Source organism: Chlorocebus sabaeus, chromosome 17 (assembly GCF_047675955.1).
Source record: "Chlorocebus sabaeus isolate Y175 chromosome 17, mChlSab1.0.hap1, whole genome shotgun sequence".
Classification (NCBI taxonomy): Eukaryota; Metazoa; Chordata; class Mammalia; order Primates; family Cercopithecidae; genus Chlorocebus; species Chlorocebus sabaeus.
The window spans coordinates 53,371,561-53,443,649 of record NC_132920.1 but is presented as its reverse complement, the minus strand read 5'-3'; the positions used below and the strand labels follow the sequence as shown (position 1 = coordinate 53,443,649).

At 39.7% G+C, this 72,089-nt stretch overlaps 1 long non-coding RNA gene across 1 annotated transcript; it reads right to left on the bottom strand.

Moving 5' to 3' along the window:
• Window positions 1–14,237: 14,237 nt before the first annotated feature.
• LOC140708946 (uncharacterized) lies at window positions 14,238–39,896 on the bottom strand. Its single transcript, XR_012089258.1, has 3 exons — window positions 39,767–39,896; window positions 37,176–37,286; window positions 14,238–14,328 (listed from the first exon to the last, which is right to left on the bottom strand). It is a non-coding gene; the product is annotated as an uncharacterized lncRNA (long non-coding RNA).
• Window positions 39,897–72,089: the final 32,193 nt, after the last annotated feature.

Here is a 72,089-nt window from a genome sequence, read left to right as displayed (position 1 = left end):
GGAACCAACCCAAATGTCCATCAATGATAAGAAATTGACTGGATTAAGAAAATGTGGCACATATATACCATGGAATACTATGCAGCCATAAAAAAGGATGTCCTTTGCAGGGACATGGATGAAGCTGGAAACTATCATTCTCAGCAAACTAACACAAGAACAGAAAACCAAACACAGCATGTTCTCACTCATAAGTGGGAGTTGAACAATGAGAATACATGGACACAGGGAGGGGAACATCACCCACTGGGGCCTGTCAGGGGGTGGGAGGCTAGGGGAGGGAGAGCATTAGGAGAAATACCTAATGTAGATGATGGGTTGATGGGTGCAGCAAACTACCATGGCATGTGTATGCCTATGTAACAAAACAGCACGTTCTGCACATGTATCCCATAACTTAAAGTATAATAAATAAATAAATAAGGTTTCTCTTTGCATATTTTTAAATGATTATAATATTCATCTCTAACTTATTACAATTAAGCATAGATAACACTAAATCAGCTCATATAAAATGAAACACCATGAGGAGTACACGTTCACCCACCTCCCATTCTCTGTGCTATTGTTGTCATATATTATACTACCACATATGCTATGCTGCTCACAATCCAGTGTTGATGTTTTACTTTAAAAGTAAAGTATGTCAAGGCTTTATATCTAAAATATGTAAAGAATTATCAAAACTCCACAGAGAAAAACAAACAATCTAATCATAAAACAGGCAAACATCATGAAAGAACTATTTCACCAAAGAGGTGAGGCAGATGGCAAATAAGCATGTGAAAAGATGTTCAACATCATTAGCCACCAGGGAAATGCAAATTAAAACCACAATGAATCTTACTGCTTGCCTATTTAAAGAGTTAAAATTTAAAAATTGTGATAATATCAAATGCTGACAAGGACACAGGACACTCGATCACTCTTGTGTTGCTGGCGGGATATAAAATAGTACAGCCACTCTAGGAAACAGTTACGCAATTTCTTCTAAAACTAAATGTGTGATTACCATTCGACCCAGCAGTTGCACTCTTGGGCATTTATCCCAGAGAAATGAAAGCTTATATTTACGCAAAAACCTGTACACAAATGTTCACGGCAGCTTTACTCCTACTAGCAAAAGACAGGAAACAACCCAGATGTCCTTCAAGGAGTGAATGGCTGAGCAAACAGCGGTACATCTATCTCATCGAATACTACTCATCAACACAAAGGAATAAACTAGTGATACCAGCAACAATCTGGATGAGTCTCCAGTGAATTATAATCAAAAAAAAAAAAAAAAAAAAAAAAAGCCCAATACCAATCGGTTGCCAGAGATTCAGGACGGGGTGGGGGGATACAGGAGAGAGGTTGGTGTGGTTATAAAAGGCCAGTTCAAGGGATCCTCAGGAAAGATATAACTATTTGGTATCTTTACTGTGAACTGGAAACATGAACTTACAAAGGTGATAAAATTGTATAGAACTAAATACACACACACACAAGTAAAAGAGGAGAAATTGAATAAGATGGGTAGATCTTATTAATGTCAATATCTTGGTTGTGATACTGTACTATAGTTCTTCAGACTGTTTCCACTGGAAAAATATTGGGTAAAGAGTACATGGGATCATTCTGTATTATTTCTTATAACTGTATATAAACCTAGAATTACCTCAAAAATAAAAGTTTAATTTTAAAAAGGTAATTATACAGGCATGAGAAGGTATAAAGAGGTACAAATGTTCCCACCATTAAAGAGTTTATCATGGAGGCAGGGTTAGGAAGCCAGTACTTTTAGAGATGGCAAAGTTTCGTTGATCACTTTCAGGAGACACTGTAATTGTAACGAACGAAATCTGCAGTCATATAATCATACCAGTGGACATGTATTACACAAAGCTAAATGCTTTCCATGTGGCATCTCAGGCTTTGCTAGAACCCCCTGCAGTAGGAAATTATGATTGCCATTTTGCCAGTAAGGAAACTAAAGCATAATCAGGTTAAGCAACTTGCCTGTTTTTGTTTTTGTTTTTGTTTTTAATCTAAGACAGTCCTGATTTGGCCAATCTTGACTGATATTTTGGTGCTTACATATAAAGAGCTCTGGATTATTTGTCAAAAGTCTTGAGGGGGTGGGCATAGTGGCTCATGCCTGTAATCCCAGCACTTTGGGAGACCAAGTTGGGAGGATCACTTGAAGCCAGGAGTTTCAGACCAGCTTGGGCAATATAGTGAGATTCCTGTCTCTACCAAAATATTTTAAAATTAGCTGGTCATAGTGGTGTGTGTGTATAGTCCCAGCTACTCAGGAGGCTGAGGCAGAAGGATTGTTTGAACCCAGGGCCTCAAGGTTATAGTAAGCTACAAATGTGCCATTGCACTCCAGCCTAGGCAACAGAGTTAGATCCTGTCTGGGAAAAAAAAAAAAAGAGAAGAAAGAATGAAAGAACAAAAGAGAGAGAGAGAGAGAGACAGAGAGAGAGAGAGAAAGAAGAGAAGAGAAGAGAAGAAAAGGAAAGAAAATAAAAGAAAAAGAAAACAAAAGTCTTGGGTTCCAGTCCCACTCTACTACTGATTCACATTTTAACTTGAAGAGTGATTCAATTACTTGGTCGTCCTACTTTAAAAAAAAAAAAAAAAAAGCTGGAGTACATATCTAGAATCCTTACTACATGGACATTCTATATTTTTGGTTCTTTGACTCTAAAATGGTCAGTGTAAAAGAGTGTTTTCCATCCCAGTTTTGGCTGTTAGAGCCATCCCTGGTGATCTCACCCCTTTCCCCTGAACCCTTCGTATGTTCCACTGGCTGTTTGTTTTCACGGGGTTACTGGTGCCCTCCACCCTCACCCCTCTCTCTTTCCCTGCAGAAGGCTTTTCTAATACTTTTTCAGTCATGGTCAATTTCAGGTGACAGCAATGGTAGTCATTTATTGAGTGCTTACCAAATGCTAGAGATTGACACGGGCTATGTCATTTTTTCAACACAAAGTCCTGTGAAATGGGTACTATCAGACCGTTTTTACACCTGTGGCTTAGAAGACTTAAATGTCTAGTGTAAGGGCAGTTATAGTGGTAGGTAGGCAGAGGCAGGTCTCAAACCCTTGCCTACCTAACTCAGACACACTTGGCAATACTATATAGCTCTTTAAGCCTTCCAGAGGATATGTTTTAGGAGGTGGATTGTTCCATTTTATTATATATATGAACATAAGATAGATACACAGATAGACAAATAGATAGATAGATAGATAGATAGATAGATAGATAGATAGATAGATAGATATTTTAAACGTGCTCACTTTCATTTCTGAAAATTTACATTTGTTAACTAAAAGAGCCTTGCAATCCCAGCGTCTCCCTCATGGTGGCAGTATAAGACTAATCCATGTACACGCAGCCTCCAGCACCAGCAACCAACCCAGAAGAAACCTCCTTAATAAATCAGCTTTGGCTCAAGACTGGTGTTACGTAAAATGCAAAATTAGGACCCTCGGAAGGGGAAAAAAGAGACTCAGGTATCTAGGTTATTGATCCCAGACACAAAAGAAATTTGACAAACTTGCAAAACAGACAACAACTTCCTATGGTGAAAAAACAAACAAAACAAAGCAACTACTTGTTGCTGCCCACCCATTTAGTAACCGGCCTTGGTAGTCTTCCAGTGGCAAACACAACAGCCCTGTCCACAGATGCTTTTCCCATTTCCTCCGTCCCCTTGAAACCAAACATTTAAGAACAAATAATTCATTTCTCCTTTCTTAATTTGCTCTGAAGGTTTTAAACACAGGGATAACTGGCATATAGAAATTTCACATATTTTTCTTGATCACTATGGCCTATCAACCCCTGCCTGATGATTAAATGAAGGTCGATGTATCCAAGCTTCTTAAAGAGCTTGGTCGCAACTAATGAACACACAAAAAAACCACTAGACAATAAACAAGTATTAAATTATATCTGGGTACAGTAGAAACCATTGGGCAGACTTCAGAATTAGCCCTCAGAAGTTTTGTTTTTACTTGACTCTTGGTCATAACTGACTGGACTAGAAGTGAACACCTGACTCAGGAGAAGGCAGTCCATTGGCTGACCAGGAACCAATTAGGGTCTCTCTCTTGAGAACTCCAACTAAGAGACAGAAATGCAGGTTATTTAGTCCACTTACGGGTGTAGCATTAGACAGATATAAAACCTAAGAATTCTTGGTACTGAATCCTGGTTGTTCAACTTTCCTCAGATTTTAGGGGGTGACCAGGATCCCTCCCAGCAAAGTATCATTTTTGTTTAACCTTAATTTCAGTGGGTTATATTACATGCATTCTCCATCAAAGACTCCAAGGCCTGTGCAACGTGCAGTGAGGGCATACAAAGAACTTATGACAGTTCCCTGCTGTCCTGGGTATGGGTGATTTTCCTTGCTGTAGAAGAGAACAGGGTCTCTGGAATTCAACCCACCTTTGTGACCGTGTGAACATTCCTTTTTTTCTCTCTCAGAGATTCAACTTTGTTCTCAGTAATATGGAAATGATAGCATCTGCTTAACAGTCGTTTTGAACAGGAAGCGTCCATCTGGCTGGATGCCTGATTCATGGCAGATTCTTAGTAAATGTCAACCTCTGCACTGCTTTGCAAGTAGGTCCTTTGGCTGCTCTCAAATGCAAGTCACACAAAGATTGTGGGAGGTTTTTTTGTTTTGTTTTGTTTTTTATAGAAAATACATCATTCCTATAGAGAAAAAAATACAGTCACGTTTAATAATGGCTGTTTAGACAGAGATAGGTTCTCTCTGGAGCCTCTGGACCAGGTGGTGGAAAGTGGAGGTGGGTTACTGATCCCAATAAATAGGCTACAGGACTGAGGCCAGTTTCTGGAGAGAAGGGATGGTCACTCCTATATTTAAGCCAATGGTGAAGGTTAAGTAGGAAAGTCCAGAGGGACCCTTGACCCCACTTGCTTGACAATATTGGTGCAGGACAAGTCAAACCCTCCTAACTGGGCAACTGACCCCTCCCACTAGTGGTCTCTCTTGTGGAGAAAATTTTTACCTGATCAACTTATTCTCATGAAGCACAAGGGCCTGATATGGACACCCCTTCTGTAGGCATTTTCAAAGAAGTTAGTGAGGATAACAGACAGAAAAACCTCTATGCATCAAATTTCAGGCACCATCGGGGAAATGTTGTTTCTTAGGGTGGCTTTCAAAGTGTCTTTAAATCACCCTTTTACAAATGGGGTATTAAATAGCCTGCTCTGCCTAGAGAAAAGATTCCCAAGATTCCTTGTAGCTGCTGGGAAATTACTGAAGTCCTCAGTGCCCTGTTTTGAAAAAGTATTGACAATGCAGCAGAAGGTTGCATCTGGCAGCTAGCAAATATTTCTTGAGGGTCCACTCGATGCCAGGGATTGTTGCACTGAAAATGCAAGGCTACCAAAACAAGCAGTTCAAGCCCTCAAGAACCCTGCGTGCTCATGAGTATTCACCAAGTATCACATAGAGCTTGTGTCTCAGATGTTTTTCACAGTCCAGCCCCCCAGGATTCATTCCCAAATTCTGTGGAGAGCCTAGAACTCTTTTCTCAAAGCCCTTTTACACCAATTTCTCTCTTTATTACTCCTTTTTCTTTTCTTTCTTTCTTTCTTTTTTTTTTTTTTTTTTTTTTGTTTTGTTTTTTGCTTTTTGTTTTTCTACAGATGGAGTCTCCCTGTATTGCTTAGGCTAGTCTCAAACTCCTGGGCTCAAGTGATTCTCCAATCTCAGCTTCCTGAGCAACTGGGACTACAGGCAAGCACCACCACGCCCAACTTTATTACTTCTTTTTTAAAAATAAAACTTTTTTTAAAAAACAGCAGAGAACGCACTCATTCATTGTGCAGCTGGATCTTGAGTAACTTTGCCACTTGAGAGTTCCGACCCCAAAAACCCTGCTGTCACTTTCCAGGTATTCTATTCTTCCTTAGACCCCATAGCCTGGCTGCCCAAGTCAGACAAGTATGGAAGATTTGTTTGTGAGGACGCAGAGACAGCCACTGGCAACATACCAAGGTATTACAGAGACTTGCTGTGAAGCAAGGCCAACAAAACATCACTTACACAATCAAATAACAAAGAGGGGCGTCTTTTTCAAAATGAAAGGTCTATGTGTAAATAAATTCTTTCTGTAAAATAAACAAGATATGAGATAAGGATCCAGGTTTGCTTTGGTATCACTATGGTTACCAGAATGATATTCAGGACCTTTTCACCATGTTCTCCTCCTTTTGAATGCCTGCCACAAGTAAAGCATGCCTGAGTTTGGTCTAGAGAGCCTAGGGTGCGTTCTCCTTTATGGATGTAGAAGGGATGGGTTTAGCACATTGCTAAGCTTAAAAACAAACAAAAATCCTAGGGAAGATTCTCTTCTTTACTGGCTCAAAAAAAGCCCCTGGTAAGAAAAAGTTGTTAGTTATACTATTAGTGACATGACTGTTTGGTATTGTCAATATCACTCTCGATCAACCAGTATTAGTGAGCACTTCTGAGGACACTCACCGTAAGAGTCATTACTCAACAGTTATTGAAACAGTTCCACATGAAATTTTGAATTAGTTGCTTAATGTTCTCATTTGTGCCACAGTGTTTTTCTTGACCTAGAGACAGGTTCAGTTCAATTCGTCCTAAGAACAAACTCTTAACTTTGCTCCTCTAACCTAGACTGAGGACTCAGAACTGACCTCGTTTCACTGCTGCATAATAGCATATTTCTTGTTTGACAAAGATCCTACCTTGAGCTTGCAAAGACTCCCTGCTTCTTAAAACTGAAACTGTACCCCTTCCTTACACCTTACACAAAAATTAACTCAAGGTGGATTAAAGACTTAAACATGGCCGAGGTGGGTGGATCACGAGGTCAGGAGATCGAGACCATCCTGGCTAACACGGTGAAACACCGTCTCTACTAAAAAATACAAAAAATTAGCTGAGTGTGGGGGCGAGCGCCTGTAGTCCCTGCTACTCAGGAGGCTGAGGCAGGAGAATGGTGTGAACTCTGGAAGTGGAGCTTGCAGTAAGCCGAGATCGCACCACTGCACTCCAGTCTGGGAGACAGAGCAAGACTCTGTCTCAAAAAAAAAAAAAAAAAAAAAAAGAAAAGAAAAAAAAAAAAAGACTAAAACGTAAGACCTAAAACCCTAAAAACCCTAGAAGAAAACCTAGGCAATACCACTCAGGACATAGGCATGGGCAAAGACTTCATGACTAAAACACCAAAAGCAATGGCAACAAAAGCCAAAATAGACAAATGAGATCTAATTTAACTAAAGAGCTTCTGCACAGCAGAAGAAACTATCATCAGAGTGGACAGGCAACCCACAGAATGGGAGAAAATTTTTGCCATCCATCCATCTGACAAAGAGCTAACATCCAGAATCTGCAAAGAACTTAAACAAATTTACAAGAAAAAAACAACCCCATCAAAAAGTGGGCAAAGGATATGAACAGATACTTCTCAAAAGAAGACATTTATGGGGCCAAAAAACATATGAAAAAAAGCTTATCATCACTGGTCATTAGAGAAATGCAAATCAAAACCACAATAAGATACTATCTCATGCCAGTTAGAATGATGGTCATTAAAAAGTCAGGAAACAACACATGCTGGAGAGGATGTGGAGAAATAGGAATGCTTTTACACTATTGGTGAGAGTGTAAATTAGTTCAACCATTGTGGAAGACAGTGTGGTGATTCCTCAAGGATCTAGAACCAGAAATACTATTTGACCCAGTGATCCCATTACTGGGTATATACCTAAAGGATTATAAATCATTCTACTATAAAGACACATGCACACATGTGTTTATTTCAGCACTATTCACAATAGCAAAGACATGGAACCAACCCAAATGCCCATCAACGATAGACTGGATAAAGAAAATGTGGCACATATACACCATGGAATAGTATGCAGTCATAAAAAAGGATGAGTTCATGTCCTTTGCAGGGACATGGATGAAGCTGGAAACCATCATTCTCAGCAAACTAACACAAGAACAGAAAACCAAACACCGCATGTTCTCACTCATAAGTGGGAGTTGAACAATGAGAACACATGGACACAGGGGAACATCACACACTGGGGCCTGTCAGGCATTGAGGGGGCTAGGGGAGGGAAAGCATTAGGAGAAATACCTAATGTAGATGATGGGTTGATGGGTGCAGCAAACTACCATGGCACGTGTATACCTATGTAACAAAACAGCACATTCTGCACATGTATCCTAGAACTTAAAGTATAATAATAAAAGATAAAGACTCCCTGCTTCTTATTCATTTTCCCTGATAAACATATGTAATGATTGATCATGAATAGAGAGGAAAAAGGCACAAATAAGGACAGGAGGCAGTAGAACATAGAGCTCAAGGAACAAGGTCTCTGCCATCTGACTGCTTGACTTTAACTGTGTGACCTTGGGGAAGTTATCTAACCTGCTTGTGCCTTAGTTTCTTCATATGCAAAGTGGGGATGGTAATAATAGCAATTATAGAGTTGTGAGGATAAAAGAACTAGTACATGCCAAGCATTTAAGATAGTGCCTATGTAATAGTAAGCACTCAATAAATGTTAGCTATTCTTCTAACTGAGTGCAGTTTTACAAAATTATCCTAAAAAAAAATTCAAGAGACTACTGTAAACTTTAACTTGACATGAAACTCATAGCAAAATATCATCAAGAAAATGGAAAACTGAGCTTGGCACGGTGGCTCATGCCTGTAATCCCAGCACTTTGAGAGGCCAAGGCAGGCGGATCACTTGAGGTCCGGAGTTTGAGCCCAGCCTGGCCAACATGGTGAAATTCCATCTCTACTAAAAATACAAAAATTAACTGGGTATGGTGGCGGGTGACTGTAATCCCAGCTACTCGGGAGGCTGAGGCAGGAGAATCGCTTGAACCCAGGAGGTGGAGGTTGCAGTGAGCAGAGATTGTACCACTGCACTCCAGCCTGGGCAACAGAGTGAGATTCCAGCCCACCCCCAACCCCCTGCCCACACACATACACAAAAAATTAAAAATAAAAGAAAGAAAAAGAAAATGGAAAGCTGAATAGCTAGCTGGGGAAAATATATGGCACAATATAACAAAAGGTGAATGTCCTTAATATACAAAGAGTTGATAAACGTTGACAATTAAAGATATTAAGACTGCCTAGAAAAGGCAAAGGATACGAAAAAATTACACAAGAAAAGGGAAAGCTTGAAAAGCTGTCTTGTGTTAATGGATTGGAAAACAATACTGTGAGGATTCAGTACTACTGAAAGTGATCTACAGATTTAATGCAGACTTAAATGAAATGTGGCATATACATCTCACACCAGTCGGAATGGCTATCATTAAAAAGTCAAAAAACTACAGATGCTGCCAAGGTTGTGGAGAAAAGGGAATGCTTGCACACTGCTGATGGGAAAGTAAATTAGTTCAGCTATTGTGGAAGGCAGCTTGGTGATTCTCAAAGAACTTAGAACTGCCATTCAACCCAGCAATCCCATTATTGGGTATATACCCAAAGGAATAAAAATTGTTCTAGGATAAAGACACATGCGTGTGTATGTTTACTGCAGCACTATTTACAATAGCAAAGACATGGAACCAACCTAAATGCCCATCAATGGTAGATTGGATAAAGAAACTGGTACATATGCATTATGGAATCCCACACAGCCAAGGAAAAGAACGAGATCACGTCTTCTGCAGCAACAGGGATGGAGCTGGGGACCATTATCCTAAGCAAACTAATGCAGAAACAGAAAACCAAACACCACATGTTCTCACTTACAAGTGGGAGCTAAGCATTGAGTCTACAAGGACATAAAGAAGTAAACAACAGACACCAGGACCTACTTGATGGTGAAGGGTGGGAGGAGGGTGAGGATAGAAAACCTACCTACCTATCAGGTACTATGCTTATTACTTAGGTGGCAAAATATTCTATACACCAAACCCCTGTGATACACAATTTACCTAAATAACAAACCTACACGTGTACCCCTGGATCAAAAATAAAAGTTACCAAAATAAAAACAAATAAAGATTTAACAAAACCAAAGGGGGGAAAATGTGGTTGGTATATACATGCAATAAAATATTTAGCCTTTTAAAAGCGGAAATTCTGACACATGCAACAACATAAATAAACTTGAGGACATGCTAAGTTCAACAAACCAGTCACAAAAGGACAAGTATTGTATTTTTCTAATTATATGAGGTATTTAGAGTAGTCAAATTCAGAGACAGAAGGTAAATCAGGATTGCTGGGAACTATAAGGAGAGGGAATGGGATATTATTGTTTAACGAATGTACAGTTTCAGTTTGCAAGATGAAATGGGTTATTGAGATTGGTTGAACATGGATTTACTTAACTATAGAACTGTACACTTAAAAATGGTTAACTGGTAAATTTTATGCTATATGTATTTTAACCACAATTAAAATTTTAAAAATAAAAATTAAGAAAAAGGGAAGGTTAGGCTGGGCAGGGTGGTTCACACCTGTAATCCCAGCAATTTGGGAGGCCAAGGCAGGTGGATCACCTGAGGTGAGAAGTTTGAGACCAGCCTGTCCAATATGACAAAACCCCGTCTCTACTAAAAATACAAAAATCAGCCAGGTGTGGTGGCATGCACCTGTAATCCCAGCTACTTGGGAGGCTGAGGCAGGAGAATTGCTTGAACCCGGGAAGTGGAGGTTGCAGCGAGCCCAGATTGCGCCACTGCACTCCAGCCTGGGTGACAGAGCAAGACTTCATCTGAAAAAAAAAAAAAAAAGAAAAAGGGAAAGCTAATGAACAAATAGAAAAATATACAAACCTACTTGCAATCAAGGAAATGAAACTGAAAATGGGATTAATTTTTGCTAATAAAATTAGTAGAGTCGGTTTTTTTAGAGTATCATACACAATACTGGCAGAGATAAAGCAAAATGGGCACTTTCCCACACTTCGATAGCACTAACCCAAGAGCTTTAAAATATTCATATTTTTACTGAGATAGTCTATTTCTAGGAATCTATCATAAGATGATCACAAATGCAAAGTGCATATTATATATATATTCATATATATCAATATAACAATATCTCTTCATAGTGCTACTTATAATTTCAAAAAATTAGACAACCCGAAGTCTACTGATACAGAAACAGTTATAAATGTTATGTTATGGAATGAATGGTGTGTACCATTTGCAACTGCTAGAAATGGTACTTATGAATAATTTTTAATGACATGATAAAAAAATTATGATGTGGTTTTAGTACATGACACAGATCATGGAGCTTAATATGCAATAAAATAACAACTATGCAACAAATACAAGTAAGCGCAGTACAAGGAATGGAAGCAATTTGAAATATGCACAGTGATTTCCTTTAACTAGTCAGATTTTGGATGGTTTTAATTGTTTCTTTATACTTTTCTGTCATTTTCATTATTTTACAGTGGATCTAGGAACACTGCAAGGCCTCCATGGAAGATGCTGTCTTTACTTTCAGTCTCATGCCAGATCTGTTAGCCAATGGCTCTCAACTAATGAACATTAGGGTTAACGTCAATTAACTCTTCTTCAATTCTCAAGTTCATGTTTGTTTGTGTTCTAGACTCCAGTCGTAAAAGATAGTCTTAAAATATTACTATATGTCAATGATGTGAGGTAGAGAAAAAAACAAATATAAAAATAAATTAAAAATAAAAAATAATAACACAACAAGTTTTTAGTTACCATCTTTTTGTTGCTCTGTGGTAGTAAAATACATATGCAAGAGTATTATAATTTTTCAATGACTAATGACATTATTTTTGTTTGTCTTTTTAAGGGCAATTTTATATATTTATGTATTATATATATATATATTCCTAACAACACCACTACAATTTTTATAGTCTTAAAATTTGCCATAAACCAGCTTCTTTCAACTTTGTTTTAGAACACCTTTCTAAAAGGTGTTACCAGGTAAGCCAAGTTTGAGAAACCCCGCTCTTTTTGTTTGTTTTCCAAACTTGTTTGACCATGGACCACTTTTATCAAGTAGTGTCTTTTAACATCCATGAAACCGGGTTTCCTAGGAACCCGTTTGTGAAATGTTGCAGTCATATGTATGATAACAGAATGCTAGTAAATAGGAGAATATACTTTCTGGAAAATGTAGGATTTTTGTTTCTACTGTAATCGTACCTAAAATACTTTATAGATGGGTATAAGAATGTTATGGACTGAACTGTGTCCCCCCAAAACTCATTTTTGAACTCTCTTAACTCCCAGTATCTCAGAATGTGACTTTCTTTGGAGACAAGGAATTTAAAGTGGTGACTAAGTTAAAATGAGGCCATCAGGGTGGGCCCTAATACATGATTGGTGTCTTTATAAGAATAAGAAATTTGAACACAGACTCACAGAGAAGAAAGATCATGTGAAGCCACAGGGAGAAGATGGCCATCTACAAGCCAAGGAGAGAGGCCTTGGGAGAAGCCAATCCTGACGACACTTTGATCTAGGGTTCCTCGTCTCCAGAACTGTGAGCAAATAAATTTCTATTGTTTAAGCCACCCAATCTGTGGTGCTTTGTTATGGCAGCTCTAGAAAACTCATGTAAATGGTGTACAAACACAAACATTCCTGTCCAGGCAGGGCGGGAGGGCCCTGATAGGAGTATTTGACTGTTGATATTGTTTAGAATTCTGGGAGCAGGGTGATAATAGCAAAGACTGATTTTCAGTTGGCTTTCTTATTGCTTTTAAATTTTCTACAGTGTGTCCCTTTGCTGCCTGTACCTTCAGCAAACCTCTTGGCACACCATTAATGTCAATCTGTGTTGTTGGTTGAATTGTGTCCCCACAAAAGACATGTTGAAGCCCTAACCCCCAGTGCCTTTGAACTTGACCTTATTTGGAAAAAGGCTTTTGCAGATGTAATCAAGTCAAGATGAGGTCTTATGGGATCATGGTGGGTCCTAAATCCAGTGATTAATGTCCTTATAAACAGAGAGATTTGGAGACACACAGGGACAAAGGCTGTGTGAAGATGGAGGCGGAGTTGGAGTTACACTGCTGCAAATCCAGGAATGCCAAGGATTGCCAGTAACCACAAGAAACTAGAAGAAGCAAGAAATAATTTTTCCATAGAGCCTTCAGAGGGAGCATCGCCCTGCTGACACCTTGATTTTGGACTTCTAGCTGCTGGCACTGTGAGAGAATAAATTTCTGTTGTTTTAAATTGCCCAGCTTATTATATTGTACTTCATTACAGCCGATCCAGGAAACTAACACAATCAGGAAAAGCTGAAACTTATTGATTACTGGCTTAAACAGTCCTCTTCCTATTTCAAAGTCTATTCACTGTTTGAGATACTAATTACAGACGTACCTGTTTCTCCTATTCTGAGCCCCCAGTTGATTGGCCAGTCAGAAATGATTGAGGGGAGGTAGAGCAAGATGGTGGGATAGAAGCTGCCACCAATTGTCCTCTCCACAGGAACACCTTCCTGTGGAGGAAATTGAACACATATCCACATAAAAACACCTTCATAAGAACCAAAATTTAGGTGAGAGATTACAGTACCTGGTTTGAACTTTGTATCACTGAAAGAGGCACCCAGTGCTGCCCTGTCACAGCAGAAAGCAATACCAGGCAGAACTCAGCCAGTGCCCATGGAGGGAGCATATAGACCAGCCTTAGCCAGAGGAGAATCAGCCACCCTAGCAGTCGAAACCTGAGTTCCAGCAAGCCTTGACACTGTGAGTTAAAATGCTCTGGGCTTCTAAATAAACCTGAAAAACAGCCTAGGACACAAGAACTGCAATTCCTGGGCGAGTCAAGGTGCTACGCTATTCTCAGAGCCAGTGGACTTGTCGAGCATGTAACATAGTGAGACACCAGCCAGGGTAGCCAAGGGAGTGCTTGAGCTGCCCCTCTCTGAACCCCAGGCAGAGCAGCTCACAGCTTCAGAAGAGACTCCTTCCTTCTGCTTAAGAAGAGAAGGAAGACTAAACAAGACTTTGTCTTGCAACTTGGATACCAACTCAATCACAGTAGTATAGAGTACTAGACAGAGTTCTGAGGCTCCCATTCCAGGCCCTAGTACCCAGACATTTCTAGATACAGCTTGGGCAAGAAGGGATCCTGTTGCCTGGAAGCACACAGTCCTGGCAAGATTTATCACCTGCTGAACAAAGAGCCCTTGGGTGCTGAATAATCAGCAGCAGTACCCAGGCAGTACTCACCATGAGCCTTGGGTGAGACTCAGAGCTGCACTGACTTCAGATGAGACTTGGCACATTCCCAGGTGTGGTGATTGTGAGGGACTGCTTCCGCTTGAGAAAAGGAGAGATAAGAGCAAAGGGGATTTTGTCTTGCAGCTTAGGTACCACTTTAGCTACAGTGGGGTAGAGGATCAAGTGGACTTTTGGTGTCCCCGATGCCAGGCCTTGGCTCTTGGATGACATTTCTAGACCTGCGCTGGGGCAGAGGAAAGCCCACGTCCCTGAAGAGAGAGTCCCGGCCTGGGACTCTCTGGCAGCATTCATGACAAACTGACTGAGGGCTCCTTGGGCCTTGAGTGAACATCAGTGGTAGCCAGGCGGTACTTGCCACAAGCCTGGGGTGTTGATGGCCATGGAGAGAGACTGCTCTCATTGTGGAAAAGGGAGAGAAGAGCGAGAATAACTTTGTTTTCTTGCTTGGGTGCCAGCTCAGCTGCAGTGGAAGAGAGACCAGTTAGATCTCTATGGTTTCTAACTCCAGGTCCTGGCTCCCAAACAGCATCTCTGGACCCACCCAGGATTGGGGAACTCACAACCCTGAACAGAAAGACACAAGCCTGACTGGCTTAATCATCTGCTGGTTGTAGAGCCCTTGGGCCTTTGAGCAAACATAGGCAGTAGCTAGACAGTGGTTACTGCGGGCCTTCAGCAAGACCCATTGCTCTGCTGGTTCCAAGTCTAACACAGAGCAGTGCCAGTGTTGGTGGCCTCAGCGGTGCTCGTGTCAGGCCTCCCCCAGGAACAGGCAGCTTTGCAGAGAATGAAAGAGACAGAGAGATGGTGTTTGTTGGAGAGAAAGTAAAGGAAGAGAACAAAAATTTCTGTCTCATAATCCAGAGAATTCTTACGGATCTTATCTAAGACCACCTAGGTGGTACCTCTGTGAGTCTACAAGAGACACACCATTGCTGAGCTTGGGGTGCCCACAAATGCAGATACTGGTGCAATGATCAAAAACTTAGATAACAACACCAAGTCCCTTCAAATACCTGAAACTCTTTCCTAAAAAGAACAAGTAGAAACAAGCCTAGACTGTGAAGACTATGGTAAATACCTAACTCTTCAATGACCAGACACTGATGAATATCAACAAACATCAACACCATCCAGCAAAACATAATTTCACCAAACAAACAAAATAAGGCACCAGGGACCAATCATGGAGAGACAGGGATATGTGACCTTTCAGATAGAGAACTCAAAATAGCTGTTTTGAAGAAACTCACTGAAACTCAAGATAACACAGAAAAGGGATTCAGAATCCTATCAGATAAATGTAACAAAAGGAGTGAAATATTTGAAAAAGAAACAAGCAAAAATTCTAGAGTTGAAAAGTATGACTGACATACTGAAGAATGAATCAGAGTAACAACAGCAGAATTGATCAAGCAGAAGAACGAATTAGTGAGCTTGAAGATAGGCTATTTGAAAATACACAGTCAGAGGAGACAAAAGAAAAACAAATAAAAAAGCATGAAGCACACCTACATGATCTAGAAAATAACCTGAAAAGGGCAAATCTAATAGTGATTGGCCATAAAGAGGAGGTAGAGAGAGAGATAGGGGTAGAAAGTTTATTCAAAGGGATAATAGCAGAGAACTTCCCAAACCTAGAGAAAGATATCGCTATTCGGGTACAAGAATGTTATAGAATACCTAGCAGAATTAAAACAAATTAGACTGCCTCAAGATATTTAATAATCAATCTCCCAAAGGTTGAGGATAAAGGATCTGCAAACAACAAGAGAAAAGAAACAAATAACCTACAATAAAGCTCTAATACATCTGGCAGCAGACTTCTCAGCAGAAACCTTACAGACCAGGAGTGGCATGATGTATTTCAAGTGCTGAAGAAAAAATCTTTTATCCTAGAATAGTATATCCAGTGACAGTATCCATCAAACATGAAGGAGAAAGACTTTCCCAGACAAACAAAAGTTGAGGGATTTCATCAACACTAGACCTGACCTACAAAACAAGGTAAAGAGAGTTCTTCAATTTGAAAGAAAATAAAATTAATGAGCAACAAGAAATCATTTGAAGGTACAAAACTCACTGGTAATAGTAAGCACACAGAAAAACACAGAATATTGTAACACTGTACTTGTGATGTGTAAACTCCTCAGATCTTGAGTAGAAAGACTAAAAGATGAACCAATAAAAAATAGTGACTACCACAACTATTTGAGATACAGAGAGTATCATAAGACATAAATCAACAAAAAGTTAAAAAGCGGGGGGATGTAGTTAAAATGTAGTGCTTTCATTACTTTTCTCTTTGCTCGTTTGTTTCTCTGCTTGTTTCTCTTTGCTTGTGTATTAGTTTTCTTTCTTGGTTGTTATTTTGTTTACACAATCCGTGCTAAGTTCTTACAGGTTTAAAATAATGGATTGTAAGATATTATTTGCAAGTCTCATGGTAAACTCAAATCAAAAATCATACAACAGATACACAAAAAATAAAAACCAAGAAATTAAAACATACCAACAGAGAAGGTCACCTTGACTGAAAGGAAGACAGGAAGGAAAAAAGGAAGAGAAGACAAATAACAGAAAACAAATAACAAAATGGCAAGAGCAAGTCCTCACTGATCAATAATACCATTTAATGTAAATGGACTAAACTCTCCAATCATAGAGTGGCTGAATGGATTTAAAACAAACAAACAAACAAAAAGCCAATAATCTGTGGCCTACAAGAAAAACACTTTACCTACAAAGACACACATAGACTGAAAATCGAGGAATGGAAAAAGATATTTCATTCAGATGGAAACCAAAAAAAGAGCAGAAGTAGCTATACCTGTATCAGACAAAATAGAATTCAAGACAAAACTATAAAAAGAGACAAAGAATGTCATTATATAACGATAAAGGGTTCAAGTCAGCAAGAGGATATAAACATATAAATAAATAGGATATATTTATATGTAAATATAATATAAATATATAAGTATATTTATATTATAATATGAAGAATATGAATATACACTTATAAATATGAAGTGTCCTTTTATCATTGTATTGGGGTCTATGTTTATATCCTCTTGCTGACTTGAACCCTTTAACATTATACAATGAGCTGCAAATATATGTTGTAAATATGTGTGCACCCACACTGGAGCACCCAGATATATGAAGCAAATATTAAAGCTAAAGAGAGACACAGACCCCAATACAATGATACCAGAACATTTTGACACTCCCACTTTCAGGATTAGACACATCATCCAGACAGAAAATTGACAAAGAAACATTGGACTTAACCTGCACTACAGAGCAAATGAACCTAACAGATATTTACAGAACATTTTATGCAATGGCTGCAGAATATGCACTCTTCTCTTCAGCCCATGGACTATTCTCAAGAATAGACCTTATGATAGGCTACAAAATAAGTCTTTAAAGATTCAAAAAAATGAAATTATATCAAATATCATCTCTGACCACAGTGAAATAAAACCAGAAATCAATAACAAGAGGAATTTGAAAACTACAAAAAAAAAAAAAAAAAACCCATGAAAATTAAGCTATGTGCTCCTGAATGACCTGTGAGCCAATAAACAAATGAAGAAGGAAATTAAAAAATTTCTTGAAACACATGAACATGGAAGCACAACCTACCAAAACCTATGGGATACAGTGAAAGCAGTACTAAGAGGGAAGTGTACAGCTCTAAGTGTCTATATCAAAAAAAGTAGAAGAACTTCACATAAACAAACTAATAATGTATCTTAAAGAACTAGGAAAGCCAGAGTAAACTAAACCCAAAATCAGTAGAAGAAAAGAAATAATAAAGATCAGAGCAGAAATAAATGAAACTTAAACAAAGAAAACAATACAAAAACAAATGAAATGAAAAGTTGGGTTTTTGAAAAGATAAACAAAATAGACAAAGCTTTAGCCATACTAAGAAAGAAAGAGAGATACCCAAATAAATAATACTGAGGATGAGAAAGGATACATTATAACTGATACTGTAGAAATGCAAAAGATTATCAGAGGCTACTATGAACACCTATAAGCCAATACGTTGGAAAATCTAGAAGAAATGGATAAATTCCTAGACATATATAACCTACCAAGATTGAACAATGAAGAAATCCAAAAACCACACAGACCAATAAAATGTAACAAGATCAAAGCTGAAACGAGAAAAATCTCCAGTAAGTAAAAGCCCAGGACCTGATGACTTCACTGCTGAATTGTACCAAATATTTAAAGAACAACTAATACTAATCCTACTCAAACTACTCTGAAAAATAGAAGACGAGGGAATACTTCCTAACTCATTCTATGAGGCCAGTATTACCCTGATACTAAAACCAAAGACACACAAAAAATCAAACTAAAGGCCAATTTCCCTGATGAACATTAATGCAAAAATTCTCAACCAAATACTAGCAAATCAAATTCAACAACAGATTAAAAGCACCATTTATCATGACCAAGTGGGATTTATCCCAGGGATGCAAGGGTGGTTCAACATACACAAATCGATCAATGTGATACATTATATCAGTAGAATGAAGGACAAAAATCACATGATCATTTCAACTGATGCTAAAAAAGCATTTGATAAAATTCAACATCCCTTCATGATTTAAAAAAAAAATACTAAAAAACCTGGGTATTCACAGAACATACCACAACACAGTAAAAGCTATATATGACAGACCCACAACTAGTATCATACTAAACACAAAAAAACTGAAAGCCTTTCCTCGAGATCTGGAACAAGACAAGGATGTTCACTTTCACCACTGTTATTTGACATAGTACTGGAAGTCCTAGCTAGAGCAATCAAACAAAAGAAATAAAGGTCATCCAAATTGGAAAGGAAGAAGTCAAATTATCCTTGTTTGCAAAAGATATGATCTTATATTTGAAAAAAACTAAAGATTCCATTTAAAAAAACTATTAGAATTGGTAAGCAAATTCAGTGAAGTTGCAGGATACAAAATCAACCTACATAAATCAGTAGCTATTTTTTTAAAACAGAGTCTCACTCTGTTACCCAGGCTGGAGTGCAGTGGTGTGATCTCAGTTCACTGCAACCTCTACCTCCTGGGTTCAAGTTATTCTCGTGTGTCAGACTCCCGAGTAGGTAGGATTATAGGCGTGCACAACCACGCCTGGCTAATTTTTATATTTTTAGTTTTCACCATGTTAGCCAAGCTGATCTTGAACTCTTGGTCTCAAGTGACCTGCCCACCTTGGCCTCCCAAAGTTCTGGGATTACAGGTGTGAACCACTGCGTCCACCTAATCAGTAGCATTTCTACATGTCAATGGCAAACATTCTGAAAGAGTAATCAAGAAAATAATCTTATTTACAGTAGCTACAAATAATATAAAATACGTAGGAATAAACTTAACCAAAGAACTAAAAGATCTCTACAATGAAAACTATAAAACATTGATTCAAGAAATTGAAGAGGACACAAAAAACTGGAAAAATCAATGTTAAAATGTTCATCCTAGCCAATGCAATCTACAGATTCAATGCAATCCCTATCAAAATACCAATGACATTCTTCACAGAAATAGAAAAAAAAATCCTAAAAGTGATATGGAACCCCAAAAGACCCAGAATAGCCAAAGCTATCCTGAGCAAAAAGAACAAAGCTAGAGGACTCACATTACCTGACTTCGAATTATACTACAGAGATATGGTAACCAAAACGCATGATACTGGCATAAAAACAGACCAATAGACAAATGGAACAGAGTGGAGAACCTAGAAACAAACTCATACACCTAGAGTAAACTCATTTTTGACAAAAGTCGCAGGAACAAATTTTGCACAAAGGACAGTCTCTTCAATAAATGCTGCTAGGAAAATTGGATATCCGTATGCAGAAGAATGAAGCTAGATCCCTATCTCTAACTACATATAAAAATCAAATCAAAATGGATTAATAACTTAAATCTAAGACCTCAAACTATGAAACTACTACAAGAAAATATTGGAGAAACTCTCCAGGACATTAATCTGGGCAACGATTTCTTGAGTAATATCCCACAAGCACAGGCAATCAAAGCAAAAATGGACCAATGGGATCACATCAAGTTTAAAAGCTTCTGCACAGCAAAGGAAACAATCAACAAAGTGAAAAGATAATCCACAGAATGGGAGAAAATATTTGCAAACCATCCATCTGACCAGGGATTAATAACCAGACTTATAAGGAACTCAAACAACTCAATCGGGAAAAAAAAAATCTAATAATCTAATTTAAAAATGGGAAAAAGATCTGAATAGATATTTTTCAAAAGAAGACATACGAATGGCAAACAGGCCTATGAAAAGGTACTCAGCATCATTGCTCATCAGAGCAATGCGAATCAAAACTACGAGATATTAGCTCACCCCAGTCAAAATGGCTTTTATTCAAAAGACAGGCAATAATGAATGCTGGGGAACATGTGGAAAAAAGGCCACCTTCATACACTGTTGGTTGAAATGTAAGTTAGTACAACCACTATGGAGAACAGTTGGGAGGTTCCTCAAAAAAGTCTAAAAATAGAGCTACCATATAATCCAGCAAACTCCATGGCTAGGTATATACTCAAAAGAAAGAAAATCACTATGTCCAAGAGATATCTGCACTCCCATGTTTCTTGCAGCACTATTCACAATAGCTAAGACTTGGAAGCAACGTAAGCGTCCATCAACAGGCGAATGGATAAAGAAAATGTGGTACTTGTACACAATGGAGTACTTATCAGCCATAAAAAAGAATGAGATCCAGTCATTTGCAACAACATGGATGGAACTGGAAGACATTATGTTAAGTGAAATAAACCAGGCACAGAAAGACAAACTTCACGTGTTCTTGCTTATTTGTGGGAACTAAAAATTGAAACAATTGAACTCACAGAAATAGAGTAGAAGGCTGGTTACCAGAGGCTGGGAATGGAGGGGCAGTGGTGGAAATGGGGATGGTTAACTGGTACAAAAATATAGTTAGATCGAGTGAGTAAGATCTAGTATGTGATAGCACAACAGGATGACTACAATCAACAATAATTTATTGCACATTTAAATATAACTAAAAGATTATAATTGGATTATTTATAATGCAAAGAAAGGATAAATGCATGGGGTAATGGATACCTCATTTGCCCTGATATGGTCATTACACATTGTGTACCTTTATCAAAATGTTCCATGTACCACATAAATATATACACCTACTATATACCCACAAAACTTAAAAATAAGTTTTTAAAACATTAAAAATAAGTTTTTTAAAAAAGAAATGATTGACATCTCCTGAATTCCCCCAAATAATCTAGCCAGCTACCAGACCCTTCTATTGTTCTAGATCAGGGGTGTCCAATCTTTTGGCTTCTCTGGGCCACATTGGAACAATTGTCTTAGGCCATACATAAAATACACCAACACTAATGATGAGCTAAAAAAAAAAAAAAAAAAAAAAAAAAAAAATTGTGAGACCAGGCTCAGTGGCTCATGCCTGTAATCCCAGCACTTTGGGAGGCCGAGGAGGGCAGATCACAAGGTCAAGAGATGGAGACCCTCCTGGCCAGCATGGTGAAATCCCATCTCTACTAAAAATACAAAAATTAGCCGGGCGTGGTGGCATGCGCCTGTAGTCCCAGCTACTCGGGAGGCTGAGGCAGGAGAATTGCTTGAACCCAGGAGGCAGAGGTTGCAGTGAGCCGAGATTGTGCCACTGCACTCTAGCCTGGTGACAGAGCGAGATTCCATCTCAAAAAAAAAAAAAAAAAAAATTGCAAAAAAAATTTCATAATGTTTTAAGAAAGTGTACAAATTTGTTGGACCACATTCAAAGCTGTCCTGGGCTGCATGCAGCCCACAGACTGGGAGTTGGACAAGCTTGCTGTAGAATGTTCTGTGATGACTCATTATTAAGGTACACCAAGGGAGGGCAAGGATTTTTCCCAACGTCTTTTGATTCTGTTCTTAATGTTTAAAATATTTAAAATATGAAACAACAGAAATATGTTTACTGCTATAACCATGGCACCTTGAACAATGCCCAGTCTATAGGAGGCACTCAATAAATTTTGGTCAAAGAATGAAGGAACACATAATTCTCACAGTGTAAGGCAAGCACTATCCAATCATACCCCTCTCCCATCACTCCAGAAACTTTCAGTCAGACCAATCTTCCAAAATCACTTTCTTTCTCTGTAGATAAAGAGAACTGAGGCAGCGTTCCAGTCGCCTCTCTCAGGAGTAAGGCAGATCTCTTCCTGTCTCATGCCACCCCTCAGCCCTTTAGAAACAAGGTCCCTGAAGCAGAAACCTTCAAACATTCTATATGAAGGCCCCTTCCAACACGCTGTGTTATGGTGTAACATATCCAGCCTCATCAACTAACACCCCTGCTGGGACCAAAGCAAAGTCCTGGCCTGCAAGTGGATGTGGGAGTTAGTAAACAGCAGCCTCAACTGTTGCACAATTTTGCCAAGGGCCATCTTAGTTTAGAACATAGAATTCCCTGTTCCATGCTTAGGAGGTCACTCTAAGATGCCTGGCCTGCTGGTGTGTTGATGGGTGGTGTGCTGATGGGTAAGCAGCGATCAGATACTTAACAGAGATAAGATTGAATTGGGCCTGCAGGAACAGGCCCTTCTCAGAGAGAAGGCAGCATTTGTCAGAGACTCTGTCCCATGAGTCCCAGCCTTGCTCACGGCAAGGAGCGTCACGCTTTATGGTGATTTCACTCTTTTGTCCGTATTTCGTTGTGCAAACTGCCCATTTGTTCATGAGCCTTCTTCTGTTCCTTCAACCTTCCCACTCCAGGGGCACAGGCCTCCACATTTGTGTGTAATTGATCCCATCTTCAGGAGCAGTAGGTTCCAGAGACTTCTAATTCTCAGCCCAGAAAAGAGAACATAATGGCTGCAGAAGAAAGCATGGGCTTGGACTAACTCTTCTCTCTGTCAATGATGGCGTGTCTCTAAACTGACCTCTCCTCTCAGAACCTGCTGGCACACTGGGCTCACCTCCCCCTCAGGAAAACCCAGCAGGGCTGGTCTGGTGGTGAGTTGTGCATTGTGCACATTTTAGCCTGGCCTCGAACTACGCACAGGCTCACTACCTCTTAGCCTTGATTCTACTGATATCAACTCTCAGAAACTCAACCGAAGACGCAAAGCCAGCCACTCCTTCGTACCATTGCACATGCTGTTTCCTTGGCCTAGAATTTTTCTTCCTCCTTATCTGCTGAATGACTCTTCTCATTTTTCAAAACTAAGATCAGTATCTCTTAAAGTCCAGAATCTTTACTTTCACTTGCAAATGTCACCATGTCCTAGCCAGAGCTACCCCTCTGACCTAATTTCCCAATATCCTCTCATCTCACTGTTCAGGTCACACTGGGCTCCCTGCCATCCCTTGAGCTTCCAAGCACACCCATGGCCTTTCCCCTTGTGATTTCCTCATCCTGGAGTGCTCTTCTCCCCACTCTTCACATGACTCACACCTCTTTTCATTCCTTTTCCTACATAAATGCCACCATCTCAGGAAGCCTTCACTGATCCCTGATTAAAATAGTGTGAGCCCATCCTACATAGGCACTGTCTCTCTACACCCCCACCTCCTCTATCTTCTTTCATTGTGCACACCATGATTTGATTTTATGTTAAATATTTATATGTTATGTTCACTGTCTGCCTTCCCAGTGGGATGTAAGTCCTGTGGCTACAGGAGCTTTTGTGTTCATCACAACATCGTAAGTCCCTGGAACAATTCGTGGCAGGCAGCACTCCCTAGTAAATAGTAGCTGAGTAAATGTTGTTTCAAGTTGATTTTTAACTTGATATTCTAGTGCCTCTAGGCAGTTCTGTGAATAAACAGAAAACTCCAGGTAAGGTTCGTGTAGATTTGACTCAAATGACATGTGCACGTCTACATGTGTGAGTGTGCATGCATGTGTGTATATGTATAAATGTGTATATATGCACACATATGTGTATTTGTATGTGTGTATATAGAATTGTCCCTCAGTATTCATTGGGGATTGACTCCAGGATCATCTGCAGATACCAAAATCCACAGATGTTCAAGTCCCTGGTATAAAATGGTGCAGTATTTGCATATAACCTATGCACATCCTCCTATATACTTTAATTCATGTCTAGATTACTTATAATACCTAATACAATGTACCACATCATTTCTACCATGCTATTTGTATTATTTTGTGTTTTCCTTCTGTATTAAGCCAAGTTAATAATATTATTAATATTTGGCAGGAAGATATTTCTAGGAAGCTTAGTTTAACTAAATGAGGTTTTCCAACTCAACTCATCATATTTTGTCCTAAATTTCATATTGGTGTTTTGTCTCCTCTGGAATTGTAATCTCTCCAGAGACACTGACAGGTCTGATTCACTTCATTGTGCACTACAGTAATTAGATAAAGAGACAAAGCAGGAGCAAGATGGCCGAATAGGAACAGCTCCAGTCTCCAACTCCCAGCGCGAGCGACACAGAAGACCGGCGATTTCTGCATTTTCAACTGAGGTACTGGGTTCATCTCACTGGGGAGTGCCAGACGATCGGTGCTGGTCAGCTGCTGCAGCCCGACCAGCGAGAGCTGAAGCAGGGCGAGGCATTGCCTCACCTGGAAAGCGCAAGGGGGAAGGGAATCCCTTTTCCTAGCCAGGGGAACTGAGACACACAACACCTGGAAAATCGGGTAACTCCCACCCCAATACTGCGCTTTAAGCAGACAGGCACACCAGGAGATCATATCCCACACCTGGCCAGGAGTGTCCCACACCCACGGAGCCTCCCTCATTGCTAGCACAGCAGTCTGTGATCTACCGGCAAGGCAGCAGCGAGGCTGGGGGAGGGGCGCCCGCCATTGCTGAGGCTTAAGTAGGTAAACAAAGCTGCTGGGAAGCTCGAACTGGGTGGAGCTCACAGCAGCTCAAGGAAACCTGCCTGTCTCTGTAGACTCCACCTCTGGGGACAGGGCACAGTAAATAATAACAAACGCAGCAGCTCTGCAGACGCAAACGACTCTGTCTGACAGCTTTGAAGAGAGCAGTGGATCTCCCAACACGGAGGTTGAGATCTGAGAAGGGACAGACTCCCTGCTCAAGTGGGTCCCTGACCCCTGAGTAGCCTAACTGGGAGACATCCCCCACTAGGGGCAGTCTGACACCCCACACCTCACAGGGTGGAGTACACCCCTGAGAGGAAGATTCCAAAGCAAGAATCAGACAGGTACACTCGCTGTTCAGAAATATTCTATCTTCTGCAGCCTCTGCTGCTGATACCCAGGCAAACAGGGTCTGGAGTGGACCTCAAGCAATCTCCTACAGCTACAACCTACAGCTGAGGATCCTGACTGTTAGAAGGAAAGCTATCAAACAGGAAGGACACCTACACCAAAACCCCATCAGTACATCACCATCATCAAAGACCAGAGGCAGATAAAACCACAAAGATGGGGAAAAAGCAGGGCAGAAAAGCTGGAAATTCAAAAAATAAGAGCGCATCTCCCCCGGCAAAGGAGCGCAGCTCATCGCCAGCAACGGATCAAAGCTGGACGGAGAATGACTTCGACGAGATGAGAGAAGAAGGCTTCAGTCCATCAAATTTCTCAGAGCTAAAGGAGGAATTACGTACCCAGCGCAAAGAAACTAAAAATCTTGAAAAAAAAGTGGAAGAATTGATGGCTAGAGTAATTAATGCAGAGAAGCTCACAAACGAAATGAAAGAGACGAAAACCATGGCACGAGAAATACGTGACAAATGCACAAGCTTCAGTAACCGTCTCGATCAACTGGAAGAAAGAATGTCAGCGATGGAGGATCAAATGAATGAAATGAAGCGAGAAGAGAAACCAAAAGAAAAAAGAAGAAAAAGAAATGAACAAAGCCTGCAAGAAGTATGGGATTATGTAAAAAGACCAAATCTACGTCTGATTGGGGTGCCTGAAAGTGAGGGGGAAAATGGAACCAAGTTGGAAAACACTCTTCAGGATATCATCCAGGAGAACTTCCCCAACCTAGTAGGGCAGGCCAACATTCAAATCCAGGAAATACAGAGAATGCCACAAAGATACTCCTCGAGAAGAGCAACTCCAAGACACATAATTGCCAGATTCACCAAAGTTGAAATGAAGGAAAAAATGTTAAGGGCAGCCAGAGAGAAAGGTCGGGTTACCCACAAAGGGAAGCCCATCAGACTAACAGCAGATCTCTCGGCAGAAACTCTTCAAGCCAGAAGAGAGTGGGGGCCAATATTCAACATTCTTAAAGAAAAGAATTTTAAACCCAGAATTTTATATCCAGCCAAACTAAGTTTCATAAGTGAAGGAGAAATAAAATCCTTTACAGATAAGCAAATGCTTAGAGATTTTGTCACCACCAGGCCTGCCTTACAAGAGACCCTGAAGGAAGCACTAAACATGGAAAGGAACAACCGGTACCAGCCATTGCAAAAACATGCCAAAATGTAAAGACCATCAAGGCTAGGAAGAAACTGCATCAACTAACGAGCAAAATAACCAGTTAATATCATAATGGCAGGATCAAGTTCACACATAACAATCTTAACCTTAAATGTAAATGGACTAAATGCTCCAATTAAAAGACACAGACTGGCAAACTGGATAAAGAGTCAAGACCCATCAGTCTGCTGTATTCAGGAGACCCATCTCACACGCAGAGACATACATAGGCTCAAAATAAAGGGATGGAGGAAGATTTACCAAGCAAATGGAGAACACAAAAAAGCGGGGGTTGCAATACTAGTCTCTGATAAAACAGACTTTAAACCATCAAAGATCAAAAGAGACAAAGAAGGCCATTACATAATGGTAAAGGGATCAATTCAACAGGAAGAGCTAACTATCCTAAATATATATACACCCAATACAGGAGCACCCAGATTCATAAAGCAAGTCCTTAGAGACTTACAAAGAGACTTAGACTCCCATACAATAATAATGGGAGACTTCAACACTCCACTGTCAACATTAGACAGATCAACGAGACAGAAAGTTAACAAGGATATCCAGGAATGGAACTCATCTCTGCAGCAAGCAGACCTAATAGACATCTATAGAACTCTCCACCCCAAATCAACAGAATATACATTCTTCTCAGCACCACATCGTACTTACTCCAAAATTGACCATGTAATTGGAAGTAAAGCACTCCTCAGCAAATGTACAAGAACAGAAATTATAACAAACTGTCTCTCAGACCACAGTGCAATCAAATTAGAACTCAGGACTAAGAAACTCAATCAAAACCGCTCAACTACATGGAAACTGAACAACCTGCTCCTGAATGACTACTGGGTACATAACGAAATGAAGGCAGAAATAAAGATGTTCTTTGAAACCAATGAGAACAAAGATACAACATACCAGAATCTCTGGGACACATTTAAAGCAGTGTGTAGAGGGAAATTTATAGCACTAAATGCACACAAGAGAAAGCAGGAAAGATCTAAAATTGACACTCTAACATCGCAATTAAAAGAACTAGAGAAGCAAGAGCAAACACATTCGAAAGCTAGCAGAAGGCAAGAAATAACTAAGATCAGAGCAGAACTGAAGGAGATAGAGACACAAAAAACCCTCCAAAAAATCAATGAATCCAGGAGTTGGTTTTTTGAAAAGATCAACAAAATTGACAGACCACTAGCAAGACTAATAAAGAAGAAAAGAGAGAAGAATCAAATCGACGCAATTAAAAATGATAAAGGGGATATCACCACCGACCCCACAGAAATACAAACTACCATCAGAGAATACTATAAACACCTCTATGCAAATAAACTGGAAAATCTAGAAGAAATGGATAATTTCGTGGACACTTACACTCTTCCAAGACTAAACCAGGAAGAAGTTGAATCCCTGAATAGACCAATAGTAGGCTCTGAAATTGAGGCAATAATTAATAGCCTACCAACCAAAAAAAGTCCAGGACCAGATGGATTCACAGCTGAATTCTACCAGAGGTACAAGGAGGAGCTGGTACCATTCCTTCTGAAACTATTCCAATCAATAGAAAAAGAGGGAATCCTCCCTAACTCATTTTATGAGGCCAACATCATCCTGATACCAAAGCCTGGCAGAGACACAACAAAAAAAGAGAATTTTAGACCAATATCCCTGATGAACATCGATGCAAAAATCCTCAATAAAATACTGGCAAACCGGATTCAGCAGCACATCAAAAAGCTTATCCACCATGATCAAGTGGGCTTCATCCCTGGGATGCAAGGCTGGTTCAACAGTCGCAAATCAATAAACATAATCCAGCATATAAACAGAACCAAAGACAAGAACCACATCATTATCTCAATAGATGCAGAAAAGGCTTTTGACAAAATTCAACAGCCCTTCATGCTAAAAACGCTCAATAAATTCGGTATTGATGGAACGTACCTCAAAATAATAAGAGCTATTTATGACAAACCCACAGCCAATATCATACTGAATGGGCAAAAACTGGAAAAATTCCCTTTGAAAACTGGCACAAGACAGGGATGCCCTCTCTCACCACTCCTATTCAACATAGTGTTGGAAGTTCTGGCTAGGGCAATCAGGCAAGAGAAAGAAATCAAGGGGATTCAGTTAGGAAAAGAAGAAGTCAAATTGTCCCTGTTTGCAGACGACATGATTGTATATTTAGAAAACCCCATTGTCTCAGCCCAAAATCTCCTTAAGTTGATCAGCAACTTCAGCAAAGTCTCAGGATACAAAATTAATGTGCAAAAATCACAAGCATTCTTATACACCAGTGACAGTCAAACAGAGAGCCAAATCAGGAATGAACTTCCATTCACAATTGCTTCAAAGAGAATAAAATACCTAGGAATCCAACTTACAAGGGATGTAAAGGACCTCTTCAAGGAGAACTACAAACCACTGCTCAGTGAAATCAAAGAGGACACAAACAAATGGAAGAACATACCATGCTCATGGATAGGAAGAATCAATATCGTGAAAATGGCCATACTGCCCAAGGTAATTTATAGATTCAATGCCATCCCCATCAAGCTACCAATGAGCTTCTTCACAGAATTGGAAAAAACTGCTTTAAAGTTCATATGGAACCAAAAAAGAGCCCGCATCTCCAAGACAATCCTAAGTCAAAAGAACAAAGCTGGAGGCATCACGCTACCTGACTTCAAACTATACTACAAGGCTACAGTAACCAAAACAGCATGGTACTGGTACCAAAACAGAGATATAGACCAATGGAACAGAACAGAGTCCTCAGAAATAATACCACACATCTACAGCCATCTGATCTTTGACAAACCTGAGAGAAACAAGAAATGGGGAAAGGATTCCCTATTTAATAAATGGTGCTGGGAAAACTGGCTAGCCATAAGTAGAAAGCTGAAACTGGATCCTTTCCTTACTCCTTATACGAAAATTAATTCAAGATGGATTAGAGACTTAAATGTTAGACCTAATACCATAAAAATCCTAGAGGAAAACCTAGGTAGTACCATTCAGGACATAGGCATGGGCAAAGACTTCATGTCTAAAACACCAAAAGCAACGGCAGCAAAAGCCAAAATTGACAAATGGGATCTCATCAAACTAAAGAGCTTCTGCACAGCAAAAGAAACTACCATCAGAGTGAGCAGGCAACCTACAGAATGGGAGAAAATTTTTGCAATCTACTCATCTGACAAAGGGCTAATATCCAGAACCTACAAAGAACTCAAACAAATTTACAAGAAAAAAACAAACAACCCCATCCAAAAGTGGGCAAAGGATATGAACAGACATTTCTCAAAAGAAGACATTCATACAGCCAACAGACACATGAAAAAATGCTCATCATCACTGGCCATCAGAGAAATGCAAATCAAAACCACAATGAGATACCATCTCACACCAGTTAGAATGGCGATCATTCAAAAGTCAGGAAACAACAGGTGCTGGAGAGGATGTGGAGAAATAGGAACACTTTTACACTGTTGGTGGGATTGTAAACTAGTTCAACCATTATGGAAAACAGTATGGCGATTCCTCAAGGATCTAGAACTAGATGTACCATGTGACCCAGCCATCCCATTACTGGGTATATACCCAAAGGATTATAAATTATGCTGCTATAAGGACACATGCACACGTATGTTTATTGCAGCACTATTCACAATAGCAAAGACTTGGAATCAACCCAAATGTCCATCAGTGACAGATTGGATTAAGAAAATGTGGCACATATACACCATGGAATACTATGCAGCCATAAAAAAGGATGAGTTTGTGTCCTTTGTAGGGACATGGATGCAGCTGGAAACCATCATTCTTAGCAAACTATCACAAGAACAGAAAACCAAACACCGCATGTTCTCACTCGTAGGTGGGAACTGAACAATGAGATCACTTGGACTCGGGAAGGGGAACATCACACACTGGGGCCTATCATGGGGAGGGGGGAGGGGGGAGGGATTGCATTGGGAGTTATACCTGATGTAAATGACGAGTTGATGGGTGCAGCACACCAACATGGCACAAGTATACATATGTAGCAAACCTGCACGTTGTGCACATGTACCCTACAACTTGAAGTTTAAAAATAATAAATAAATTAAAAAAAAAAAAAAAAAAAAGAGACAAAGCAACATCTCATTGTGTCCTAAATACTTCAGGCCTGGCGCGGTGGCTCGCGCCTGTAATCCCAGCACTTTGGGAGGCCAAAGTGGGTGGACAATTTGAGGATGGGAGTTCAAGAATAGCCTGCCAACATGGTGAAACCCCATCTCTACTAAAAATCCCAAAATTAGCCCGGCGTGGTGGTGTGCGCCTGTAGTTACAGCTACTCAGGAGGCAGAGGCAGGAGAATTGCTTGAACCCAGGAGGCAGAGGTTGCAGTGAGCTGAGATTGCACCACTGCACTCCAGCCTGGGCAACAGAGTGAGACTTGGTCTCAAAAAACAAACCAAAAGCCAAAAAACAATAAATACTTCTGCTGCTTTCCCTCCACTATCCATGATGAAGTCTCATAGCTCTCACCATGCTGCTTCTATGTTCATTGTCTCCATTCTCTAACGTTTGTGAAGAGGTGTGGCTCTTCTCTGACGTTAGACCCTTTACCTCAGTGCCTGCCTTAGGCCTTTTCCAACCAGTCTTTTCAAGGACTCTTCCTCTCAAGACCTCTCCCCTGTGTAATCCTAGACCCTGAAACCCCTTTGCTTCACCCTACTCCTTCCTCTTTCTCCCTATTTTTATTTATTTATTTATTTATTTATTTATTTATTTATTGTATTTATTTTTGAGATGGAGTCTCACTCTGTCACCCAAGCTGGAAAGCAATGGGGCGATCTCGGCTCACTGCAACATCTGCCTCCTGGGTTCAAGCGATTCTCCCGCCTCAGCCTCCAGAATAGCTGGGACTATAGGCATGTGCCACCACACCCAGCTAATTTTTTTGTGTGTATTTTTAGTAGAGATGGGGTTTCACTATGTTAGCCAGGCTGGTCTCGAACTCCTGACCTCGTGATCTGCCCAGCTCGGCTTCCCAAAGTGCTGGGATTATAGGTGTGAGCTACCGCGCCTGGCCAAGATGGGAGGTTCTTGATGAGACTGTTTGCATTTATGCCTGTTGTCCCAGGATAATTATTGGTAGCATCTTTTTTTCACTCTCAGAAGCATCCCTGTTTGGCCACCCTAGCTACTGGTGAACTTTGAAAGACATAGTGTCAGTTGAGTGGTTGGAAGTAAAAGCCAGACTTCTCTGAGTTAAGGAGAAAGATGAAAAAGTGGAGGCAGAGCCCTGTCCTTCACAGCTCAGGGGTCCCCAATGGAATCGTTTGAGAGTGAATAGAATAGAGGAATAGGACAATGACTCGTTTTACAAAGAGGTGTCTGCTCTTCCATTTACTTGTTTTTGTTTCGATGAAGGTAAAGATAAAAATAGAGAAGCTATCTGCCCTTATACTAACAAGAATAAGTGCAGTGTGTTCTCCTGCTACATGCTGTGTTCTTTGTTGGAATAAATGTTTGTGTAAAGTTCCAACACGAAGTCTGCAGGAGCTTTGGCTGCTCTTCCCCAGCTGCAAGACAGTTCAGAGAGAAGGCGGCAGACAGCAGCCCCACCCTAGCGAGAGTTTACAGCACTTTCCCCTTTCTATTGACAGGGAGGGGTGGAGTTCAGAGCAATCAAAAACGGGCTACAATGGTTTTGCATTATAATTTTATTGCTTAATATATTGTAAAATGTAGTTAATTCTAATTCATGTGTGCGTGTGTGTGTGTGTGTGTGTGTGTGTGTGTGTGTGTGTGTTCATCTCCTTGTTTTCTGGGGTGTGGAATGGTAAGAACATTTTTAAAGCCATGGCTTATTTACTAAAAAGAACCCTTGTTTCCTTTCTCTGAGATGCATGAAACCAACAGAGAAAATTAGAAGAGGGTATCATTTTAAGGAAGAGAAAACATGTTAGTGAGAGGAAGCTGCTTCATTTGTTTAAAATGTACACCCAGATGGGAAAGTTATACAAATGATTATTCAAATAAAAGAGAAAAAGGACATTAGAAGCTTGATATATCACTTGTGCGAATCTAGTGCTTCTCTGTAGAAAAAGTACCTCCCTGATCCTTTTCTTCTGTGGGATCCAGTGGTCTGGCTCATAGATGTGAGGGAGGAGCAAGTGTAGAACAGGCTTTGGAACCACCTGCTTTCATCCATAGGGGCTTCCTTAGGGGCACAGCAACTAAGTGTTTCTAATGAGCGACAATCCCATGGTGGAAGAAGTGAATACTAGTAATGAAAGTCGGGGCAGTTCTCTCAGGAGAGTGTCAAAAAACTGCATTCACTTTCTAGTCTACCCCTCCAACTTACTTCAAATGAATACTTGTATATTTCCCCATCTTTGCCTTTTGCAACATGCTTCCCAATAAGGGTTACCGAATTTAGCAAAGAAAAATGCAGGGTATCCAGTTAGAGTTTTAGAAAAACAAGAAAGTTTTTTAAATTTTTCTGCTTTTAATTTTTGTGGGTTCATAGTAGGTATATGTATTTATGGAATATATATTTTGATATAGGCATACAATGCACAATAATAGCATCAGGGTAAGTGGGGTATCCATCACCCCATGCATTTATCCTTTCTTTGTGTTACAAACAGTCTAATAATATTTTAGTAATTTTTAAATGTGCAATAAATTATTGTTGACTGTAGTCGTCCTATATGTCTGTTTATATGCCTGTGCCATGCTGCTATGGTTAGTATAGCTCTGTAGTGTAATTTGAAGTCAGGTAATGTGATTCCTCCAGTTTCGTTCTTTTTGCTCAGGATAGCTTTGGCTATTTGGGGTCTTTTGTGGTTCTATATCAATTTTAGGATTTTTTTTCTATTTCTGTGAAGAATGTCATTAATATTTTGATAGGGGTTACATTGAATGTGTAAGTTGCTTTGGGTAGTATGGACATTTTATTTTTATTTAATTTTTTTTTTTTTTTCTGAGACGGAGTCTCGCTCTGTCGCCCGGGCTGGAGTGCAGTGGAGCAGCAATCTCAGCTCACTGCAACCCCCGCCTTTGGGATTCAAGAAATTCTCATGGCTTAGTCTCCTGAGTAGCTAATTTTGTACTTTTTTATAGTAGAGACAGAGTTTTCCTATGTTGGCCAGGCTGGCCTCAAACTCTTGGCCTCAAGCAATCCTCCTGCCTAGGCCTCCCAAAGTGCTGGGATTATAGGCATGAGCCACCATGCCCAGCCCTTGCATGGACATTTTAACAATACTGATTCTTCCAAGCCATGAACACCAAATATCTTTTCATTTTTTGTGTCCTCTTCAATTTCTTGCATCAGTGTTTTATAGTTTTCATTGCAGAGATCTCTGACTTCTTTGCTTAAGTTTATCCCTAGGCATTTAATATTATTTGCAGCTACTATAAGTAAGATTACTTTCTTGATTTCTTTTTCAGATTGTTTGCTATTGGCATAAAGAAATGCTACTGATTTATGTATGTTGATTTTGTATCCTCCAAACTTACTGAATTTGTTTATCAGTTCTAATAGTTTTTGGGTGGAGTTTTTAGGCTTTCTCAAATATAAGATCCTATCACTTGCAAACGAGGATAATTTGCCATCTTCCTTTCCAATTTGGATACCCTTTGTGTCTTTCTCTTGTCTGATTACTCCAGCTAGGACTTCCAGTACTATGTTGAATAACAGTGGTGAAAATGAACATCCTTGTCTTATTTCAGGTCTTAAAGGAAAGATTATAAGTTTTTCCCTGTTCAGCATGATGTTAGCTATGAGTCTGTCATATATGGCTCTTACTGTTTTGTGGTATGTTTCTTGAATACCTAGTTTTCTTAGGGTTTTTATTATGAAAGGATATTGAATTTTATCAATGCTTTTTCAGCATCAATTGAAATGATCATTTTTGTCCTTCATTCTAATGATAGGATATATATCACATTGATTAATTTGCGTATGTTGAACCATCCTTGCATTTCTGGAATAAATCCCACTTGGTCATGATGAATTATCTCTTTAATGTATTGTTAAATTTGGTTTGCTAGATTTGGTTGAGGATTTTTGCATTAATGTTCATCAGGGATATTGGCCTATAGGTTCCTTTTTTTTTTATTTTTTTCAGTGTGTTTGTCTGGTTTTGGTATCAGGGAAATATTAGCATTGTAAAATGAATTTGAAAGTACTGCAATCTCTCATCTGAATTTTGGTTCTTATGCAAGTGCTTTTTATGTGGATATGTGTTCAATTTGGTGTTCCTGTGGAGAGGATAATTGGTGGCAGCTTCTATCCAACCATCTTGCTCTACCTTCCTTCAATAACTTCTGACTTGCCAATCCACTGAGGGCTCAAAGTAGGAGAAATAGGTAAGTTTGTAACTGGTATTCCAAAAGGTGAATAGACTTTGAAATAGGAAGAGGACTATTTAAGCCAGTAATCAATAAGTTTCAGCTTTTCCTGATTGTGTTAGTTTCCTGGATCTGCTGTAATGAAATATAATATAATAAGCTGGGTAGCCTAAAACAACAGAAATTTATTCTCTCACAGTTCCAGCAGTTAGAAGTCCAAAATCAAGGAGTCAGCAGGGCCATGCTCCTGCTGAAGGCTCTATGGAAAAATTTTCCTTGCTTCTTCCAGTTTCTGGTGGTTGCTGGCAATCCTTGGCATTCCTTGACTTGTGGCAGTGTAAGAAGGGTTGATAAATGGGCAGACAGGCTTCTTGGGAAAGGTGTGTTTCACCAAGTTGTGCACTTTCAAAGGAGAAGTGAGTAAACAGAGCTCTACGCAGAGGAAATCACAACAGTAAAAACACAGTGTGGGGCCAAAGAGAGAGGCAGAGTGGGATGGGGTAGATATCTGTTCCTGGGTCAGAAAATTGTTATTGTACATGGTGGGGATGGTGGGAGGTATATTTAAAGGCTTAGGTTAAGGCTACATTAGGGTAGGCCTTAAGAAAAAGCTGAAAAGTTTTTCTCCTCTGTATGACCAACTTCAGGTGCCCAGCCAATGCTTGCTTCTGTGCTTTTGTGCCTTGGCTTGGTTTCCTTCTCTTAGACAAATAGGGAGCCAGGGTGTGCTGGGATGGAGGAGGCATACAGGAGGCCCGATGCCTTTGTCTCTTTGTCCACAGTCTCTACAGAAGGATGACCTAACCAATGCTAGAAAGGAAGAAAAGTAGGTACAGCCAGAGAGGAAATGAAAGAACCATTTAAGGAGCCCCTTGTAATGTACTTCTTGTTCATGCATTACCTCATTTCATCCTCACAGTAACTTTAGAAGGTAGGTATTGTATTGTTCCCATGTTCCAGCTGATAAAACCAGGGTTTACTCAGTTCACATGGATAGGTAGAGTCAGGAGGTGAATCCACATCTAACTCAAAGTGGGGAGAGATGAGACAAAGAGTAAGATTTCTGAAAGAAAGTAAGTATGAGGGTGGTAGGAAAGGCAACAATTCAGGTGCATGAAATCCTGGAGAACAGTTTTGTTCTGAAGCAGCTTCAGTGCTATGTGAAGACAATGTACAAAAGGCCTGTTATATAACAAAAGGCTAACCTGATAGAAATACTGTGCAATAGACTTATGTTTTACTTAAGGCAGTAAATCTAAACGTATCTCTTATCTCCCGCTACCTGCCCCACTTTGCTCTTTTCTCTTGTGCACTAAAGAAGAATGAATAATAATAGCTCTTCAAAGTATGCTGGGTGGAACCTTTTTTATTTCCCATGAAAATTAATTCTTTATTGAGTTTCTGCTCATATGTTTGAGAGAGAAATCTTCACTCCCCCCACCAAACACACACACACACACACACACACACACAGCTCGCTACTGTTGATTAAGCACTAGCTATCTGCCAGGTGCATTGTCACATATTCCATTACTAGTTCAGGTGCAAGTGTAGGCTATGACACTCTTAGGTACTGTGAGGATGAAATGCTGAGTTCATTGTCAACTAGAAAGGACTGTAAAATTATGCCTGTTTTCACCACAGACCTTTGGCCTCAGAGACTTAATTGCAGTGTTCAAGTCATCCCAGTTCCTCCTCATGTAATTGAGAGATATTAAAAGCCTAACCTGTTTTTTTGTCAGTTTTGATTACAGTTATTCAGAAGAGTGACAGAAAGCACCTCATCTTGTATTGATTATAAGGCCCGTTTCTACCCTTAACACAACTATTGAAATCATTTTCCACATTTGATAAGCGATGCTAAATGAAATATCATCTCTTCTGAGCTCTCCTCAGATTGCCTTTGTGGAAGGCAGATTTGTCCCAGATATTTCAGAGCATTTGCTCATTCAGCATGGTGTGCGAATCTCTCCCCACAGGAGATCAATTTGCTTCTACATGATCATGAGAAGGCATTCAACATGAGAGTCGGCTTACTTTATTACACTTTTAACCTCTCAAGTAAGCTGGCTGGACATACCTGAGAAGCCCTTTGTTCTTTCCACAGTTGTACTCGCTGAGCACCTCACCCTAACTGGAGAGGTCGGAATGCATGTTTGGAGTCATCCCAGTTGTGGGCAAAGGAACGGAGCTGAAATCAAGAACACAGGCAGAGAACAGTTGGTCAGAAAGGACCAGACACAGGGCTGAATTCAGAGAGCTTCAGTGAGAGGTAAGAGGCCGGGAGATTACATTTAGTGTGGACCTTTCACACAGTTTCATGTGCCACAAACTGTGCTAGCTATTTTGCTGGTCTTATTTTATTCAGTAACAACACTGAATAGTAAGAATTGGGATCCCCATTTTGCACAAATGGAGGTAATGCTTATGGAAATAGTGGAAGATAAGTATAGATCAGAGAAGTTAGTATTGTGCCAATAAGAAATGTGATAATGGAGAGTCTTAGGTTATGATGTCATCAGGTCTGAAGGACAGGATACACCTGATGAACTCATGCAGGGGAGCAGAACTTAGTGCCCTGTAGGGCTGAAGTAGAGACAGATGAACTTTTATTAGGGTGGTGGAAAAGTAATTGTGGGTTTTGCCCTTGCGTTTAAAGGCAAAAACTGCAATTACTTTTGCACCAACCTAATAGCTTTACATAAAGTGGGACATGAGGCAGAGATCCATGGTGGGCTGAAGGGAAGAGGAGGATTGAAGACCAGGGAATCTGGCACACCACCACAAAGAGCTGATGTCTTCCAGGCTTCGAACAAATCATTTATGATCATGGAAATTCTTTAAGTTAGGATTCATATAACTGGCCACAGTGCAGGAATCATCTTTCCAACACTTCTTGGCTATGTCCAGGGTCAATACCAAACTTATTGGTCCGGACATACTATTATATACATATATACAACATACTATGACATACAAAACAGGTCATGTAACCAGGGACTTAGTTATCACTCAGTGAGGAACCAAGCTGGAATTTGGGATAAGAATAAAATTGAAGAGGTTCACCAGAAGAACTGAAAATGAAGTCAGGTAAAACTCCTCCAACCCCCATCTTTTGAAGGGACTCAAAAAAGAGAAGAGCAACAGTTATTTGCTATCCAACATGAATGCTCATGGCAGCATTATTCACAATAGCTAAAAGTTGAAACAACCCAAATGATCACTGATGGATGAATGAACAAAGAAAATGTGGTATATCCATATAATGGAATATTATTCAGCCATAAAAAGGAGCGAAATACTGATACATGCTGCAGCATGTGTGAACCTTAAAAACCTAATGCCACATGTTGTATGATTCCATTTATAAGAAATATCCAAAACAGGTGAACAGAAAGCAGATTGACAGTTTCCAGGGGCTGGAGGAAGGAGGGAATAGGGAGTAAAACAATAGCATTAACTGGTACAAAGTCTTATTTTGGAGTAACAAAAATGTTTTGGAACTAAATAAAGGCAGTGGTTGCACAACATTGTGAATGCACTAATGCCGCTGAATTGTTCACCTTAAAATGGCTCTTTTTATTTTATAAATTTCACCTCAGTAATAAAAGTTGTTTGCAATGAAAATTGCAGCATAGGTTAAGTGACTCTACAATCCCACATTTATTTACTTCTGAACCCATTATGGTGAGGCCAGTAACCCTTTAAATGGCATCTACTTGGCCACATAGACAGAGTGACCTCTCACTCTGAAGCAGATGCCAAGGCACAAGGTCCATTCCCCTGGAGGCAAGCTGATTCTTGATTATTCCTGGTAACAGGGAACATGCCTAGACATAAAAAATTGAAATCCATAGGTAACCTAAAACTCTCTTTCAGGTGACTTTCTGCATCCTTCTCAAAACTGTGATTAAACAGAAGCAAAATGGTTATATTCTCCATATTCACTTCCCTTTGTACCGCCCACTTTCTCACAGCGTCCACCCACAGAAGAAGAGAAATGCATACAATTTGCACCAATATGCATCTGTGAAACCCAAAAAGGCCAGACAATTGGGAACACCATTTCTGTTCACTCCACCTCACCTCAGACTCTGCTCCTCCTTCAGTAAGTCATTCTTCGGTAAGTCCAGGGTTGAGCTTGGCCTCTAAGCATTCTGGGTTTGGTCCAATGGTCTGGGGAGGGCCATAATGGAAATGTTAACCCCATAGTCTCCATGTTTAATGATTGACTATGTAATTTCATGTACAATAACCTGGACTCTAGGGTTAGACTTCAAGGGATCTCAAGACCCAACATCAAGTCTGTCCCAAAGTAATTGAATACTGACTGGCTAGAAAGATATGTGGTAAGCAGAGAGGTCAAATCAAGGTACCCAAACTTACACAAAAAAAGCCTGGAGAATGGAAAGTTCATGGGAACATCCTACCTATGTCACCTCAAAAATCTGAAGCTGCCCCTCACTTCAGGCCAGAAGTGGCTTTCCTGAATGAAACATTAACTCTGCAAAATAAGGTGTATATATGCGTGTGTGTGTGAAGCTTTATAAATGAAAAAATCTATAAAAATGAGAATTCTCTATCTACTATATAGAGATAACGCTATATCTACTGATATTTTGTCTTATATCCTTCACCCTAAGATTTTCAGTTACTAGAAATAATACTTACGTTTTTATGTGACACACAACAGATAAATTTTAAACTGTTTCCTTGAGTATCTGTTGAGTTCTGTGTTCATAATTCCCCTTATTCCTTTGTCCAAAGAGTGATAAGATTCCACGCCAGTCTCAGCAGCTAGAAATCATTACTGTGTGCTCGGAGGCTCACTATTCTAACTGCCCTTCTGTTGAAGAAACCAGCTAAAGGGTTACGTAAGTCAATCAAGCAAATGGATGCAGCTGCCTGACTTACCTAGCAAGCTCTCTTGGCTTAATCTATAAAGACTTATACAGGAAAGCTAATTCACAATTCACAATTTTTGCTTAGCCTGTTTATGTGATTCAAAAAACAGTGAGAGTGGCCGGGCGCAGTGGCTCACACCTGTAATCCCAACACTGTGGGAGCCTGAGGCGGGCAGATCACCCAAGGTCAGGAGATCACCAGCCTGGCAACATGGTGAAACCCTGTTTCTATTACAAATACACAAATTAGCTGGGCGTGCTGCTCAGGAGGCTGAGGCAGGAAAATCACTTGAACCCAAGAGGCGGAGGTTGCAGTGAGCTGAGATTGTGCCATTGCACTCCAACCTGGGTGACAGAATGAGACTGTTTCAGAAAGAAAAAAAAAAAGAACAGTGGGAGGGGGCAAATTTTCTGAATGTATGTTCCTCTTGTAAGCACTATTTGTTTGTTTGTTTGTTGAGACACAGTCTCACTCTGTTGCCCAGGGTGGAGTGCGGTGGCGTGATCTTGACTCACTGCAACCTCTGCCTCCCAGACTCAAGTGATTCTCCTGCCTCAGCCCCCCAAGTAACTGAGATTACAAGCATACACCACCACACCCGGCTAATTTTTGTATTTCTTTAGTAGAGATGAGGTTTAGCTGTGTTGGCCAGAGTGATCTTGAACTCACAGCCTCAGGTGATCCACTTGCCTCAGCCTCCCAAAGTGATGGGATTACAGGTGTGAGCCACCCCTCCTGCAAATCCTTTTAATGGCCATTATTACTGGAATTCATCACTCCACCAAGACAGCTGAAGAAGGCTCAAAGTTTCAATACTATTAAGACAGATGGTAGATTAAGAAACTGTGAGTCTTAGTAGTTATCAAGGAGAGAACTGGTGTCTGAGTTCTGAGCAACCTGAAGTCCTCAGGGTTTTCATCCTTAGCTGTAACAGAAAGTTGAGAGCAGAGCTAACCTGCTTCAGATGCGTGTAGTCTCAAGGCACTGCCCATGAAATGGTAGCCATTAGACCTTCCCTATTTAGGGCCTGCTGGAGTAGTTTCAACTTTTACTACATGGTTAAATTGTCCACCAATGACAAACATCCCACCAATCCTTTAAAAACATGTACCTAATAAACAACCACATGCTTTCATTGCAAAGATCACATTGGTGTTAAACAAAACCTGCCGTTATAATTAAGTTGTAGCGTCCAACTTACATTGAAGGCCTAGGCACTACCACTTTAGGGAAGAGTCTGGAACCAAACTGACATTTGCTTGCTGGCCTCCAACCCCAAAAGGAGAATGTCCCAGGGACACCTTCCAATACAGACCAACAGAGAATTTTCCTGACTTGTGAATTTATTTATATAAACAAAATTTTGAAAGATGTAAGTTAAATTACATTTATTTGAAATTGTGATGATCACAGAAAAACTATACCATTGGATCACTGTACAAAAAGTAGATCTGAACATTTTTTTTGTGTGTGTGTCTCCATGGCAAAAGAAGAGTTAAGATATATTTCTTTGCTTTCGAAATAGAAAAAGTATTCTATATTCTTTCCTTACTTACAGAGTTTGCTTTTATTTCTTTTTTTTTTTTTTATACTTTGAGTTCTAGGGTACATGTGCATAACGTGCAGGTTTGTTACATATGTATACTTGTGCCATGTTGGTGTGCTGCACCCATCAACTTGTCAGCACCCATCAACTTGTCATTTACATCAGGTATAACTCCCAATGCAATCCCTCCCCCCTCCCCCCTCCCCATGATAGGCCCCAGTGTGTGATGTTCCCCTTCCCAAGTCCAAGTGATCTCATTGTTCAGTTCCCACCTATGAGTGAGAACATGCGGTGTTTGGTTTTCTGTTCTTGTGATAGTTTGCTAAGAATGATGGTTTCCAGCTGCATCCATGTCCCTACAAAGGACACAAACTCATCCTTTTTTATGGCTGCATAGTATTCCATGGTGTATATGTGCCACATTTTTTATTTCTAAATCAATAAGCATATAAATAGAAAAAGAGCATATTTTACCCAGGAAACTGTGAGTCATATTGAATTGAACTGATGGGAGAGTGGCCATATAATCCTCAAACTTTTGACTCTCCACCACCACCCTGACCCCTTGCCACAGGGCATTCTTTTGTAGGATGCTACTGGAAGTAAATCCAGTTCCAATGAAAATAAAAGCCTCATCTATTCTTAGTCTTTTAAGGGGACAGCATTGTTGACATTCAGAGACCTTCATGCAGCACTGCGCAAGTCCTTAGAGGAAAGAGCTGTTCCAATGTTTATGACAGCATGCAAGCAAAGGTTTAAACCAAAAAGTTCTGCATCTTTTCTTTAGGCTGGTAAGCCTCCAGGCTCTGTGATGCTTTTATGAATGGTTGAGTTGCAGAGTGGGATGATATTACTTACTAATTTTTTGAGGCCTACTTGGTAATGAGATTACTAGTACAAGTAGGATATAACCCATAATCTCCAGGAAAGCTCATAGACAGATACAGTAAAGACAGGTACAGTAAAGCTTTACTGTATCTGTCTGTGAGTTTTCCTGAGATTATGGATTGTGTCTTACTTGTACTAGTACTCTCAGTACTATCCAGTACTAGTACAAGTAAGATATAACAAATATAATAAAGATAGCGCCACAATTCAAAATAGACCATAGACTTAAATGTAAAACATAAAACTATAAAACTTCTCAAAGATCACGTAGGCAATAAATCTAGATAAATTTATCTTTATCAAATTAAATATTTACATATTTACCTAAATAAATCTAGGAGACCTTTGGTTTAGCAAAGACTTTTTAGATATAACACTAAAAGCATAATCTGCAGAAGAAAAAATTGATAAACTAGACTTCATTAAAATTAAAAACTGCTCTGCAGAAGTCACTGTTAAGAGAATGAAAAGACAAGCCACGGACTGGGAGAAAATATTTGCAAAACACATCTCTGATGAAGGACTTGTTTTCAAAATATACAAAGAAGAGTTAAAACTCATCAATAAGAGAACAACCCAATTAAAAAGTGGGCCAAAGATCTGAACAGATACCACCGAGGAGGTATACAAACAACAAATAAGCACACGAAAATTGCTCCACATCATGTCATTAGGGAATCGCAAATTAGAATAAAATGAGATACCACAGCATGCCTATTAGAATGGCTAAAGTCCAAAACACTGACAACACCAAATGCTGGCAAGGATGTGAAGAAACAGGTACTTTCATTCATTGCTGGTGGAATGCAAAATGATACATGCACTTTGGAAGGTATTTTTGAACTATCTTACAAAGCTAAACATCCTCTGACCTTATGCTCCTTATAAATACCAAGGAGGAATCTCACTCCTTGGTATTTACCCAAAGGATTTTAAAACTATGTCCACACAAAAATTTGCACACGGATGTTTATAGCAGCTTTATTTATAAAACTTGAAGGCAACCAAGATATTCTTCAGTGAATGGATAAACTGTGGTACACCCAGACAATAGAATATTATTCAGCCCTAAAAAGAAACAAGCTATTGAGCCATGAAAAGACGAGGAGGAAAGTTAAATGCATATTGCTAAGTGAAAGAAGCCAATCTGAAAGGCTCCATACTGTATAATTTCAACTATACAACATTCTAGAAAAGATAAAACTGTGGAGACAATAAAAACATCAGTGCCTGCCAAGAGTTCAGGGGGGTGGGGAGATGGATTAATAGGCAGAATGCAGGACATTTTTAGGACAGTGAAACTGTATGATAATGGTGGATATAGAACATCATGAATTTGTCAAAACCCATAGAACTATACAATAGAAAGAATAAACCCTAATGTAAACCATGGACTTTCGGCTAGTAGTATGAACCAATAGTGGTTAATTGGTCGTAATCCTTTGATAAACTAGTTGTAATTAATATACCAGACTACTGCAAGATGTTAATAGGAGAAACTAAGCAGAGGAAGGTGGTGGGGAGAGGAAGTATATGGAACTCTCTGTACTTTCTATGCAGTTTTTCAGTAAACCTAAATGTGCTCTTAAAAATGTGTGTGTGTGTGTGTGTATGTGTGTGTGTGTGTGTATGTGTGTGTGTGTGTATATATATATATACACACGTGTGTGTGTGTGTGTAGCTCCACAGCTCCACAGAGGAGCTGGACTAAATATGGCTCTGGGGAAGTCAGGGAAGGCTTCCTGGAGGAGGCAAACCCTGCAGTGAGTTCTAAAGAGGAGGAAACATAGAGAAATGGGGACTACAGGAATAGAGGTTATTACAAGTGTAGTAGGCTGCATAATGGCTTCCCAAAGATATCAAGTCTTAAAAAAAAAATTTTTTTTAAGAGACCGGGTCTCACTATGTTACCCAGGCTGGTCTTGACCTCTTGGGCCCAAGTGATCTTCCTGCCTTGGCTTCCGGAAGTGCTGTGATTATAGGCATAAGCCACCACACCCACCCCCCAGAGATACCAAGTCTTAATCCATGGAACCTGCAAATGTTGTAATATAAGGAAAAACATCTTCGTATAAGAGGCATGATTAAGTTAAGGATCTTGAGATGAGATTATTTTGATCTATCCAGGTGAGCCTTAAATCTTAACACAAGCATCCTTAAAGAGAGAAACAGAGGGAAATTAGACACATAGAGGAGAAGGGGATGTGAAAATGGAGGCAGAGATTGGCATGATGCAACCACAAGCCAAGGAATGCTGGCTGCCACCAGAAGCCTCTGGAGGGAGGGTCGCCCTGCTGATACCTTGATTTCAGCCAAGTGAAAATGACATTGAACTTCTGGGTTCCAGAACTGTGAAAGGTAAATATCCGCTGTTCATAAGCCACCAAATTTGTGATAATTTATGACAGTCACAGGAAACTAATATAACAAGCAAAATGCAATAATGTATTTCTAGATTGCCTACTGCATGCCAGATGCTTTTTTGTTGTTTTTTTTTTTTTTTGAGACAGAGTCTCTCGAGTAGCTGGGATTACAAGTACCCACCACCACACCTAGCTAATTTTTGTATTTTTAGTAGAGACGGGGTTTCACCATGTTGGCCAGGCGGGTCTCGAACTCCTGATCTCAAGTGATCCACCTGCCTTGGCCTCCCAAAGTGCTGGGATTACAGGTGTGAGCCACTGCACCCAGCCTGCCAGATGCTATTCTAAGTGCTCCACATATAGTGATTCATTTAATTCTTGTGACAACAAATGAAGTGGATACTGTTATTATCCTCATCCTCATTCTGTGTATGGAAAAACCAAGGCTCAGAGAAGTTAGGTAACTTGACTCAGGTTACCACTGCTAGTAAATGCTATAGGTGGCATTCAAGGCCAGGCAGACCAGCTGCAGAATCCTTGTGCTTAACCACCAGGTAACACTGGCTTTGGATAGGAAGCAGCTGTAGTATGTGTAGACGATACGCATGAGGTTTGGGCATGAAGCAGTGAGCAGCAAGAACAGGCTACAAGGGTCAGCAGGAGCAGACCATGGGGTCTCGCTGTCATCTAAAGATCCAGCTTGAGTGTGCTGCATCAGAATCACCCCCAAGAACTTGTACACACCTAGACTGCTGAGCCCCACTCTGTTTCAGATTCAGTGAGGCGGAGGTGTAGCCTGAGAATGTGCATTTCTATCAATTGCCAGGTGATGCTGCTACTGCTGGTCCAGGGACCACACTTTGAGAACCACTGTTCTTATTGTTGTACTAGGTGATGAAAGGCTATTCAAGAGTTTCAAGCTAAGAATTAACACTGTTGGAACTGCACTTTAATAAATTACCTAAAGGCTATGTGGGAGACATGCAAAGGTGTCAAAAGCAAAAGCTCCATATTTAAAAATAGAAAAAAAGTATAGCTGTTCTGTTTCCAGAAGGAAGTGACAAGGAACTACTAATATGTGGTAATTCAGCTTGTAGACTCTAGCATCTGTGAGAACTTAGGTAAATTACTAAATTTCTCCAAGCCTCAGCTGTCTCATCTATAAAGTGAAATTAGAATCATGAGGGTGAAATAAGCTAAAGAAAGTATAACAGTTGCCATATAGTAAGCACCCATTATATAGAAGATGTTTTATATTTATTATTATATTATTAGGAGGAGCAGGGCAGAAGCTCTGCCCTCCAAGATGGATATAGTTGATCTCTGAGGCTTTTTTTTTTTTTGCATCTTAACACATTAATTTCAACATAAGTATGCTTACAGGAATACACTCATATTGGTTAGCAAAGTGTATATTAATTTGACTTATCCAACGCAATTTGGGCCAAAAAGTTGTGCATGCATTTTGGGAGGCTGAGGTGGGAGGATTGCTTGAGTTCAGGGGTTTGATGCCAGACTGGGCAACATCATAAGACCCTGTCTCTACAAAAAGTTAAAAAAAATTGTTTTTTAAATCAGCTGGGCATGATGGTGTGCACCTGTAGTCCCAGCAGCTCAGAAGGCTGGGCTGAGGATGGCCTGAGCTCGGAGTTTGAGGCTGCAGTGAGCTCTGATTACGTCACTGCGCTCCAGATGGGTGACAGAGCAAGACCCTGTCTCAGGAAAAAAAAGAAAATTATATATGGTTTAAATTTTAAACAGAAAAAACCACAAGACTCACAATCTGGATTATTTTTTGTCTATTACAAATGTATGAAGGATCCTCCCTCAAATGCTGTAAGGCAGGCAGCAAAAATGCGGAGAAATTTGCATTTAGTTTACTTTAGAAAAATAACATGTGATGGGCTGCAAAAGGCTAAATATTGGAGCAAGAAAGCATCTTTGTCATGTTTTAATGCCAGATTACACAAATCCAATAATTATAGTGTAGCCTTAGGGTGGAGGAGGGTATGCACACATGTGAAACAAGTGCAGTAGCTGTATAGATCGAGTCCATGTTGTATATAGCTTCTAAATCTATATTCTCTAAGAGTCAACCTATTCCCTAAGTCTCAGATAACACTACCAGTCTGAAGGATATCTTGAAAAACACTAAATTCGATCCTTTTCTAAACACCCAGTTCTGAAATTATATGGTTTTAAGTGAGCATCTTTCCTGACAAGTGAATTAGACTGATTTTTGCCAGATTTATAGAGGCAGGCATTGAATAATGTGCCTGGTCTTTCAAGGTGCTGGAAACATTTTCTATGTTAGGCCATTAATCTTGATCACATTTCAATGAGACATGGAAAAAGTAGGTCTCGTCCTCCTTAAGTTTTAGATGAATAAGGCACTGAAAGTCTACACCCAAGGTCACTGAAGAAATCTGTTTCAGAGCTGCCACTAGATTCTGTGCCTCTGGAGATCTCTTCCAAAGGACTTCCTGTTAGATTGTGCTGATACCCTTAAATAAGAGAATTCACGTGGAGTTTCAATCAGGTGGCATCTGGTCAACCAGAGTATCACAAGACTCAGCAAATATTTATGTTAAAAAACAAGGGGATTATCAGCTTTTTTCTTGTTTGCCAATATACCGAGAAAAAAAAAAAGAATCTTATTTTTGTTTTAGTTTACAGTTCCTTAAAAGACATTATTTTTTCATATAGTTATGGGCCATTTTAATTATCTCATTTGAATTGCCTATTCTAATCCTTTGTTTTTCTACCATTATGTCTTCTTATTAAGGACATTAGTTCTGTGTTATATGTTTTTGGAAAGTTTTTCCCATAGCCTATTGCTGATATGAATGTATACACTTTGATGTCCAGAGAGAATGTAGTTTCTTCATTTTGTCCCTTGTCCATCATCTTCATGAGGCCTACCTGCTAAAGAGAAGAGAATAATAACTAAATGTCAAGCCAATTTACACCTTAACCTGATTAAACAATTTAAACAGGCCCTTTAGGTAATGCTCATTTTTAGGGGATAATTGTTTAGTCAATCTTGTGTGCATCCCACCACCACTATCTCCACTTTCACCGCTACTTCTCCCAAGATCACATTTGGTAGATGAAAGAGGTGGGCTAACGTGAACTCAGGAGACAGAGTGAAGGAGGGCTCAGGAATGTGCATAGTGCTCCAGATCCTCACTAGCGCCATCTGCAAAACAGCTGTCCTGGTGCTCATTGGTCGACTTTGGCTCCATCCAAGCCACAGGTACTCAGCAAGCATCTACCACTGGCATTCTGCAGCTGGTGACACCAAAGTCTATTTCTTCTCAGCTTGGTAAGAACCCTAGCAGCCTCCCCACTCCCTTGGCTTCCTCTGGTCTTTGCTGAATTGCCGACTCCACTGAGCATCTGCCACATATTTCCTCCTACCCTCTTTATAAATTTTCTTTATAAATTACCCAGCCTCAAGTATTCCTTTATAGCAACACAAAACAAAGACAAACATACATATATATACACACACACGTATATATACACACATATGGGAATACATGCATACAAATATATATTGCCCTCTTGCCTAGGTGACCAACAGTTAAGTGTTTGATGCAGGGCCAACCCACCCACTTTATAGCAGGCTCCGATGGCTTTTAACTTGGTGTATCCACTTGGAGAAGCACAGGAATTCAGAAATACAATGATCCTCTACCCAATCTGTCCCTCTCCTAACCTTGCTGGACACCACTATGTTAGCACACAACCTGAGCACAGCCATGCCCTCCACAACTCATGTAGAAGTAAAGCAAGAGCTCTTCTGCCCTGGTTCTCCTCAATTGCTCTGACATGACTTCCTCTCTTAGGACATGTGTCCAGTGATTTACTCTCCTACTCTGTTGCCCAGTTCTTCTTCCCACAGTCCCCCAGGACCAGAAAGGGTGAATTTTCCCTGGCTCTCCTTCTGTCTGGCTGAGACTTCTCTAAGGTAAAACACTATCATCTGTCTCTGATTCCTGTCCCTTGGTATGCTTGTTTCTTGTGGCAGAATCCTATCCTGAATGTCAGGTGCTGATTATTAATGCTCTCTTGGCAAACAATATGCTTCTACTGTTTTCTTTGACTTCTTACCATTTTCTATGTCTAGCTCTTTAAGCCATATGAACTTTTGTATATTGTGTGAATCAAGGATATAACTTTCTATTTTTCTCCATGGATAGCTACTTGACACTATACCGTTTACTGAATCCAAACCCCACTGATTTTTATCACAGATGAAATTTCCATTAATGCATTGATCTGTTTCTACATTTGTTCCTCTAGCCGTGCAATATCATGGTAAGTAATTATAGGGAATGTTCTGAGACATTTTTCCTAAGTTGGGTTTTTTCCTTTGCCTGCTACATTCCTTTTCACCATATATATTTGTATGGATGTATTCCTATATTTGTATATATGTGTGTGTATACATATATATGTATGTATGTGTATGTATGTCTTTGTTTTGTGTTGCTATAAAGGAATACTTGAGGCTGGGTAATTTATAAACAAAAGAGGTTTATTTGACTCAGTTCTGTAGGCTATACAAGAAGCGTGTCTCTGGCATCTGCATCTGCTGAGGACCTCAGGCTGCATCCATTCATGAAGGAAAGCAAAGGGGAGCCAATGTGTGCAGAGATCACATCGCGAGAGAAGAAGCAGAGAGATGGGGAGAGGTGCCATGCTCTCTTTAACAACCATCTCTTGTGGGAACCAATATTGTAAGAACTCACTCAATCATCCCCCTGCTGCCAGAGAAAGCACTAACCTGTTCATGAGCGGTCCACCCCCATGACCCAATGACCCAAACACCTACCATTAGGTCCCACCTCCAACATTGGGGATCTAATTTCAACATCAGATTTGGAGGGGAAAAACATCCAAACTATAGTAATGTATACATGTAAGTGTGTGTGTCTATATCAGTCTTGCAAAATTTCCATATAGTTTCTTTCATTTTGCTAATGGTTGGAAGCTCTGCTAGATAATTCCATTTATTCTTACATAATACATGTGATTTATTTATCTTCTTTTCACCATATTTAATAGTATTTTGCTTCCCTGAATCTATATATTGACAGCTGACTCTCATTTTCTATCATCTAAAGAATGATATTTGGGGTAGGAAGGACAATTGCTCTCACCTGAGATTTTGTATAGTTGTTACAGTATCTGGGTTCCACCTCCTCTTCTGGGATGTGGGTGACTGTCCTATTACAAGACTCTTTCACCTGCAGAGTGGGAAGGAGTGAAACAGCCTATTCCCATTGGCTTCACTTTAAAGCGAGTGGATGAGAGCCTGAGGTACCTTGAATGCCAGAATGAGAAGGACTTTATCAGGAATATCAAGTTCACACTAGCTGCCCCTGTTTATCCCTGTTGATTTTTTCTATTACTTAAGGAAAAATCCTTTCAGTCAACTCTTGACCAAGGAATGAATGCCCAGTTGCTGTTGAGGTTGATGAAGGAGAAGGGGTAGGTATATGGAGCCACATAGTCTGCATCTGAGTCTTCAATCAGGCCCCTTGATCTCCACCCCACCTGTCAACTCAGACTTTTGAATCTGGAAGTTCTATGTAGTCTGCTGAGTAGATCAACTGCCTCTTGTATTTATTTTAGTGTTAATTTCCTTGACTCATCTTTATTATTAAATATTTGTTTTCTGGGTGTGCCCTGCTTTGTTGTGGGCTTACACTTAAAAAAAAATGTGTTTATCATCATTTTACTGGGAGTCTCAGGAGAAAGAGTAGGTAAATGTTTGTGCTTAATTCACCACCTGAATTGAAAGCATTTCCCTCTGGTTTACACATTGGATAATTCTTCAGAACTGTGGGTCTGTTCACGGTGTTCTTTTGGTTTCTGGCATTTGATGGAGATATCTATAGACATTGTAGATATAGATATGGATACACCACTTTCCCCTGTGACTTCATAGGATGAACCCAAGGGGAGACTCATGTATGTTCAATCTGTGTCTTTTCTTTCTTTTCTTTTTTTTTTTTTTTTTTGAGATGGAGTTTCGCTCTTGTTGCCCAGGCTGGAGTGCAAAGGCGCAATCTCAGCTCACCGCAACCTCTGCCTCCCGGCTTCAAGCGATTCTCCCGCCTCAGACTCCCAAGTAGCTAGGATTACAGGTATGCGCCACCAAGCCTGGATAATTTTGTACTTCTAGTAGAGACGGGGGTCTCTCCATGTTGGTCAGGCTGGTCTTGACCTCCCAACCTCAGGTGATCCGCCCACCTCGGCCTCCCAAAGTGCTGGGATTACAGGCATGAGCCACCGTGTCCAGCTTCAATCTGTGTCTTAATCCAGCCTCTCTAGCTATCTTTCATTAAGAAGCAACCCCCTCAGGATCTGCATTTCCATGATGATGTTTTAGGGACTGACTGAGCCAGGAACACATCTTCTTTCTTGACCTCAAGCTGGATTTAAATACCAATGATCTCAAGAACTGACTGTTAGAAGGAGACTCCCTGACACCTCTGACCACCCTGGGAATCATGTAGCTTGCCGTCTGTCACCACAAGCCTCCTGGTGGGAGTCAGGAGTGTATGGTATGAATACCAACACCTGCTGGAGACGGCACATATGCTCAAAGCTAGCTTTCCCCATCAGACTTTCCTCCTCCACCAGCAACATCACTGAAAGGACAGAATCCCATGGCCTAGATGCTCCTTTGACACAAAAACCTGGAGAAATCACTGGGAGTAGTTCCTTCTTTCCTCTTGTTCAAACACTCACTAATCCCAAACCAAGTCTTCACCTTGAACCCAAATGCTAAGTCAGGCTCCTTCTAATCTGGCAGTGTCTCTACCACATACACTAAATTCCGATAGAAATAGAGCCTTTTTTTGAAAGTAGGGTAAAAATAGACCCACCACTTTCCCCTGTGACTTCATAGGATGAACCCAAGGGGAGACTCATGTATGTTCAATCTGTGTCTTTTCTTTCTTTCTTTTTTTTTTTTTTTTTTGTGAGATGATCCTATTTTTAGGATAAAAATAAATCAGGGTAAAAATATTTAAAAGCAATCTTTCTAATTCCCATATTTTATGAGAGACACAGAGCAAGTGTGTGGATGCTTGTTTGCGAGGTGATGTGCAGCCGCTGGTGAGGGGCAGGGCAGACCCCTTGCCCTTGCCTGGGCTCCAGGTCCACCGTAGAGGGGTAAGAGCTCGAGCTCTGGGGCCAGACTGTAAGAAACTTGATCTGCTTCTTATTGTCTGGTCTTAGACAAGTCACTTAACTTCACTAAGCCTAAGCCTTAGTTTCTTCGTTTGTGAAATGGGAGTAATAACAGTAACTGCCATTAAATTCTCACTCCACTCTTTACACAAGAATTTATTCTAAATGGACAAAGCTGAATATTTGCCCAAAACAACTATAAAACCAGCAAAGTAACTACAGGTGAATATTTTAAATTCTTGAGAAAAGGAGGACTAAACTAAGAGTTTCAGTTATTGATTAAGCAAAAACTTCATGGCTCAAAACAACCATCATATTTGTAACCACAATTCTGCAACTGGACTGGCCTCTGCTGGGAAGCACTTTGCTGGTGTTGCTGGCAGTCACTCAACTCAGGTGTGGAAATCTCAATGGTTTCATTCATATGTCTAGTGCCTCCACGAGGAGGGCTGGAAAAGCTGTGAGCTAGCCAGACATGCCCCTCTTTCTCTAAAAGCATGCAGTTTCGACATGTCTGGACCTCTTTAGATGTTGGCTCAAGGCTCAGTGATAGAGCGTTCCAAGAGGAAACATTTCAGGTGTAAGTTTCAGTGTGTAACTTTCAATGTGTAAGTGCTTATCAAGCTTTTTCCTTGCATCATGCTTTGCTAATTTCTCTTTGGCCAAAGAAAGCTTCATGGCCAAGTTGCAGTGGGAGGGGACCACACAGGGGCATGGATGCTTGGAGGCATGATTCAATGGGAAACATGAATATTCTACTACACTAAAGCAAGAAATGAAATAGAAAACCATTTTTAAAAAAACATGTATTTGACCACACGCATTTAAAAATTTGTCTTTGGAAAAACATCATTATTTAAATTGAATGAAGGAAATATATACATCTTTCATATGCAAAAAGTCTTACAAATTAATAAGAATGCATTCTATCAGAAAATGGGCAAAAGGCAAGAACAATTTCCAAAAAAAGAAAAATGAATGACCAATAAGCATACAAAAAAAAGTTTCAACCTAACTAGTAATCAAAGAAATGTACATTTAAAATAATTATATTATTCCATTCCCACTTTTCATTGGCAAAGATAATGTGGTAGATTATATTTTTTCCCAATTATTCACTGCCCTTTCCTTTTCAAGGATTATAACTCTCTGCCTCACTGAAATCAACCTTTGCAGTATGACTTTCTCTGACCGGTGAAACGTAAGCGTGACGCGTGTCATTTCTGAGCAGAGACTGTAAGAGTCATTCTGGAGTTTCATTATCCCTCTGCTTCCTTTGGCATCAGACTGAGACAGGGCTGCTCCTTTAGTCTGAGCCCTGAGATCAATGGCACATGGAGAAGAGCTTAAGTCAATCTGCAGTTAACATAGGTGAAAAGGAAAAAAATATGTTGGTTGTAAGCCACTGCCATTTGCCGGGTCATTAGTTACTACAGCATAATCTCACAAACACTGACTGACACAAATGACAGCATTGGCAAGTTCATGAGGAAATGAGTATTCTTGTGACTGTTGGATGGAATAAAATTGGTCTAGCCTTTCCGGAGGGCAATTTTTCAAGTGTATCACAGTTATAGTAATTGTGACTTTTGACTCAGTAATACATCTGGAAATTTATGCTAAGACCATACACATAGAAGTACACAAGATATATGCAAAAAGATTTTCACTGCAGCCTTAGTTATTGTGAAAAATAACCTAAATTATTTCTTCAGTATATACCTTATTTGCCTTCACAGGTTTTCTTAGTTGTCTCATTGGCCCTGGTTCACTTTGTTTTACCTAAGCACTTACTGTGGCTGACCTGCTAGGTGTAGACCTATAAAAATCTACCTCCTGGGGCCATCAACTACACATTTACAGTCTCTGGTCCTGTCATTTCCAAATTTAGATAGAGAATCTCATTTCAGGACATGGGATGTGGTTTGGCAAGTGACTCCCAAAGATGCTGAGTGATGTGAGGGAGTAAACTTCCTCTTGAGACAAAATTTGACCAGTGGAAGAAAGAAGTCAAAAGGAGGCAGCAGATAAATTCCTTCCCCTTCTTTCCTTTAAAAGACTGTTCCAAGATAGGATTTCTCCATACGGCCTTTCTGAGCACATAGTGCCTGAGCCAGGAAGTGCCCCTGCTAAGGAACAGACTTTGCCTCTGAGAGTGTCATCAGGAAGCAAAACACATTGCATGGTGGTGTTCCTTCTCTGTCACTATTTCCTGTATATTTTCCTCCACTCTTGCTGCCGTAGAATTGCATGTCTCAATTAAAATCTGGGCTTATACAAGTTGGTTTTGAAAGTTGGTTGTAAAAATCAATTATGCTAACAGCAGCAATTTGAAATGGAGATGTACACCTATATTCACTAGGAAAGAGGTAAGGTACACTTGATTGCTTCTAGATGGTAAGAGTTTGAACAGTTTTCATTCGTCTTTTGGTCAGTATGTATTTATTGTTGCACGTTCTCCAGTGAATATGTATTACAATTATAAACAGAATAGTTTTTTAAGAGCACAAACAATTCCTACACTGAAATGTTCCCAAAGTTTTGACACTATATAATTTATTCTAATGAATAAATTTTAATGAATAAATATTATATCAATGCGATGTCGACATGGAAGTAATTTTTACATGTGTAAATACAGCCATACTTAGTATGAAAAGTACACAAACCATTTTTGAGGGAACTTTTATCAAATTAATTTCTTTTATATTAGACTGTCTACTGACAAACGGCTTTACTCAGCTTCCAGTTTCAGAAACAACATTTAATAATTGCTTATTCACAAAGAACAGCAGTCCCTTTATTCACTCAAAAATTTTTGGCTTACAGCCTTGTAGGCAGAGTTCACTGCACTATTTATAACTGTCCACACAAACTGGTCATAAAAGGATGGTATTTGGGTTAGGTCATTCAGTTCCCTGCAGAATTCAGTAATAAACCTAGTAGCTACACTTAGAAATGCTACTTTATTGTTTATATGTAGAGTTTTTTTCTATTTAAGGTACAACAGTTTATTTAAATCAGCAACTTATATTTGAGTAAAGCTTTTTTTTTTTCTGTTTCCAGCAGGTAGTTTACTTAATATTCATGTGCAATATGAAATAGAAAGATTCCTGTTCTTGGAATAAAAATCCATTAGAATCAATTTTCCCTAGTTGCTGATATATATGGAGTTTCTGTGCCTGGTCAAGTCCTTGAAAACAAATGCAGAAACAAACTTTTAAATCCTTTATAAACCCTTGGCATGGGAGAATGATAATATATAATTACCTCACTCGTTAAACAGCTCTATCTGTTCCTCAAAGGTTTATTTAAATATTGTTCTTTCATGAAAGGATGTTTTAAAACAAAAATAGGGGGAAAGTGGGGGAAATGGAAATGCTCAATAAACAGGTTTATTAAGGGAAATTAAAAATCTTCGTGGTTTTGTATATTCTACTGTGGACTATGAATGATGGACTTCGGTCTCGAGGTTGAATTTGGTTTTTAATAGATGTAAATTCAAATATTTGGATTTTCTGGATCTAAAGCCAAACACTTAAACAAATGAACATTTTAAGGTAATATTTGATTCTGCTCTGAAAGAAGAGTAATTCTACCTGTCTAATCCAGTAATTTAGTGATTTTCTTGTCAATAATGAACAAATTGCCCTTACCCTAGTATATTACTATAATGCTTCATTTTCATTAAGACGTCTGTGGCTGGGCACGGTGGCATGCACCTTCAATCCCAGTGCTTCGAGAGGCTGAGGTGGGTGGAACGCTTGGGCTCAAGAGTTTAAGACCAGCCTGGACAATATGGCGAAATCCTGTCTCTACAAAGTACAAAAAATTAGCCGGGCCTGGTGGCACGTGTCTGTAGTCCCAGCTACCCAGAAGGCTAAGTGGGAAGATCACTTGAGCCCGGGAGGTGGAGGTTGCAGTAAGCCGAGGTCGCCCCACTGCACTCCAGCCTGAGCGACAGAATGAGACTCTGTCTCAAAAAAAATAAAAAATAAAAAAATAAAAAGCATCTGCCAACTTTTCAAAAAAGGGTTAAAGCTCTTCTTCAAGTGTGCAACCTAAATAGAAAAATACAGAGTCAAATTAAAAAACACACTAAAAAAGAAAGACTTGCCAAATTCTAGATTCAAATGAATTAGGAAGTAGATGAGTCGATGGTTCATTACAGATATTGTACCAATGTACAGAAGTAGTCTGAGAAAGATGATTATGGAATGAGCCATAATTGACTCTGAAAGGTCAATTTGGGTGAGAAGAGAGGATGAAATGATCATTAAAATAAATGGCTAAGTCAAAAGACATCATCTTCTAACACACATTTCCTACACCTGGTGAGGTATGTAGTGAGAAGGGGTAAGTGGATGACAATATGAAATATGGAATAAAGAAAATCATCATTATTTCAAGCCTAATACCAATGAAATCACGGGTGTTCCCTCACTCTCCCTGGATCTGGGTTCCAGAGTTCTTGCAGTACCAAGTGCTTTGAAGCTCTGGGTTCTTGACACACGCTCCATACAGCCTATTCTCGTCTCTGTCTCCTGGGCTCTGCCCATTGCCCAATAGCGATCATACTAAGAAAACGTTTTCCATCCCTTCATGGCTTCTGCAGGCCTCACTTCTTGTGATTGGAGTCAATCTTCCTGTTAACTTTGTGACATATTCTTCCTCATGTCGTTACTGACACCAGTCTAGTCACTTCCGATGTCACTCCTGAGAAAAAGAAAACTTTCTCCACAAGCATTTCAACACTTTTGTAAGGCCTCAAGCAAAAGCTTGGCCCCATTTTGCTTGTTGCACCTGGTGCCACTAGACAGCGCTCTCCTCTTATTCTTCCCAGTCTACCATCGTCACCAGTTTACATGATGCTTAGTCATACATCTGTCCATGGATACATGAAAAGCATTTTTCAGTGACCACCAGAGTCAGTAACTGTGCTCAGTCCTGGAAATTTAATGTCAAGCAAGGTCAAAATCAACCTGAAACCTTTTGGAACTTCCTTTCTAGGGAGAGGGGAGACATGGATCAAATAATCACCAAATGCATAATTATAAATTATGTTAAGGGTTGTGAAGGAAAGGCTCAAAAAGCTACTAGAGCATATATGAGGATACTCATCCATCCTGGCAGGAATGAGGGGTTTGTTCCAGGGAAGGCATCCCTAAGCAAGTAACATTCATGCTGATATCTGAAAGAGTTTTCTAGGCAAAAAGAAGAAAGAAGATTTCAGGCAGAAGGAAGAATATGTGTCAACTCCATGACACATTCAGTAATGAAAGAAGGTTAGTGTATAGGAGCCAAATACATCTGGAAAGGTTGGGAGGTACTGAAAATCTACAAATTCTGGCTAGGAAGTTAAGAAACAAAGCTGTTCAGCACCCTCCTGATTTTCTCAAATATCTCAGTCCTGAAACTGTTAACTGCAACATGGTTCAGCTTTCTCCATTCTAACAGACCCAACTAGGGGAGTCCTTACTAAGCAGAACCCCCACTACTCCAGACAGATAGTATTGTGACCTCAAAATCAATTTCCTTCCGGTAGAGTACATCATGTGAAACTTTAGTGCTTGCAATGTGTAATCAGAAAGGATTCTAACAGCAAAGGGTGGTGCAGTATCCCAGGCTGGCAAGATCAAAGAGCTGTTACTATTCCTAGACCAAAAGAAAATGGAGGAGGAAAAAAAAAAAAAGCAGTTTTTAGAACTGGTGTAGGTTGACTGTGTGGAGAGGGCACTCGACAAGAGACACCATGTTTGATAAAAGAATCAGCCAATCTGTGGTGGCCTCTTAGGAAGGCAACTGGGAAGATAAAGAAACCAATCTCTCCTCCCACTCTCTAATCTCTTGTCACTGTGGGAACCCAACTGGAAGCCAGAGAGCAAGAACGCCCACATGGGTCATTTTCCCAAGACGTGTAGCAGAATGGAAAATGGTGAATGGGTGTACCCGATGGTAATCAGGAGAGTTAAAGCATAGTGCCCAGTTTCAAATCTTAGAGGTGCCACTGAGAAGCGGTGTGATCTTAGGAAGGTTAACTCATCTCTCCACGCTTCAGTTTCCTCATCTTTAAAATGGGAATAATGACAAAAATACATTGGTTTGTTTTAGAGATTTATAAAGTGCTTCTATTAGTGCCTGGCACACGGCTGGTGCTTACAAATATTCTTAATTTTTCTCTTAATTCATTTTATAGAAGAAACGGCAATTTAAAGAAGATAAATGACTTATTCAAGATCCCATTGCCAGAATGGGCACAATCAAAGCCAGAATCCAGGTCTTCTGGTTCTTGTCCTAGCACTGTTCTCTTCCCCAAGCTGTCTCTTCCACGCCCTTCTCCAGAATCACCAACATAATTATTACTAAACGACTAATTCAGTGAGCACATTCTAAATTTCATTTCTGTTTGTTGGTTTATGGAATATTCACATTTTTAAAAAATTATTTTTTAAATAGGAAAAGATTCGTCCTATTCTTGGTAGCTTAATGCAAATAGAAACCTGAGCTCCTTCCTCCCCGAGTTAACTTGGAATTATAGATCCTATCATGGTAGACGTTAGGTTGATAAGAACAGGGGCTTTTTGGGCTTCTCGGTGGAAAACTCTCAGCTGTACAGTCAACTTGGGAGTCTCTTAGGTTTTCTTCTGTACTCAAAGAAGAACTGAGGGACGATAGGTTACATTTAACTAACTGAAATGCCTCAGAACAATTAATAACCCAAATAATTGGAATGGGAGGTCTTAGGAAAGATCCTACTAGAAGTTCCAGATCTGAGACAAGTATTCACAAGCTTACGCAGTGTTTATGTCAGTGGCCCCTACCACATGATAAGACAACCAGGAATGAGATCTTAACTTTATCTTTGCCTTTGCCCTGTTGCTTGTTCCCCAACCAGGCCACTAAGTCCTATATGTGTAAAGTAGCCAAGTAATTTATCATCTAAGCTAGGATGCTGTTGAGATAAAGGGGTAGTATTAACTATTACACTGGGAAAACAGGCCCAAGCACGAACTCTCCTGGACAAACTGGGACATACAATCATCTCAATCTTAGAGCATTTTGACTCCTGTCACATCTTCCCTCATAATGTACATGTCACTGTAAGCAAAAGTCTAGTTATATCCTTATATCTAACCATACAGAATATATTTATTGTTTGATATATATGATATATATCCAATTAAAATCTATTTGATAATATATAATGATTATATTGATTAATATATAATCATTATATAAAAACAATGTAGTAAGACTTATATGTTTACCCTTTTCTCAGCCTTTTTTTTTTTTTTTTTTAGATGGAGTCTCACTCTGTGACCCAGGCTTCACTGCAGTGGTGCAATCTTGGCTCACTGCAACCTCTGCCTCCTGGGCTCAAGCGATTCTCCTGCCTCAGCCTCCTGAGTAGCTGGAATTATAGGTGTGCACCACCACACCTGGCTAATTTTTGTATTTTTAGTGGAGAAAGGTTTCACCATCTTGGCCAGGCAGTCTCAAACTCCTGACCTCAGGTTATCTGCCCGCCTCGGCCTCCTAAAGTGCTGGCATTATAGGTGTGAGCCACCGCGCCCAGCCAAACAAAGACTTTACTGTTGAAATCTATTGTTATTTTATTTATTTATCTATTTATTTATTTATTTAAAGCTGAGTTTCCATGAGAAGATCAAGTTATTTTATGTCTGAACAGGTAATATTTCAATCTCACACTTTGCTGTTAAATCTTAAATGCAGATTGATAATGAGACTTGAAGAGTCACTAAATCCTGGCATAAGCCTCCAGGCTATGACTAAGGAGTAATAACAATACAAAATGATACAACTTGGGCTTGGGAGAGCAAGAATCTAGATTGTCAAAGCCTCCTCTTCTATGCACCCCATAATCCTTCTGGTGCCCTTTTACCTGTCTCAACTCTAATATTGGCAGTCATTCTCTCTGATTCAAAGAATTTATCTTTGTGGGGCCGGGTGCTGTGGCTCATGCCTGTAATCCCAGCACTTTCCGAGGCCGAAGCGGATGGATCACAAGGTAAGGAGATGGAGACCATCCTGGCTAACAAGGTGAAACCTCGTCTCTACTAAAAATACAAAAAAAATAGCCGGGGGTGGTGGCGGGCACCTGTAGTCCCAGCTACTCAGGAGAATGGCGTGAACCCAGGAGGCGGAGCTTGCAGTGAGCAGAGATCACACCACTGCACTCCAGCCTGGGAGACAGAGCAAGACTCCGTCTCAAACAAACAAAAAAAAGAAAGAATTTATCTTTGTGATAGTACCATAGTCTTCAGGTAGAGAGAGCTGATGAAATTTAACTTCTGATTATCTCCGGAAGTTGAGCCAAGTCAGTAATGAATGGGTACTTTGTAATTTGTCGATTTGAACGTTCACTACCTGCTGTTGGTGTTTTTAAAATCTCAGAAGTTTTAGGTTGAATAATATAAAGCAAAAACATCATAATATTCACTGGAGAGAAAAAATAATTGATTTTTTAACTTATACTTTAAAAAGTAAATAGTGTATGTTCAAAGGAAAATTAGTGAATTGCTACAGTCACAGCTCAGTAACACTCGACTTGAACATCTACTGATAATGAGTATTATGTTTAGCATTCATATGAAGATTATGTCTGCAGACCTCAACAGTTTCATGATGCTGCCAGATAAACATATTTTAATTTGCCTTTCAATTTTCCACACTTAACAGAGTAACTTGCTGTAACATTCCTTATAGATCAAGGATACAAACATTTTCAGGGTTTAAGCTACAGGATTAGGAGGATTAAGCTAAGGATTAGCAAGAAAAATCGTTACAATTCCTTGTCCTGTATGCGTTAACAATAAGCCTCAGCTTTTTTCTAACAACATTTGCTTTAGATAGACATAACAGGAAGTCAAATCAATAAGTACTTCAAGGGCAGTACTTTGTGCCCAGCACTCTATCAGGAACCATGGACATTCGGAAAGAAGTCAAAGATGTCATCCTTGCATTTAGGAAATGCACACACTTGTTGGAGAGTAGGAATGTATATTTCTGTATCTACACAGCATTAGAAAGATCCACAGTGGGAGAGAGGAATATGGAAGCAAAATATTAAACAGGATGTGTTATCGATATAGACTCAACTATCTGTACTATAGACATTAGAAAGAGGAAGGCTAACTTTAGGTAGGAGTTAGTCACATAAGGCTTCATGGAGGAGGAGGAGCCTTCAGACAAAAGTGGAATTTCTGGAGTTATATTTGAAAAGGGAAAGTGTTCCAGGGAGAGAATGGCACAAGCAAAGACACTTAAATAGTCCCTCCTTTATTAATCCATTCAGCAACCGTTTAATGAGCACTTAGCTCATATGAGGACCAGTAACCAATATCTTCAAAGATGAAATGAAAGATGAAATCACGCTTCCTATCTTTATGAGAATGGCTTAGGAGGAACTTCAATCTTATAATCCAGTAGTACTCTGTAATCAGCTTCTGATGAGTATTTATTCAAAGAATGAGGCTTATCCTACTTTCCCAATGCATCTTCTTTCTTTGATATAATACGGTCTATCCAGCTGACTCACATTCTTCTCTCTTTCATGAGACTGTGTCCCACTTGCTGCTCTCACTGCCCACAGTCATCACCAGTTCACAGGGTGGGTGGGTGTGGGTTTCCAGAAACCCAACTGGGATGTGTGGGTTAATAAAATCACCTGGAAGCAAGAGCTACTCGAGGACAGGCTAAGGAGTGATCATAGTTAGGAGCAGCCCAATAGCACTGTCATCTGGCAGCCAAGACACCAAATCCTGGGAGAAAACAGGGATCATGACCTGCCAGCTGCTGTCAGCTGAAGCAAAGTGTAGGCAAATAGATCATATGCCAACCCCTGCCCTGAACCCTGAAGAGTTTCAGGTTCACATTCAATCTAAATGCAAGGCCAGCTCCAGAGAATATTGCAAATGAGTTCTTAGTCACCAATGCCGTATTAACCTCTTCTTTGCTTCCCCTCTAAAGGCTCTTTTACTGTCCAATTGTGTTTCATTTTTTCTTTTTTTTTTTTTTCTTTTCTTCTTCTTCTTCTGTTTTTTTTTTTTTTTTTTTTTTTTTTTTAAGATGAGGCTTTGCTCTGTTTATCAGGGTGGAGTGCAGTGGTGTGATCATGGTTCACAGTATCCTTGACCTCCCAGGCTCAAGCAGTCCTCCCACCTCAGCCTCCTGAATAGCTGTGATCACAGGTACAAGCCACCATGCCTGGCTAATTTATTATTTTTTTTTTGGTAGAAATGGGGTCTTACTATGTTACCCAAGCTGGTCTTGAACTCCTGGACTCAAGAGATCCTCCCACCTCGGCTCCCCAAAGTGCTGGGAGCATAGGCATGAGCCACAGCACCTGGCCTCAATTGTCTGTTTCTTTAGACCAGCCATGAGCTTTCCAAAGCTTTGTTTCCAAGGCAGATAGGCCTTTTCTTTGCCCACACAGAGGCAGCTGATCATTTCTAGAGAAAATAATGCAATTAGAAAGGTTGGTTTATGCCATGATCTGAATGTTTGTGTCCCCCAACTTAAATTTGAATGCTGAGATCCTGACCCCCAGGGTGATAGAATTAAGAGATGGTGCTTTTAGGGGGTGATTAAGTCCTAAGTGTGGAGCCCTCATGAATGAGATTCATGCCCTTATAGAAGAGGCCCCAGTGAGTTCCCTTACCCCTTCTGCCAGGTGAAGACACAGGAAGCAGAGAGCTCTCTATGAACAAGAAAGCAGGCTCTCACCAGAAGCCAAATCTGCTGACAGCTTGATCTCGGACTTCCAGCCTTCTGAACTGTGAGCAACAAATATTGGTTGTTTAAGCTGTCAGTCTATGGTGCTTTCGTTATAGCAGAAATGGACTTAGCTGCCTTGTATCCATCAACACCCTCTACTACAACAGGAAAATAGAAGTCATCTTTCTTCCCACCATGAAATTTAAACATATCTGCATACATGTTCATTGTCTTAGTCCATTTTGTGTGAGTATAATAGCACAGATCTATAAAGAACAGAACTTATAAAGAACAGAAATCTATCTCTTACCATTCTGAAGGTTGAGAAGTCCAAGGTCAAGGTACCAGCATCTGGTGAGGGCTGCTCCTGGCTTCCACGATGGTATTGTGAACACTGTGTCATCCAAAGAAGAGAAACACTGTGTCCTCACATGGCAGAAGACAGAAGGGACAGAGGACCAAACTCCTTCATAAGGGCTTTTATATTTTTTTATTTTTATTTTTATTTTTATTTTATTTATTTATTTATTTATTTATTTTGAGACGGAGTCTCGCTCTGTCGCCCAGGCTGGAGTGCAGTGGCCGGATCTCGGCTCACTGCAAGCTCCGCCTCCCAGGTTCACGCCATTCTCCTGCCTCAGCCTCCCAAGTAGCTGGGACTACAGGCATCCGCCACCACGCCCGGCTAGTTTTTTGGATTGAGACAGGGTTTCACCGTGTTAGCCAGGATGGTCTCGATCTCCTGACCTCGTGATCCACCCGTCTCGGCCTCCCAAAGTGCTGGGATTACAGGCTTGAGCCACCGCGCCCAGCCCATAAGGGCTTTTGTAAAACATTAATCCATTCATGAAGGTGGAGCCCTCATGACCTAAATACCCCCAAAGGCCCCAACTTCCAACACTGTTGCATTGGGGATTTAAGTGTCAGCATTCAAATATATTCTAAAACACTCATTTATAAAGCCTTCTATTTTAGCTAATAAAGATAAAGGTGAAATCTTCCAGTCAATGGTGAGAAGACGGAGGTATTTTATAAATGATTTCGGGAAACTAGGTAGCCATCTAAAAATAAAACTAAAATTGTCTTAACACCTCCCACTTGTGCCAGGAAAATATACAACTGAATCAAAGATTTCAGTGTAAATAATGAAACTATAAATCAGTTCTAAGAAATCTCGAGAGATTTCTTTTAGAGTTGGAAAAGCCTCTCTAACTGTGACACAAAACTCAGGAACCATAAACAAAAAGATTTATACATTTGACAATACAAAAATCAACCATTTCTACAAGGCTGAAGCTACCATAAACAAATTTCAATGAGAAACAACAAACTGGGAAAATACATATGCAAGATATATTGGAAGCAAAGGGCTACTTTTCCTTATATAAAGAAAGCATGTATAAAGTGTTAAAAAAACAACAACTCAGTTTTTTTAAATGTACAGCAATCTTCCCAATGGCTCTTAACAAGTAAAACATGTTTAATCTCACTCATAGCTAAAGAATGCAAATTAAAATAATACTGAGCTACCATTTTTCACTTGTGAAATTAGGAAAGATCAAAAATTTGATAATCTTCTGTGCCGATGAGGTTGTGGGGAAAGAGGCATTTTCATATTGCTGATGGGAATGTAATAGGTACAGCTTCTATGAAGAGGACTTTAGCATTATTTACCAAAATCACTACTCATACCCTCTGATCCAGAAAATTCTACATCTAAAAATTTATCTTAAAGATTACACGTACACACACTTCCAAAATATATAAGGTTATTTGTTGCAGCTTAGAAATGAAAAATGTTAGAAATAAACATGATCTCTCTCAATAAGAGATAAATCAACAATGACACACCCACACAATGAAGTTAGACGTCTGCTCCTTCTCCACACAGCCAGTAAATGTTAGCTTTCCTCTACACTCAATCCTAGACCTTCTTCCATTCCTACTCTTGGGGGTCTCATCCATTGCCAGGGCTTTAAATATCTCCACAGAAAATATCTCATTCCAGAAACCTTACAGTAATCTTTGTTGTCTCCCTATCCCTGATTCTGTTCGCTAAATGCTATTAAACTACCTCAAAATTACATTTTAATAGTAAAACAGTCTTACAGATGTATAACTGAAATAAACTGTACATAATTATAGTACATTATTTGATAAGCTTTGACACAAGTATACATTAAAAACTACCACCATAATCAAGATAATAAACATCTCCATCACCCCTGAAAGTTTCCTAATGCTCCTTTGTAATCCCTCTGGCCCACCACTCCCTACTCCCCAAACTCCCACCCCCAGGCAGCCACTGATATGCTTTCCATCATGATAGCTTAGTGTGTATTTTCTAGCATTTTATATAAATAGAATCATACAGTATGAACTCTTCATTCTTCTTTCACTTACCATAATTATTTTCAGATTCATCTATGTTTTGTATATGTTAGTTCATTACTTTTGTGACTGAGTAGTATTCTGTTGTATGGAAATATCATAATTTGTTTAAATTTGCCTGTTGATAAACATTTTAATTCCTTTCATGTTTTCTCTATTATAAGTCAAACTAGTAAGGATGCAAACGTATATTTAATCCTTCCAGTTTCCTCCATTTAAAAAGTTCTATGTTTCCTCCTCCTGTTTTTAGCACCTTTGCTAATCGACCACCGTCTATGAGTAGGTGTAAAGGTTTCTTGACGGATCTACTTTCTATTCTTCATTCTATCCTACAACTACAGCTATCATTTTTTTAAAAAAAAATTAATGCTTGTCCTTTTTTGTTTAAAGTTCTTTAGTAACCACCACTTCCTCTACCTTGCCCCAGCCCAATACTCTAAGGACGTAATCCAAACTTCATAGCCTAAAATGCCTCTTATGTTATCTGGCCTCCCTCATTTTACCTAGCACTGCTGTCTCTCAGGCTCATGCTTCCTGACCCACATAATCCTTCTCTCATTGCCTCAAAAGCTCCACTTTTTTTTTCTACTCCAAGTATCTTTCACATGCTGTTCCTTCTTGAAATTCTCTTCCCCACTTCACCTACTGTCTTGCAACTTTTCCCATTCCTTAAGTTTCCAAGAAATCAGTAATGGATTACAAACAGCTATCCAAATTTTCTGCCACTGTTGAAGAGGTAAGAGATGAGTTGACTCATTCAAGAAGTGGAGCAAGGAGGCTGATCTAAGGAAAAAAAAAAAAATGAGCAAAGCCAAAAACTATGAACCCATGGTGATAATATCCAAAGTATTGAGAGGCCAGTCCAGGAGGCTCATCAATCTTTTCATAGCTAAAGACCACAGAAGCAATCAAAAGTAAAATATGTATGACACAAAACCATTAAGTTGATAAAAGACAGCCTTGAGCAAACATTAAAATATGAAATGGAAAAAAGATGAAAATTACTAGACAGATGACTACTAATATGGAATCTAGACAAAGGTGTTCTAACATAAAAATAATGCGTATTCTTAAATTTTAAAAACCAAATAGTAAAAGAAAAGGTAGTAAAAGATTTAATAACAAAAAGAGAACACAAAGCACTAGAAAACATTTCCTAGGAAAATCTGATAAAGACTATTTAATGCTTACACATATCCTGAAATAAACTAAAAGGTTTAAGGACATCCATGTAGAAAAAGAAAAGCTCCTCGAAGTGTAAGGGCTGGGAGGGAGGTGCAGATGAGCCTGACCCCCAGCACCTCAGCAGCAGCATTCAGTGCCAGAAGACAATGGAGTTCTGCTTACACAGTTCTGAGGAAAGAAAAAGGTAATTTTGTGTCCAGCTAATTGTGCTTGAAACAAAGGCAGGAAACAGACTTTAGAATAAGTAACAATTCATGAAATTTAGTGCTTATGAATTATTTTTGAAAAAGCCATCCAACAACAAAACCCAGCAAGCCAATTGTTAAGTGAAAAATTAAAATCCTGGAAGTGGAAGGTTGGTCATTAAACCCATTCAGTGGCTTAAAGAAAAAGCAAAGCTGAGAATTACGATTACAGGACAGAGCAAATTTATGAGTCTTGATAATGAAAAAATAATAATACACTTCACAGAAATATGGTGTTGTAGGGGTAGGTTAGAAAGATGGTGTCATGTTCCTTACCTTCAGTGCAGGCAGATCCATAGATCTGCTTGAATTGAAGCATTTTGGTGATTGGGTCTTTTTAAAGTAAAAAAATCTTTTGAAATTTTAGAGTTATCGTCTAGGAAAATAAAATTGCTTGATGTGAAGACACTTATTAATCTGAGATTGAGCAATTCTACCAATTGCATTAGCTTTTCTCCAGTTTAGTTCAAGGAAAGACAAGTTTAATGCTTTTTGTTTTTTAAAAAAAAGCATTTATGGTAGGTCTCATTTTTATAGAATTATGTCTGTGTATGAATATGGGTACATACATAGAGAGATCACCAGGACCTAGGATGATGTTGCCAAATGTTATGACGATTATTTCTGGGCAGTTGATAGTGGGGGTTTTGCTTGTTGGTTTTGTTCTTTAACTTTCTTCTATATACTTTTCTGTAGCACTTTCTGTGATAAGCATGTATCAGTTTTATAAAACCAATGATTTTTGAATGGGTCCCTGACTTCTGAGCTATTGCAGGGGATGGCTGAGGAAAGGGACTTTTACCAGAAGGCCCTCTAATCAGGGGTCTCATACTCATGAAGACCATAAACTTAGATTTTTTATGTCCTCTCCAAATGAGTTCAATACATGCTGTAACTGAAATATATTAAAAGGATTAAACACTTAAATTATAGGGAGTTTTCTTCTTTTTAAAATTATAGCTGAAACTTCAAGATGTCCATTCTTCTTGAGAAGCCCTGCATACATTATTCAAAATTAAGAAATAATGATTTAATACATTGGGAAGAATACGGGTCAGAGGAGGGAACCTAGAGGCTTCCTTCCCCTTACTGGATCATGCCCAGTTTAGAACTTTCTACCAGGGGAACACTGTGCAGCCCTGACACTTCCACCTACAACTGCAAGCATTGAACAAAAGGCAACTAATTTTTATGTACCATTTCTGGAACTACCCTAGTCATCCAACACACAGATTTCTCTGAATTATAATGCTCATAGATTATTACTTGCTTATATTTGGCTCTACTTTAGTCTGCCTTCTCTCTGATCTAATGACTCAGTTCCTCATCTCACTACTGAGTTTAGCAAATACTGCTTTTCTCACAACTAGATTCATAATGAGATTATCCATTTGTCTTTGGCTACCTGAACTCACATCATACCCTTGGGTTTCAGTTCCCACCTCTCCCCTGCCTCACTGCTTCTTAACATCTGGCTGACTGCTAACCATATCTCATTCACCTGTAGTCATGTAGTACTGGAAAATAAACCAAGAAAACAGTACGACTTACTTGCTGATTAAAACTTCTGTGGCAATGAAGAGTGAAAAGGATTCATAAGAGTGTTGAGAAATTCTGGCAGGACCAATATCCAGAATGATGAAACTGAGTTCCTCATGGAAAGACAGTCCTGGAACTCATGGGCTCTCACTGCCCCTGAGATGTGACAGAAATAGTCTTTAACTTGGAGTTAGAGGACCTTGATTCTAATCCTAGCTCTGTGCTGGCGAACTGCCCTACAAGTGAGATGAAAAGATGCTAAACAGTAACTCAAATCCTCACAAAGAAATAAAAAGCACCAATAAGGATAACTACATAGGTGACTTATAAAAGCATAAATGTGTGTTTGCTTGTAACTTTTCTGACTTAAGACAACTGCATAAAGCAATACTTATAAAACTATTGATGGGTTTATAACATATAAAGATGTACTTGGGCAATAATAGCATAATGGACTAGGGAGGAAAATGAGTAATAATGGGATAGAAAAAAAAAGAGAAAACAAATAAATAAAATTAAATTCTAGCTCTACAAATTATGAGTTGTGTAGCCTTGAGCAATTTTTTACCCAACTTGAGTCTCAATGTTCTGCATACATAAGATATATATTTATCTTACCGTTAAGTAAGATGACATTTATTTTACAAGGTTGTTGAGAGAATAAAGTGAAAACAGTGTTTCAGAAATATTTTGTACAATGATTTGCACAGGCACTCAATAAATGCAGGAACTACTGGGTAATATATACTTGGTGGTTCCATGTATGATTTTCTCTACTTTTCTGCACATTAACATTTTTATAGTAAAAAAATTAATTCCAGCTTCCTTCCTTTTATGATCTCTTCTTCCTTGACACTTGCAGGTTCAATCTATGATTTTATGAATGAACATGAAGGATGAGGACTTAATGCTAAAATAACTAAATGGGTAGTCTCTACAAGGATTTTCTAAGGGGATACAAATATATGAAACGCAAGTTAGGAAGTTCTCCACTCCATTTTGCATAAAGATACGTCACACAATCTTGAGATGCAAAGATCCAGATTAACACTGTAGAAGGAAAATAAATCTTGGGGCCCCCAAATTACTAAGCTAAAGGGAAAAGTCAAGCTGGGAACTGTTTAGGACAAACCTGCCTCCTACTCTACTCAAAGTCAGCCCTCTGCTCACTGAGATAAATGCATATCTGATTGCCTCCTTTGGGAGAGGCTAATCGGAAACTAAAAAGAATGAAACCATTTGTCTCTTGTCTATCTTTGACCTGGAAGCTCCCTCCCCGCTTCAAGTCTTCCTGCCTTTGCTTCAAGTTGTCCTGTCTTTCCAGATGGAACCAATGCTCATCTTGCATATGTTGATTGATGTTTCATGTCTCCCTAAAAAATATAAAACCAAACTGTGCTCTGACCACCCTGGACACATGAAGTCAGAACCTCCTGAGGCCCTGTCACAGGCGTATGTCCTCAACCTTGGCAAAATAAACTTTCTAAACTAATATTATTTGACCCAACAATTCCATTACTGGGTATATACCCCAAGGATTATAAATCATTCTACTATAAAGACACATGCACATGTGTGTTTACTGAGGCACTATTCGCAATAGCAAAGACTTGGAACCAACCCAAATGCCCATCAGTGATAGACTGGATAAAGAAAATGTGGCACATATACACCAGGGAATACTATGCAGCCATAAAAAAGATGAGTTCATGTCCTTTGCAGGGACATGGATGAAGCTGGAAACTATCATTCTCAGCAAACTAACACAGAAACAGAAAACCAAACACCACATGTTCTCACTCATAAGGGGGAGTTGAACAATGAGAACACATGGACACAGGGAGGGGAACATCACACACCAGGGACTGTTGGGGGTTGGGGGGCTAGGGGAGGGATAGCATTAGGATAAATACCTAATGTAGATGATGGGCTGATGGGCGCAGCAAACCACCATGACATGTGTATGCCTGTGTAACAAAACTACACGTTCTGCACATGTACCACAAAACATAAAGTATAACAATAAAAAAAGAAATCTTAAAAAAAAATAAACTTTCTAAATTAACTGAGACCTGTCTTAAATTTTCGGGGGTTCACATTTTGGTAACCATGAAGGGATTCTGAGTGGAGGTGCACCTGACCTTTGATAAATCTCCTATGGGTGCTTGGTACTAACATGAGCTAACTTTATGGCTCAAACCAATAGGACAATTTACTGAGGTCTTGGAGCACCCCCTCCAGAGAATCCCTGATCTCCCAAACTGTGGTTAAGATCTAAAGTTTATTTTGCTGTACAACTCCCTTTTTTGAAGTTTTACTTGCTTCCAATAAGAAAGGCAAGTTCTCATGCTTCCATAACGATGGAAGGCGGGTAACTCCTTCATGGAGTTTAAGCTCATTTCCAACAGAGAAAATGAGGTCTTTTCTCTGCTTCTAGGATGGCAGAGAGCAGTCTACCATTTCCAACAGAGAAGATGAGGTTTTTTTCTCTGCTTCTAGGATGGCAAAGAGCAGTCTACAGCCTGAGACCCATTACTACGTAAGTAACTGAATTGGGATTTTGTCTTGGCTAAAGTTAACAACCAGCTGGTCTTCATTTCTTCTCACCATTAGAGTGCTCAGTAGTCATACAAGTTGTGCGATCGTTTGTTCTGCTTAACTGTTTTTTGCTGTTATTTGTTCCTGTTTTTGTTGTTATTGTGATCTTTTTGCCTTTGTGTTGGACCAACTCTATTTGACTTAATAAAATCCAAAGGAAAGTTCTAAATCGTGGGGAACAAGGCCTCTCAAGTGGTTAAATTCCCATCCCCCCCCAAAAAAGTGGCATGGTGGAGAAAAAGGAACCAGCAGAAAGAAAAAATAAAAAGAGAAAAAAAATTTTGATTTTGACTACTAAAGGGGCATTATTTTCTTTTTATATTTTTAATCATTTTTTGGCTTTTTTTTTTTGGTTATACTTTAAGTTCTAGGGTACATGTGCACAACGTGCAGGTTTGTTACATATGTATACATGTGCCAGGTTGGTGTGCCGCACCCATTAACTTGTCATTTACATTAGGTATATCTCCTAATGCTATCCCTCCCCCTCCCCCCACCCCACGACAGGCCCCAGTGTGTGATGTTCCCCTTCCTGTGTCCAAGTGTTCTCATTGTTCAATTCACACTTATTAGTGAGAACATGCGCTGCTTGGTTTTCTGTTCTTGTGATGGTTTGCTGAGAATGATGGTTTCCAGCTGCATCCCTGTCCCTACAAAGGACATGAACTCATCCTTTTTTATGGCTGCATAGTATTCCATGGTGGAACTGTAAACTAGTTCAACCATTGTGGAAGACAGTGTGGCGATTCCTCAAAGATCTAGAACTAGAAATACCATTTGACCCAGCCATCCCATTACTGGGTATATACCCAAAGGATTATAAATAAAGGGGCATTATTTACATAACAAAGCCACCTTTTTGCTAGCCAGGCCAGACTGAAAGAGCAATGGCTATACTTCTGAAATAGCAACAATTTTTCTGAGCTGAAATATGTTAATGAGATTTTAAAACTTTTTTTAAAAAAAGAACTCAATGGTTAAAGTCAGCTTAATTAAAAACTAACATGCAAGATGTGTGTGTGTGTGTGTGTGTGTGTGTGTAAGTTTTTTCTTCTCAGTTGACTGACTTCTGTTTTCTTCATTTACTTCTGCTGTCTCTCCTTTCTCCTGCACCCTTTGGGGGAAAAGCCTGTTTTTCCTTATGGAACTCCAAAAGTGTAAACAAAAAAGTTCATCTCAGCCTTTTTTTTTTGAGACAGAGTCTTGCTCTGTCGCCCAGGCTGGAGTGCAGTGGTGTGACCTCAGCTCACTGCAAACTCCACCTCCTGGGTTCATGCCATTCTCCTGCCTCAACCTCCTGAGTACTGGAACTACCGGCGCCTGCCACCACACCCGGCTAAGTTTTTTTGTATTCTTAGTAGAGACGGTGTTTCACGTGTTAGCCAGGA